Source organism: Lolium rigidum, unplaced genomic scaffold (genome assembly GCF_022539505.1).
Source record: "Lolium rigidum isolate FL_2022 unplaced genomic scaffold, APGP_CSIRO_Lrig_0.1 contig_44367_1, whole genome shotgun sequence".
Classification (NCBI taxonomy): Eukaryota; Viridiplantae; Streptophyta; class Magnoliopsida; order Poales; family Poaceae; genus Lolium; species Lolium rigidum.
In genome coordinates, this window is record NW_025900590.1 from 1,725 (window position 1) to 73,813 (window position 72,089).

Sequence of the window (72,089 nt, forward strand, 5' to 3'; positions counted from 1 at the left end):
ATTGCTCTGTTGAAAGAATACCCAGATTGCTTTGCATGGGACTACACAGAGATGCCTGGGTTAGACAGGAGCATCATTGAACATCGGCTCCCCCTTAAGAAAGGATTTCGGCCGTTCCAACAACGAGCACGTCGATGAAGGCCAAAATCCCGGAAGAGGTCAAGAAAGAGATCGAGAAGATGTTGGCCGCCGGTTCATCAGGCCATGTAGGTATGCTGAATGGATCTCCAGTATCGTTCCTGTAGAAAAGAAGGACGGCCGGTGGCGTGTGGCTATCGATTTCCGAGATCTTAACAGAGCCACTCCAAAAGATGAGTATCCGATGCCTGTGGCGGAAACATTGATCAATGCAGCTGCTGGCCACAAGGTTTTAAGCTTCATGGATGGCAACGCCGGCTATAACCAGATCTTCATGGCTCCGTAAGATATACACAAGACCGCATTCGTAGTACCAGGGGCAGTAGGCTTGTTTGAATATGTGGTCATGACCTTCGGGTTGAAGAATGCTGGTGCAACATATCAAAGAGCCATGAATTATATATTTCACGATCTGATCGGCAAGTTGGTGGAAATCTACATCGATGACGTGGTAGTCAAGTCCGTCTCCATGGAGGGACACTTGGGAGATTTGCGACACGTCCTAGACCGAACTCGGAAGTTCGGACTGAGAATGAACCCAAAGAAGTGTGCCATTGGTGTGACGGCCGGTCAGTTCCTAGGATTTCTGGTTCATGAACGAGGAATTGAGATCGGCCTGAAAAGTCAGGAGGCAGTGCGTACCATGCAGCCGCCCACCACGAAGAAGGAACTCCAACGTCTTATCGGCAAGATCAACTTCGTCCGCCGATTCATCTCTAACCTGTCATGACGGATCGAGCCGTTCATGGCGTTGGTGAAGACTAAATCTGATGACGAATTTCACTGGGGGGCGGAACAGCAGCAGGCGTTTGATGAAATTAAACGGTATCTCGACGACGCCGCCCGTGCTAGTTCCGCCCCAAAGAAGACAGGCCGTTCTACATCTACTTGTCAGTAGAGGACACGTCCATCGCCTCGGTAGTGGTGCAACTCTACGAGGGCGTTGAAAAGGTCGTTTTCTACCTCAGCAGAAGAATGTTGGACGCGGAAACAAGGTATCCTGAGGTCGAGAAACTATGCCTCCGCTCGTTCTTTACCCGCACCAAGCTGCATCACATCCTTTTGACGGCAGAGATCTTCGTCATATGCAAGTCGGACGTTGTCGAGCACATGCCGTCGGCCCCCGTCTTGAAAGGCCGACCGGGTAAGTGGATGTTTGCGTTGTCGAGTTCGATCTCCGGTACCAGCCTGCGAAAGCAGTCAAAGGGCAAGCGTTGGCCGATCTCATAGCCGAGCGAATCAGTACCAATATAGCAGCACTATCTATACGTGCATGGGCTATGTTCTTCGATGGATTGGCTTGCGACGACGGTTGTGGCATCGGCATTCTGCTCGTGTCGCCTCGGGGGGCAGAGTACTCCTTCTCCATCAGATTGTCTACCCCTTGCACCAACAACGTAGCAGAATACGAGGCGGTACGTAAGGGGATGGAGTTGCTATTGGAAGCCGGGCGCAGAGCAAGAGAGCTTTTTGGAGACTCCAAGTTGGTGATTAACCAGCTCACGGATGAATACAAGTGCGAGAGTGAATCGCTTTTCCCATATTGGATGGAATGCCATGAGTTGATGACACAGTTTAGGTACATCAACTTTAATTGGGTCCCAAGAACCCAAAACACCGAGGCCAACAATCTCGCACAAATGGCGTCAGGCTACATAGATATACCTGAAGGGTCGGAAGTTCGTGTGCAATTCCCGGAACAGGATGATTGGAGAGCCGAAATCTTCAATTACTTAAAAGATTCGGCTCGGGGGCATCTAAACGGATAAGATACAAAGCCATGAAGTATGTCCTCATAGGAGACGATATGTTCTACAGGACGTTGGAAGGGTTACTACTCAAGTGCTCGGGACCAACTGAGTCTAATCGGCTCTTACATGAGGTGCACGAAGGCGCCTGTGGAACTCATCGGCCGGCTCACAAGATGAAGTGGCTAATCGAGCGCTCGTGGTTTTATTGGCCCACCATGCTTGAAGACCGCTTCAATTACTACAAGGGGTGCCAAGCATGGCCGGATGTTTGGGAAGATTCGGATGGTACCAAGCATCGGCGATGAACCCTATCATCAAGCCTTGGCCGTTCCGAGGGTGGGGCATGGACATGATCGGCAAAATCCATCCGGCGTCGAGTAAAAAACATGAATGGATTTTGGCCATCACAGATTACTTCACCAAGTGGGTGGAAGCCGTCCCTATGAAGAAGGTGAAATCAGAAGATGTGATCAAGTTTGTGAAAGAACACGTGATTCATAGGTTCGGGATTCCCCAAACTATCACGACCGATGGAGGTTCGGTCTTTGTTTCTAAAGAATTCAGGAAATTCTGCGATGACATGGGGATTAAACCGATCCGATCATCTCCGTACTATGCTCAGGCTAATGGGCAAGCTGAAGCGTCCAATCGAGCTTAATCAAGCCGATCAAGAGAAAGATTGACGAGAACCCTAGGGATTGGCATGAGAAGTTATCGAAGCATTATGGGCCTACCGCATGTCGTGCCATGGAGCTATAAAGACTTCGCCGTACCGGCTTGTCTATGGACAGGAAGCCGTATTACCTTGGGAAATTACGGCTGGATCAAGACGTGTCACGTTTCGAATGATCCGACAGCGGAAGAATATGCAGCTTTGATGAGTGATACTATTGAGGACGCAATGAACCGAGGCTTTGGTCATTGGAGAAGATTAAGGAGAACAAAGCCAGGGTAGCGCGTGCCTACAATAAAAAGGTTAGACCAAAGGAGTTTCAAGTCGGCGATCTAGTATGGGAAGTCGTGTTGCCGTTAGGAACCAGGGACAAGGCATATGGCAAGTGGTCTCCTAATTGGCACGGTCCGTACAAAGTCGTCCGTGCCTTGAAGGGTAATGCATACATGTTGGAAGAGTTAGACGGGCGAAGTTCCCGAGAGCCGTCAATGGTCAACACCTCAAGAAGTATTTCCCAAGCATGTGGGATGATGGGCAGTAGAGTATGGAGGCCGATTTTAAATCGGCCAGTAAAAAAAAATCACAGCCGATGCGCAGACATCGACTTGAGAAAACATACGGAGATAACAGTATGAAAATACAGTATGAAAATACAGCCGATGCACAGACATCGACTTCAGAATAACAAAGCCGATACGCTGATATCGACTCTAGAGGAATAAGCTCAAATTAGTAAGCTAACGGAATCGGTTCAGACCAGAGGTCATGATGTGAGATTGACGAGGAGTTCAAGCTAATGGTTTGGGCTAGTAGGACCTATTGGACCGTGTGGTTAAGCAACAGCTTGGCCCCAGATCGCAATGCGAGCCGATGTCCTGCTATCGGCTCTTCGTACGGCGACTCCGTTCGACGATCGGCAAAATCAACAAGGAAGCGAACTTAATTGAGGAATATTTTCTTCATTAATAGAGGGATTTCTTACAAAGAAAGAGCCGATTGCTCAGGAAAGAAGAGGGCAAAAGCCAACTACTACTACTGATCCCTAATCTAGGGGCCATTGCTGCCCTCGTCGTCGCTGCCTCCGGCGCAACTGCTGATAGGCTCTTCATCGGAGTTTCCGTAGCCTTCTACGGGAGCTTCATCTTCCTCATCATCGTCATCGCTGTCATCGTCCCACCAGGGGCGGAGGCGCTTTGCTGGTGGGTAGCCTTCAAGGGAGTCATCATCGTCCTCCTCCGCTTCTTCCTCGGAGGAGGTGAAATCGTCCCAGGAGAAGCGGTCGTCCTCGCTCTCTGCCTCCTCTTCCCCTTCGATGAGGAATTGAAGGTCGCCCTCTCCATCGGTCAGGGATTTGTCATCTTCCGACCAGATGGAGGAATCATGTTCCTCTTTGTCCCACGTCGTCGGGGCAAGGATGTCATGTGCCGCCAACGAGCCCCACTCCGGCGTCGGCTCGCGAGAGGAGGAAGAGTCAGAGAAGACCGATGAGGTGGAGGAGGAAGAAGAGGAAGACATGGCTATGGGAGATTGGGGGTTTTTTGGGTGCCGATGGCCAGAACAGAGCAAAGAGATGAAGTGGCAAACTGCTCAGGGCGTTTAAATAAAGGGGCTATAGTAGAAATTCAATGCCACATCAGTTTCCGAGGAGGCGGTGCCCAAAGACAGCGGTCAAATCACGCGGAATAGTTGAGAAGACAGGGCATCATGATGAGAAATGTTGCGACGGTTCTGCTCTGCCATGACATGACCCGACGAAGAAAAACAGAGTGATTTTGGAATTATCAATTCCAAAACCAGGGGGGCATGTGTTATCACCGGAATTTGACCAGGTCAGAGGTGGGCCGTGATCAAGATGGGCTTAAAGATTATATATAGAAGAAATACGTGAATCGGCCTTATATGCAAAGTTTGGGCTAGTTTTCCCTTGTATCTGTAATATATTAGATCGTATCTTAAGTTAGAAGTTAGAGTTTATAGGTGCACACCTAAATTAGAAAGTCCCCGGGACTATAAATATGTATCTAGGGTTTATGGAATAAACAACAACCAACGTTCAACACAAACAAATCTCGGCGCATCGCCAACTCCTTCGTCTCGAGGGTTTCTCCGAGTAGCACCATGTCGCCTAGATCGCATCTTGCGATCTAGGCAGCACAAGCCTACCCACGTTGTTCATGCGTTGCTCGTGCTGAAGCCTTTTTGATGGCGAGCAACGTAGCTATCTTAGATGTGTTAGGGTTAGCATTGTTCTTCGTATCATATGCTCGTCGTAGTGCAACCCTTATGCATCTAGCCGCCCTTACACCTATCTTAGGTGTAGGGGCGGCACCCCGCTTGATCATAGTTTAGTAGATCCGATCCGTTACGCGTTGCTCCTTGTTCTGCAAGGATTAGTTTAATATCCGCAATAGTTAGGCCCTACAAAGGGTTGGAGGATCCAGCGGCGTGTAGGGTGTAGTTTGCTAGCCCTAGACAGGATGTTCCGGGGATCAACCTCGTGTTGGTTTTTAGGCCCTGTCTAGGATCGGCTTACGGACACCGTACGCGAGCGCGAGGCCCAATCGTGAGTAGGATGATCCGATTATGCGGTGAAAACCCTAAATCGTCGTAGATCGCATTAGCTTTATCTTGATCAAGCAGGACCACCATATATTCGGACACCTTGTACGAATCATGGGTGGATCGGCTCTTTGAGCCGATTCACAGGATAACCCGAGAGCCGATCGAGGCTCGTATTTAATGTTTACGTGTATGCCATGCAGGAAACTAAGCGAGGCATCATCCAACACCTTCCTGACCAGGTATAGGTCAGGTGGCACGCCCTTGCGATAGCATCGGACGTGTGACCAGGAGGCTTTGCGGGCCGTCGCTCTGAGGGACTGGGGCCAGCCGCAGCCCTAGTTGTTCCCGGCTCTACTGTGTTGCCAGTCGCTGCCCGCCGGTGGGTTTCTGACCGCAACAGTATTCAAATACATATTCGAAATATGCACATGTCTAGGGGGAGCTCCGTCGAGCTTTTGCAAATCTAAAATCTCATCATAATATCTTATGCAATTGCAAATTCGTGTGTTGTCATCAAACACCAAAAAGGGGGAGATTGAAAGAGCAAAGTCTAAACCCCATGTTTTGTGTATTTGATGACAACACTTGAATAATCTCACCGTGTGCAAAGAGTATCTTTGATAGATTTGCAAGTGCACGGTGACCTCGCTGGACATGTCAAGATCGGAGGACTGAAGCGTAGCTTATAGGTTTTCTGGTTTTGTGTGTGTATCGCGAGGTGACATGGTTGGAGAGGAAAAGAGCAGAAAGCAGTTTTTGCCAGACCGATACTTCCGGTACCAGTAGCGGTAGTACCGCTACCCCTACTGGTATCGCCCAACGGTACCGCTCTGGAGATTTGCACTGAGAAAGTCCCACAGAACAAGTTACGGTACCTTTGCGGTACCTCGACGGTAGTACCGCTTGAGAGCGGTAGTACCGCCTCGATACCGCTTAAGTACCGTAACATGAGTTACGGCAGTACCGCTCTGGTACCGCTTCGGTACCGCTTGGGATCCAGTAAGCTCTGGAGGCCATTGCGGTACCTCGAGCGGTACCGCGAGCAGTAGTACCGCTATGTGTCCACGTGGATAAGTTCTGTGGGATTTCGAATCCAGAGCGGTAGTACCGCTTACCAAAGCGGTAGTACCGCTTAGGCAAAAACTGCAGATAACGGTTGGATTTTGGAGGCCTATTTAAAGGGCCCTTCTTCCCCAACTCGTTTTATCTCTTCTCTCTCTCTCCTCCATTGTTGCTGAGCTTAATCCTTGAGGATCTCCCCAACCATCCAACCAATCTTGCCTAAATTTTGAGGAGTGGTGGAGGAGGCCCCGATCTATAGTTCTACCAAGAGAGATTTCACCAATTCGTGCTAGTCCTTAGTGGATCTTGGAGTTAGGGTTCCTATGGTGGGATCTTGGAGGAAGTGCACCTATGGAGGCTAGCTTGGTGTTGTGCTAGCCCCATATGTTGTTGGGAGCCTCCTAGTGTTGTGGAGCTCGCCCCAACCTTGTGAAGGAACCACCGCCTCGACCAGTGCCATAGTGGAGAAGGGGGAGCCCCTTTGTGGAGCTCTCTCGAGGAAGAAGGTGAGGCCTTCCTTCGTGGTGTGGCTGTCTAGCCTCTTGTGTGAGGCTAGCACCTCCTCAACGCAGACGTACTCCCTTTTGTGGGAGGAACTGCGGGAAACAAACCTCGCCTCGTCTCTGCGCCACCCGGTTGTCCCGCTCCTTACTCTTACTATCATGCTTGATTCCTTTACTTGTTGCACTTGCCTAGGATCATACTAGGAACATCTCCACCACTAAAGCAATCACCTTTACCTTCCGCATCGCTAAAACTGAAAAAGACTTATAATTTTTTGTAGCATCCATTCACCCCCCTCTTGTCCGCTACGATCCATTCAGGTAAGCACCATATCACTATTAGAATTTGGATCAGTAGGTACCAATGAGGGCTGCACCCTAAGGGTGGAATAAGAAAACTCCGGGTGGCACTAACCACCCACATAATAAATAAAAGACATGCACTTTATAAGACATATAATAATGCAAGAGCAAGATATATAGGACCAGAGATGCATCAAGAGGTGGCTTGCCTTGATCAGCAAAGTGTCCCTGGCCTTCCTCTTCAAATCCCCCGAAGTCACCTCCTTCTTCGTTTTCGGCGGCGTACGAATCTAGCATCGCAAAAATAAAAGAACAACAACATACCAAATCAACAACCCATAACAGAATAGTTCACACAAAAATTTGGTAAAATCACAGTATGTAAAGGTTCACAAACACAAGCTATTGGAAGTGGATTCACTAACTTAGGGTTTTTAAAATAGAAGTTATGATTTTTACAAATCCAGAAATGACTTAGGAACCATTTAAATGGTCTAAAACTTTCTGTGAGTCACAAAAATGCATGCAACATACCTACTGGAAGCTATCAACATGTAGAACACACTTGCACAAGAATCACATGCAAATAATTTTTAATAATTTATAAATTTTAAATAAGACAAAAACCAGAGACAATCAATAACTAAGCACACCAGCATCAGAGCACAATCAACCAGAGCCAAGCATACCCATGGATATATAATACTAAATGTGATTTAACCTCACTGGTTTGGCATTTTTCTGATTTGTAAATGAATTTACAAAAATCAGATACTGAGTTTCAGTAATAAAATCCTTAGGCATAAACTACCACTCTGAAAATTATTTCCTTTGGCACAGAAGTACCCTAACATGACATCTACCAGTAGCACTTGGGCTTGCTCCAAAAACAATTGTAGTTTTCAAACTAAAAATCACCGAAGAGCTCCCTAGACACTATTTGATTTGTAAACCAAACAATGTCCAGGATGGGCATTTACATCTACAACACAACAGAATTGACCACATGCAGATAGGATCAATACAACTCTCACACCAATTAAAATACCTATACTGCAACATTCCGTAACATGATTTATCTACATAGATCTGCAACCAAACATCACATGCAAGCAATATTCCGTGGTTAAGATTTCTTTTTTGAGCATCCAGGAATTTGAATCATCAAAATTTGGACACTCAACGAATTTATGGTATTTCAAAATCTTTGGCAGAAGTTACTGGCAGTTTAATCAAGAAAATAGGGGAAAAAGAAATGGGCTGGGACGGCTGGGCTTGGCCGGATTCGGCCTAGCGGTGCTGCGGCTGCGCGAGAGGAAGAGTTGAACCGGCCACATCGTGGCCGGCCACGTTGGCGCGCGGAGCCCACGCTATCCTGCATGCATGCGTTGGATTTTGATCCGACGGTGCACATGCCTTCGTCCAGCTCGTGACGCGACATGCGTAGCTGCTAAACCCTAGATACTAGGAGGTTTTTTATGGGCTCACCTAGGTCACGAGGCACAGCGAGGCAGGGTGCGTGCGAGGCGGTGAAGTGAGGGCTACCGAGCAGTGGTCGCAGCGGCCGGAACAGTCGTCGTTTTTCCGGCGGTCGTCGATGGTGATGGAGATGTTGTTCGGCGTAGCATCGTCTACGGGCAATCCTGGAGAGGGAGAAGATGCGTGTTAGATCGAGGAGAGGATGGAGCTTCCAGGGGAAACAAGAGAGAAGGAAGACGCCGACGTCTGGCGATGAAACCTTCACCGACGCTCGCAGACGGCGAGCACAAGCATGGTCTGCAGAGAGGAGAGGGGCTCCTCTCCGCTGGGGAGGTGAGCTGGTGGTGGACGGGGGTTCTGGTGGTGAAGGGGTTGGAACGGAGGAAGCCTGTCACATTTTAATGGGCGACGCCGATGCACGGTGCACCGGGTCCGTGATGAGGGAGAAGGGGCGGGCGGCAGCAGTTGATTGGGCGAGCTGGGCGGCGAGGCTACGTGTCTGAGCAGTGGTGTAGGGTTTGGGAGGGAGGTGGGCATCGGAGGCGTGAGGGACTGGCGGGCACGGTCGAGTCGCGTCGGGCCTGCCAGCTGTTCGACGAAGGGTCTGTGGCGGGGCTCGGTCGCGTGCGTGCATTAGCGCTCGGGGAAGTGCTCGTCCGTGCGTGGGCGGAATGGTGGAGGTCTCCTCGTCCACCGCACGACAACAATGGGTACCGCATGGCACCTTGGAGTCGTTTACCTGGCCGTGTCCAGACGGACATGCTCAATGGCCATAGGGGGTTTCTTGAGCGCAAGTTTGCGAGGGGAGCTCGCGTGCGTGTCTGGAAGGGAGGGAGAGGTGCAAGGAACCGTCGAGGAAAGCTGTACCCGTGTGCAAGAGCAGAAGAAAAAGAGAGAGAGGTGTTGGCTCCATGCGGTTCTCCAAGGGAAGAAAGTGACGGGTGAGGCCATTAGGTGGATAGGGGAGGGGATAGGAGGGAGGTGCAGGGTGTGTGTAGGCCTCCAGGTTTGGCTGCATCTGGTTGGCCTTAAGCCCAAGAGCTGCATGCCCTCCACTAGCCCCGGCCATCCTCCTCTCTTCCTTGCCTCACCAAGCTCGTGACAAGCAAGGCCATGCACACATGTGCATGAGGATGAGAATGAGTGAGGTGCAAGAGAGGAGAAGAAAATGTTGGAAAAAGGAAAAAGAGGGAGGAAAGAAAAAAGAATGGGTATGGTCTACATGACCATTCCTTATTCAATGCCCAAATTCATAATTTTGGCATGAGTAGCCTCCTTAGAATCTGAGCAAGGCAAGGTCAATTTTGGGATGGGATTAATAGCACAAGGCTAATGAAATTTACAAAATAAATTTTTGTTAGGAAATGAGAAAGAAAAGTCAAAGACAAAAAGAGCAACAATGTGATCTATGAAGATCCATCCATGTACTGGTAGAAGATCAAGTCCCAGGGTTTAGTGAGAAAGAGAAATTTAATCACACAAATCAATAGAAAGAGAAGTGAAATACTCCAAGGGTTTTGACATGGTTTATTTAAATAAAACAAGAAATAAAAAGGGGTCACATGAGGATAGGGTCTTAGGGTTTTAGGGATTTACACACAAGTGGAGATTTTCACAAGCAATCATACACCCATACCCTACAAACAATGGCACGATCAATCATGCATGCAAAATTTTAAAGGGATTTCTATTCTCGTGCCCACGGGTCCTTAGTTGTGCTCAGTTTTCCCCAACTCCTTAGTTTTCCCCAAGACCTTGTTTGAAACCATCACAGGTGCTGTAATGGCCGGTTGCCCGACGGTTGACCGTTATCTTCTGACTAGTGGGGCCACGTAGAGCCCGCAAAGACACGTCAGACAATCCATCTTTGTTTGACCGTAAGCATCGCTATATCCCTGACCAAAACGCGCACGAGTGGGGCTTCGGTATATCGAATGACAAGTGGGGCCATGACGCTGATACAAGGGGCAATACACTGGTAGGATTAGATTTTTAAACGGAGCTCTACAGCGATGGCACGGAGGAGGTGGCCTGCGGGGTGCCGAGATGAGATCGACGTCCACAAAGAACTGCATGAGGCGAGACCAGACGCATTAGATTGATATGAACTAGACGCGTTTAACCATGCAAAGAAGAGAAGAAATGGTCGACGACATCGACGACTACCTCAAAACTTTGACTGACCGTGTCGGACACGAACGCGAGCAATGTAGAGAAAACTAGTGTCTCTCCTTTCTGGCGTGTATAGATGGGTGCTAGAAGAGTGTGGTGGCGAAGGGAAAGACCTCGCGGTGATCCGTGGCGTCCGAGCATAGCGGGGCGGCGTGGCCGTGCCCACGGCGGCGTGCATGCATGTTCGGCATTGGCATCGGCATGTACGTTCGGCATTGGCCTCGGCGGTATCTCCGGTGTGTCAGTGATCGAATGAGGGGACGGGATTGAGGGTGCATCCCGACGGTGACCTAGCAGTGGCGGCGAGCATAGCCGTTCTGACCATGCCGATATCGGCATCGCCATCGTTTGGAGGCTGTGGTGCTCGAATCAAGGTGGGATTTGTTTCTTGTACGCCAAAATGAATTTGAAACAAGTTTCGTATTGAAGGTTAGGTAACGAAAGTTTGTAACTAAAAATTATACTAGCGCCATGGTGAGGTTCTTTTTGATAGAGATATACGGTTGGGCAAACTTTTTTTTGACACTTTTTAGATAGGGTTCCTTGTTGTTGCACGTATGGCATCATGTATGGCAAATTTGAGGTCATTTGGAGATGTTCGAAAAAATCACTTTGCTTAAGCGCATGCCGTTTCGTCTCACTGAAACCAGCTTTTCTAACAAGGTGATTTCTTCTACCTTCTCTAAATGACCTCAAATTTCATACAGATGTTCTTCTATACATAGGTAGATAGATTGTTTCGTTTTTTCATTTTTCGAACTTTTTATTTCCCTTTATAATACCCAATTGATTTTCAGGTCAAAACCTCGAAAAACAGCATCATGTATGGCATCATTTTCGCCCTAAATTTCAAATTTTGTGAAACTTTACCTTTTAGATATTCCTTGTTGTTATAGGTATGGCATCATGTTTTTTCGACCTTCTCAAAAGGGATTTTTTTCTACCATCTCTAAATGACCTCAAAAATCATACAGACGATCTTCTATACAAAGATAGGTAGATTATTTCATTTTTACATTTTTTTATCTTTTATTTCCCTTTATAATATCCATTTGATTTTCAGGTCAAAACCTCGAAAGTTAACATAAGTAGATGGTGAACCCTCCCAAACTTCAAATACAGAGATAGATAGATTGTTTCGTTTATCATTTTTACCGTGAATAGTAATGGCTACAAGAAATCGTTGATGGTTTATCATTTTTTGCGTGAAAAGTAATGGATACAACAAATCGGTGATGTTTTATCATTTTTTGCGTGAAAAGTAATGGCTACAAGAAATCGGTGATGGTTTATCATTTTTTGCGTGAAAAGTAATGGATACAACAAATCGGTGATGTTTTATCATTTTTTGCGTGAAAAGTAATGGCTACAAGAAATCGGTGATGGTTTATCATTTTTTGCGTGAAAAGTAATGGATACAACAAATCGGTGATGGTTTATCATTTTTTGCGTGAAAAGTAATGGATACAACAAATCGGTGATGGTTTATCATTTTTTGCGTGAAAAGTAATGGATACAACAAATCGGTGATGGTTTATCATTTTTTCCGTGAAAAGTAATGCCTAAAAGAGTTTATAATTTTTAGTGCGTGAAAAATAATATAGAAAACCGCCCTTTAGCATACTTAGAGAGTGGAAGCTAACCACCGACAGAGAGAGAGAGGGGTTATCCTGCCCGTTAGATCATACGATCAACGGTCGGCGAGCACGATCTGCGTGACATGGGCTAGACCAATCAGGGCAATGTTGCACGTCTGGGAGAATTTGTGGAAGGAGAGAGCAAAACTGAGTAGTATCAAGAAACCAAGGGCACGTGAGTAATAAACAGACTAAGGGATTCAAATATGATATTTAAAAAATGGAAAATGCATGTTTTGTACAATGAAACACATCTTGGCCTACCTCAAACTATTTGCAATACAAATATACATGAGTGTGAGAATTGTGGCCTCATTTAGACAAAGTATGTTTTGGGGAAAGCTGTTTTGGGAAGGGCTTGTTGTGGAAAACCATGCACCTTCATAGCTACTAGGTGATTTGAGAAGTGGCAATTTGTGGTAAAACTTGATTTATCTATGACTTATCTATGATTTGAAAAGTGGCAGTTTGTGGTAAAGACTCCATGAGTAAGTGCCCACTATTTTTCGGAATTTTTTGCACATTAAATGACTCATTTAACTAGTTAATCCCATTTGTTGACTCTCTGTTGACCAGTGATGGCGTGTATTTCACACGTTCGTTGGGCAACCCCAAGAGGAAGGTATGATGAGCACAGCAGCAAGTTTTCCCTCAGAAAGAAACCAAGGTTTATCGAACCAGGAGGAGCCAAGAAGCACGTTGAAGGTTGATGGCGGCGAGATGTAGTGCGGCGCAACACCGGAGATTCCGGCGCCAACGTGGAACCTGCACAACACAACCAAGCTACTTTGCCCCAACGAAACGAGTGAGGTTGTCAATCTCACCGGCTTGCTGTAACAAAGGATTAACCGTATTGTGTGGAATATGATTGTTTGCAGAGAAAACAAGTAGAACAAGTATTGCAGTAGATTGTATTTCGAGTAAAGAGAATTGGACCGGGGTCCACAGTTCACTAGAGGTGTCTCTCCCATAAGACGAACAGCATGTTGGGTGAACAAATTACAGTTGGGCAATTGACAAATAAAGAGAGCATGACAATGCACATACATATCATGATGAGTATAGTGAGATTTAATTGGGCATTACGACAAAGTACATAGACCGCCATCCAACTGCATCTATGCCTAAAAAGTCCACCTTCAGAGTTATCATCCGAACCCCTCCAGTATTAAGTTGCAAAGCAACGGACAATTGCATTAAGTATGGTGCGTAATGTAATCAACAACTACATCCTTAGACATAGCATCAATGTTTTATCCCTAGTGGCAACAAGCACAACACAACCTTAGAACTTTCCGTCACTCGTCCCGGTGTCAATGCGGGCATGAACCCACTATCGAGCATAAGTACTCCCTCTTGGAGTTAAAAGCATCTACTTGGCCGGAGCATCTACTAATAACGGAGAGCATGCAAGATCATAAACAACACATAAGCATAACTTTGATAATCAACATAACAAGTATTCTCTATTCATCGGATCCCAACAAACGCAACATATAGAATTACATATAGATGATCTTGATCATGATAGGCAGCTCACAAGATCCGACAATGATAGCACAATGGGGAGAAGACAACCATCTAGCTACTGCTATGGACCCATAGTCCAGGGGTAGACTACTCACTCATCACTCCGGAGGCGACCATGGCGGTGTAGAGTCCTCCGGGAGATGATTCCCCTCTCCGGCAGGGTGCCGGAGGCGATCTCCAGGATCCCCCGAGATGGGATCGGCGGCGACGGCGTCTCAGTAATGTTTTCCGTATCGTGGTTCTCGGTACTGGGGGTTTCGTCACGGAGGCTATTTGTAGGCGGAAGGGCAGGTCAAGAGGCGGCGCAGGGGGCCCACACCACAGGCCGGCGCGGCCAAGGGGGGGGCCGCGCCGCCCTAGGGTTTGGCGCCCCGGTGGCCCCTCTTCGTCTCTCCTTCGGACTTCTGGAAGCTTCGTGAGAAAATAGGCCTCTGGGCTTTTATTTCGTCCAATTCCGAGAATATTTCTTTACTAGGATTTCTGAAACCAAAAACAGCGAGAACAACGAATCGGCACTTCGGCATCTTGTTAATAGGTTAGTTCCAGAAAATGCACGAATATGACATAAAGTGTGCATAAAACATGTAGATAACATCAATAATGTGGCATGGAACACAAGAAATTATCGATACGTTGGAGACGTATCAGCATCCCCAAGCTTAGTTCTGCTCGTCCCGAGCAGGTAAAACGATAACAAAGATAATTTCTGGAGTGACATGCCATCATAAACTTGATCATACTATTTGTAAAGCATATGTAGAGAATGCAGCGATCAAAACAATGGTAATGACATGAGTAAACAAGTGAATCATATAGCAAAGACTTTTCATGAATAGCACTTCAAGACAAGCATCAATAAGTCTTGCATAAGAGTTAACTCATAAAGCAATAATTCAAAGTAAAGGTATTGAAGCAACACAAAAGAAGATTAAGTTTCAGCGGTTGCTTTCAACTTGTAACATGTATATCTCATGGATATTGTCAACATAGAGTAATATAATAAGTGCAATAAGCAAGTATGTAAGAATCAATGCACAGTTCACACAAGTGTTTGCTTCTTGAGGTGGAGAGAAATAGGTGAACTGACTCAACATAAAAGTAAAAAGAATGGTCCTCATAGAGGAAAAGCATCGATTGCTATATTTGTGCTAGAGCTTTGATTTTGAAAACATGAAACAATTTTGTCAACGGTAGTAATAAAGCATATGCATCATGTAAATTATATCTTATAAGTTGCAAGCCTCATGCATAGTGTACTAATAGTGCTCGCACCTTGTCCTAATTAGCTTGGACTACCTGGATTATCACCGCAATACATATGCTTTAACCAAGTATCACAAAGGGGTACCTCTATGCCGCCTGTACAAAGGTCTAAGGAGAAAGCTCGCATTTGGATTTCTCGCTTTTGATTATTCTCAACTTAGACATCCATACCGGGACAACATAGACAACGAGATAATGGACTCCTCTTTTAATGCTTTAAGCATTCAACAACAATTAATTCTTTTCTCATTAGAGATTTGAGGATGTTTGTCCAAAACTGAAACTTCCACCATGGAACATGGCTTTAGTTAGCGGCCCAATGTTCTTCTCTCACAATATGCATGCTCAAACCATTCAACTCGGTGTAGATCGCCCTTACTTCGGACAAGACGAACATGCATAGCAACTCACATGAAATTCAACAACGAGTTGATGGCGTTCCCCGATAAACATGGTTATCGCACAACAAGCAACTTAATAAGAGATAAAGTGCATAATTACATATTCAATACCACAATAGTTTTTAAGCTATTTGTCCCATGAGCTATATATTGCAAAGGTGAATGATGGAATTTTAAAGGTAGCACTCAAGCAATTTACTTTGGAATGGCGGGAAAATACCATGTAGTAGGTAGGTATGGTGGACACAAATGGCATAGTGGTTGGCTCAAGTATTTTGGATGCATGAGAAGTATTCCCTCTCGATACAAGGTTTAGGCTAGCAAGGTTATTTGAGGCAAACACAAGGATGAACTAGTACAGCAAAACTCACATAAAAGACATATTGAAAGCATTATAATACTCTATACCGTCTTCCTTGTTGTTCAAACTCAAAACTAGAAATTATCTAGACCTTAGAGAAACCAAATATGCAAACCAAATTTTAGCATGCTCTATGTATTTCTTCATTAATGGGTGCAAAGCATATGATGCAAGAGCTTAAACATGAGCACAACAATTGCCAAGTATCACATTACCCAAAACATTTATAGCAATTACTACATGTATCATTTTCCAATTCCAACCATATAACAATTTAACGAAGGAGAAACTTCGCCATGAATACTATGAGTAGAAACCAAGGACATATTTGTCCATATGCTACAGCGGAGTGTGTATCTCTCCCATAAAGTGAATGCTAGGATCCATTTTATTCAAACAAAACAAAAACAAAAACAAAACGACGCTCCAAGAAAAAGCACATAAGATGTGGCCGAATAAAAATGTAGTTTCGGGGGAGGAACCCGATAATTTGTTGATGAAGAAGGGGATGCCTTGGGCATCCCCAAGCTTAGACGCTTGAGTCTTCTTGATATATGCAGGGGTGAACCACCGGGTGCATCCCCAAGCTTAGAGCTTTCACTCTCCTTGATCATGTTGCATCATACTCCTCTCTTGATCCTTGAAAACTTCCTCCACACCAAACTCGAAACAACTCATTAGAGGGTTAGTGCACAATATAAATTGACATATTCAGAGGTGACACAATCATTCTTAACACTTCTGGACATTGCATAATGCTACTGGACATTAGTGGATCAAAGAAATTCATCCAACATAGCGAAAGAGGCAATGCGAAATAAAAGGCAGAATCTGTCAAAACAGAACAGTTCGTATTGACGAATTTTAAAATGGCACCAGACTTGCTCAAATGAAAATGCTCAAATTGAATGAAAGTTGCGTACATATCTGAGGATCATGCACGTAAATTGGCATAATTTTCTGAGCTTCCTGCAGGGCAGTGGGTTCAGATTCGTGACAGCAAAGAAATCTGGAACTGCGCAGTAATCCAAATCTAGTACTTACTTTTCTATCAACGGCTTAACTTGGCACAACAAAACTCAAAACTAAGATAAGGAGAGGTTGCTACAGTAGTAAACAACTTCCAAGACACAAAATAAAAACAAAGTACTGTAGGTAAAAACATGGGTTGTCTCCCATAAGCGCTTTTCTTTAACGCCTTTCGGCTAGGCGCGAAAGTGTGTATCAAGTAACATCGAGAGATGAAGCATCAACATCATTACCAGCGGTGTTGGGAGTTTTATCAATTTTAGGCCTATAGTAATTCTTTGGTTTAGGCACCTTAGAGACATACATGAATTTTTGCTCCTTACCCACATAAGCTTTCTCATTAAATTTAAGAGAAGAAAAAGTTGAACCCAATTTTCTCATAGCTTCTTCAATTTTACCAATTCTATGGGTTTGATTATCATGGATAGCACAAGTTTCTAGAGTAGCAATTCTTTCATTAATTCCTCCTAGGATTTTATCAAGTTTATCGAGTATTATCCAAGTAATATTTCCATTTTAGTTTCAATGCTACAATTTTTCTCTATGGTTTCCAATTTTTTCATAACATCCTCAAGGGAGGTTTCACTTTTAGTTTCATTAACAGGTGGTGTTCCAAATAAACTCTCAATAATGCAACTAGCTTCTAAAGCGGAAGCACCTAGGAAGTTACCTCCCGCGAGACAATCAAGAACATATCTATTCCAACTAGAGATACCAACATAAAAATTCCTGAGTAGGATAGTGGTGGAGTGTTTCTTGGTGCACCTATTATGGGCATCACTAATTCTATACCAAGCATCTTTTAAACATTCTCCCCCTTGTTGCTTAAATGAACGAACTTCAACTTCAGGATTACTCATTTTAGCGATAGTAAATAAAGCAAACTAGATAAAGTAAATGCAAGTAAACTAATTTTTTTGTGTTTTCGATATAGCAAACAAGATAGCAAATAAAGTAAAACTAGCAACTAATTTTTTTGTATTTTGATATAGTGCAGCAAACAAAGTAGTAAATAAAATAAAGCAAGACAAAAACAAAGTAAAGAGATTGAGAAGTGGAGACTCCCCTTGCAGCGTGTCTTGATCTCCCGCAACGGCGCCGGAAAATATGCTTGATGGCGTGTATTTCACACGTTCGTTGGGCAACCCCAAGAGGAAGGTATGATGAGCACGGCGAGCAAGTTTTCCCTCGGAAAGAAACCAAGGTTTATCGAACCGGGAGGAGCCAAGAAGCACGTTGAAGGTTGATGGCGGCGAGATGTAGTGCGGCGCAACACCGGAGATTCCGGCGCCAACGTGGAACCCGCACAACACAACCAAGCTACTTTGCCCCAACGAAACGAGTGAGGTTGTCAATCTCACCGGCTTGCTGTAACAAAGGATTAACCGTATTGTGTGGAATATGATTGTTTGCGAGAGAAAACAGTAGAACAAGTATTGCGGTAGATTGTATTTCGGTAAAGAGAATTGGACCGGGGTCCACGGTTCACTAGAGGTGTCTCTCCCATAAGACGAACAAGCATGTTGGGTGAACAAATTACGGTTGGGCAATTGACAAATAAAGAGAGCATGACAATGCACATACATATCATGATGAGTATAGTGAGATTTAATTGGGCATTACGACAAAGTACATAGACCGCCATCCAACCGCATCTATGCCTAAAAAGTCCACCTTCGGGTTATCATCCGAACCCCTCCGGTATTAAGTTGCAAAGCAACGGACAATTGCATTAAGTATGGTGCGTAATGTAATCAACAACTACATCCTTAGACATAGCATCAATGTTTTATCCCTAGTGGCAACAGCACAACACAACCTTAGAACTTTTCGTCACTCGTCCCAGGTGTCAATGCGGGCATGAACCCACTATCGAGCATAAGTACTCCCTCTTGGAGTTAAAAGCATCTACTTGGCCGGAGCATCTACTAATAACGGAGAGCATGCAAGATCATAAACAACACATAAGCATAACTTTGATAATCAACATAACAAGTATTCTCTATTCATCGGATCCCAACAAACGCAACATATAGAATTACATATAGATGATCTTGATCATGATAGGCAGCTCACAAGATCCGACAATGATAGCACAATGGGGAGAAGACAACCATCTAGCTACTGCTATGGACCCATAGTCCGGGGGTAGACTACTCACTCATCACTCCGGAGGCGACCATGGCGGTGTAGAGTCCTCCGGGAGATGATTCCCCTCTCCGGCGGGGTGCCGGAGGCGATCTCCGAGGATCCCCGAGATGGGATCGGCGGCGACGGCGTCTCGGTAATGTTTTCCGTATCGTGGTTCTCGGTGCTGGGGGTTTCGTCACGGAGGCTATTTGTAGGCGGAAGGGCAGGTCAAGAGGCGGCGCGGGGGCCCACACCACGGGCCGGCGCGGCCAAGGGGGGCCGCGCCGCCCTAGGGTTTGGCGCCCCGTGGCCCCTCTTCGTCTCTCCTTCGGACTTACGGAAGCTTCGTGAGAAAATAGGCCTCCGGGCTTTTATTTCGTCCAATTCCGAGAATATTTCTTTACTAGGATTTCGAAACCAAAAACGACGAGAACAACGAATCGGCACTTCGGCATCTTGTTAATAGGTTAGTTCCAGAAAATGCACGAATATGACATAAAGTGTGCATAAAACATGTAGATAACATCAATAATGTGGCATGGAACACAAGAAATTATCGATACGTTGGAGACGTATCAACCAGCCACTTGAGGGTAAAACTGAGCATATTGCACTAGGCAGTATTAGGACTCAAGGGGAAAACTGAGCACACAAAAAATGCTAGTATAAGACTCGAGGGTATACCTGAGTATATCTAAATTTCCAGGGTTAGACTCGAGGACGCGTGTTGCGGTGTTGTTGACGCGTAGACGCGGGTCGCGGTGCAGATGTCGAAGACGTGCAATCGTGGACGCGTGTCGCGTTGCAGAAGTCCAAGATGTGCAGACGTGCAACGGTGGACGCGTAGGACGCGGGTCGCATTAACCACCCCTCGCCTTTATAGACGCCTCCTCCTACTATCTCTGTCACTCTCACTCTCTCACGCAACACCGACTCTCTCACGTCCCATCATCTCCTCCAGCAAAAAACCCTCTCCCTCCTCTCGACATCCCACTCTCTCCGCGAGATGGACAGGAGAATGCCAATCCCATCGTCCACGACGCCGTCGCTCAGCGCGACGCCTCCTCTTCGACGCCGTCCCCTCATGGACGTCGCCGCTCTCCGCGGCATCGGAGCCGCCGCTGGCGGTCGATCCGCCGGGATGACCCCGAGTGGTGCCGTACGTCCCGCCCCCGAACCCCTACGACACCTCCATTGAGGATGCATGGAACGAGGTAACTACGGTTTGCTTCCTTTTTTGTTCCCCATTCCTTTTTGAACCCTATTTTTGCTGGTGTAGATGGATCTGTAAATGGATGAGTATTGGGCTAATATTTGCACCGATTTTATTCTATTTTGTTTGATCCCTTCTTGATTTCTTTTAAGATTTGGGGTTCGGCCGTTCGGTTTATTTATGCAAGTAATCATGGGATCTCAATCAGTTATTTTATGCAAGTAATCATGGGATCTCAATCAGTTATTTTATGCACGAATCAAAAGATATCAACCATTTAATTTTGCAAATAATCTGGAATGTGTTCAAGTTCAGATCGGGAATCTGTTTCTTTGCCCATGATGAATCGGTGGGCACAAATTTTTACAGGGAGGGTTCAACGAACCATTGCTGTGTACAAATCTGTTGTGCATGAGCTTTGGTTCGCTAACCCCTTCCCTGTAGACATATAATCGTGTCCACTCTAACTGAGGTTGCCTCTGTTTTTCCTAACTTTGTTATGATGCACGTTAGTCATCGTTGCAACTCATTCACTCATAGTTCCCTTTTGATATGGATCAGCGTATGCAGCGGCGACGTCGGCGACGACGACGAGCACCATGACACCAAGACTCGCCGAGTGGCTGCGGAGGCTGCAGGTCGGCCAGTACGTCTCCTACTTCGCCAAGGGTGTCTACAGGTGCCCCTTCTGCACTAGGAGACTCGGCGGCACTGACTTCAACTGCCTCCTCACGCATGCCGAGAACATCGACAACACCTTCCCCAAGGTCGGCGCGACGGTGAACCCCCACTCCTTCCGCACCTCCGCAGCTTCCAGCGGGTGGAGATCTCCGTCGGGCGCATGCCTCCGCTCAAGCCCAAGGCTCCCAAGGGGAGCAACAAGTGGAGGCAGAGGCAGATGGGGTAGGCGGAGTCCTGGACGTGTGCTGCTGCTGCCTCCTATTTTGTTGTTAGCTACGGATCCCTTGTTGTTATGTTGTTAGTATGATGGTGTTGTGAAGAACCTGGAACCTGTTACTATGTTTGGCTGCTGTATGCAACTTATTATCTAGGGAGAGATTCCTATTATCTATCCCTATTCTACTATATGACTCTGTGAATTTATCGTACATTCCCTATTGATTTGCTTCTAGATTTAACTACATACATATGGACCAGATGGAGTACTAGATTTGCTGCCATATTGGGCAAACAACGAGGGCCAAAAGACACAAATAATTGAAGAAAGACACAAATGCAAGCTTCTCTAGATTTGATACTAATTAGGTGCAAAAAGACAGAGCCAAAAGGCATAAATAATTGAAGAAAGACAGAAATGCAAGCTTCTCTAGATTTGATACTAATTAGGTGAAAAAAGACAGAGAGAAGGAGGCAGAAAAGGTACTCTTAGAAGGGAAAATGCCAATTTGGGATGAGAGAGATAAAACCCAGCTCCTGCTCACGTGCAACCAAACGCTATCTCGTCCTGTCCCACGCGGTCCCTTTCTACCAGCCCCACACGACGCGGCCCCACACGTCAACACAGAACGGTCAACTAAACGGGAATCCTGCCGTCTGAGCTCCTTCTGCGGGTTTCAAACAAGGACTTGGGGAAAACTGAGGAAAAACTAAGGAGCTGGGGAAAACTGAGTACAACTAACGATCTGAGGGCACGGAAATAGAAATCCCAATTTTAAAACAGAAAAAGTTTTTGTTAGCCCTAAATTTTGCATCCCAAAATTTTAAACCAATGCACAAAAGTTGGGTTATTACCCATTCATGCCGGCGCCTATTTAGGGGCTACCGGTGGAGATGCTCTAAGGGCATGTACAATGGTAGGAAAGGCACGTCTTCTCTTAGCAGTCCATGTCATCTAGAGAGGATGATAAATATAATCAGTACAATGCATTATCTCTTATTATCATTACTTGCAATAAATGGTAATTAATTATTTTTAGTAGGAAATTATGTGACTAAGGAAAGATAAGTCGTACAATGGAGAAAATAGCCTTCTCTTATTTCATAAGAGATCATCACTTAGCTGACAATCTTCTCTTCCTTCATTTTCTCTCCTCCAATTAAACAAAAATCTAACGTGGCAAGGGTAAGAAAAGGTATTATCCCATTGTACATGCCCTAAGCAGCACAAGAGGTAAACGGGACCTGTATAAAAACGCAGACTGCTACCAACTTCAAAACCACCCCCACACTTGCCCACTCCACAAGGTGCCCAGGTCCAGGGCCGAATCACAACATTCATATCCACAACAGAAAATCCGTGAACTCACAAGCCGCCCCCTCGCAGACTCCCGTACGTACACGCCAGACGAAGACGTCACGACAACCGCCGCGGCGCCGCCGAGGCTGACCGTCGATGGCAACACCCGCGTCGCGCCGGCAGACTGCCTCAGACGCCGGCGCCGCCACGGATGACACGCGCGTGCTGCTCGCCCTGGCCGTGCTCTACGGCGCCATGTCCTTCCTAGTCTACCGCGTCATCCACATGCACCACGTCGCCCCGCTCGGCCCGGACGCGCCGCCGGGCGAATTCTCCGAGGGGCGCGTGCTGCAGCACCTCCGCCGTCTCGCCGCCGACATCCCTAGCCGCCAGGTCTGCCTCCTGCCTTGCGTTAGTAGTCTCAGTTCCCGGCCATCTTGGTCAGTCGTGAGATGTGAGTTTCTTTTTTCTGCAGGAGGGGAGTCCGGGGTTGGAAGTCGCGGCGCAGTACATCAAGGTGCAACTCGAGGGGCTGGCTGCGCATGCTGTGGCGGAATACAGGTCAAACTTAATCCTTCCTTCTTATTTCCCTTTTCTCAATGTTGTTAGTGTTGATTTGAATCGTCCATGTTGTGTTTGTTGGAATGCCTGCTCTGATTGTGAAATATACTTGGGGTGATATTTAACCTGGAAGTGAGTTGATTTTGGTAGTCTCGGTTGTTAGTCTGTGGGCTTTGCATAGTGTCCTAGCCTCCTCAACCACGTATTGATTGAGAACATGAGATCAATCATTGTCTGGAGGGACAAAGTGTCGGTTTCCTAGGATTTGCTATGGTTCCTGATGTCTGCACTTCATTTAGTCTGTGCCTCCATTGGATATGTTTTAGGAACAAAACAAGTACTCCCTCGGTTCCAAAAAAAAGCTGCTCAACTTTTTCTAGTTATGGATGTATCTATAACTAAAACATGTCTATATGCATCCGTATTTAGACAAAGTTCAACAACTTCTTTTTGGGACGGAGGGAGTACATAAAGATGTGGCCGAAACAAGACAATTGTGGGCCCAGGTACATTCTGTTCTCAAACTATCATTTGAAGCCGTCTGATTGTCCAATCTTTGGAACAACCAGTGGTGGATCTAGACTTTTATCATAGGGTATGCCACAACTAAATTTTGATTTGCATTTTGGCTCAATCCATTTACCAATTCCATATAACTTTAAATTTGCAACAGAAATTAATATAAATGCAATAAATAACATGTAATTGAAAGATTAAGTTAAAAAGTAATGTAAGTACGGCATTCAGCTAGAGGGATGATTATCGTGCAGCCTACGCCGTGCTGTCGTGGCCACGGGCTCCTGGCGGTAGGTATGCAGCGTCTAGTTCCTCTCCTAACTGTCCGCTAGACGATGTCGTCTGGAACTCCAGATGAACAAGAATTCGAGTGAGCCGTAGGCTGAGTTAGTTGTATCGCCAAAACAAACCAGCTGAAATTCTGAATTTAATGAAAAAAATAAAGCACGCACAACCGGTTAGAACTAATCTTGATTAGTTTAGCCAATTAGTCTACCTTTTTTTGCGAATAGCCAATTACTCTAGCTGCATACCAGGTTAGCCAATTAGTCTACCTGCATACCCGACTGAGTTCTGTATGAGTCAGTAGTCCTAGCAAATTAGAGTGAGCCTAGCAACATGAGCTAACAAGCAAGCGAGCTGGCCACGGGGTATGCCATGGCATATACGGCATACCCTGTAGGTCCGCCACTGGGAACAATGGCAGCTTCTTCCATCATTCTAGCACTGCATTGCTTCGCTGGACCAGGAGTTAGTGATGGCTTGTGAGCTCTGCTGACTGAGTATTCTTAAAGTTAAACTCAACTGAGCCCAGGAGTGGAGCCACCTTTGGTATAAACCAGGGCAAATAACCTGAGTTGCCATGAGGTACCCACTAGGGACTTGCTCCGAAGCCAAAGCCGACTACAACTTAACTTATTATATATAAACGTTAACGCAATTTTCTTAGCAAAAGAAATTCATATTTGTTTACATGCATGGTAGATGATTTCCCTATTTTGAACATTGTTGCTTGATGAGACACCGATGTTAACATTTACTTGTGTAATTTGCTCCGAACTAATAGATAAAGCAACAGTCTAAAACCTACATAAATGATTGCACTAAAACAGATCGTTCTTATATAAAACAGTCTATAACCTACTTCGCAATGGGCACCTTGGATTGTATATAACATAGAAATTACCTCTTTCGAAACAACTAACTTCAGAGGCGCAGGAAAATAGGAGATTGGAGTAAGTGATTTGCCATGTTCTGCCGTGTGCCTCTATAAAAGGGGAAGTGAATAGAGAGAATGAGAGATGTGCAGGGAACACCTAAGGCGGAAGTTTATATAGTGGGGTATAAACAATTTTCTTAATTAACATACTCCCTCTGTTCTATCTTAATCTACGTTCTAGAAAAATCAGACAAACTAGTACTGCATTTATTAGTACTACTTAGATAGGTAAACAACTAATCGAAGCTACATTGAATGTAATGACACCCAGTAGAGAGAGCAGGACCGCTTCGTTTTCTGTGTTCTTGTTGACTAAAAGCTAGAATGTAGATTAATATGGATCACAAATTTGACCTAAAATGTTGATTAAAACAGAACGGAGGGAGTACACATAATACCGAGCTAGGGTAGTACTAATAATTGAGGGCCAGTAAACTTTTAGAATGATGGGGAAAACGCTATGTATATCGGTGTTATGTCACACATGCATGTTGTGAGTTTTAGAATGATGACAATATTACTTGATTAAAATGCTGAATTATGATGTGCCATCTTATCTGCTATACTAAAACTCCTTGCTTTGCTGCTGCTGGCGAAGACCTTGACCCTTGATTAAATTATTCCAGGAAAGAATACTGAGGGGTCTGTGCTTTTCAAACTTGCTCAAGTTTTAACTTTATATCTCTTGTTTCCTGAAGGCTTTCAGCAGCGTATGTTGATCACACAGGGATACCTTGCATCAAAATTTTACATGTTCATGTTGCAGCTCCTAATATAATTGTCGCACTTTCCCTACTGTGAATCTTTTTAAATAAGAGAAATCTGGTGCATGATATATTTATCTGAAAGAATGATTTCATTTATTTTAGTTCCATTTATAATCATTCATCGACTCTATTTTTTTCTCTTGCAGAATAGAGGTTGAAGAAACACTTGTTAGTGGCTCTTTCAGCATGATGTTTTTGCGCCACAGAGTAACTCTAGGTTACAGAAATCATAAAAATATTGTTATGAGGTAGTCTATATAATATCATACTCCCTCCGTCCCACAAAAAATATTGTTATGAGGTAGTCTATATAATATCATACTCCCTCTGTCCCACAAAATATGTCAAAGGTTTGTTAAAATTTGGATGTATCTAGACACTAAATAGTAATAGATACATCGAAATTTTGACAACCCTTCGACATGTTTCGTGGGACGGAGGGAGTATGACTTTTTCCCCATTCTATGATTTTGCTTCATCTTCATCATCAAAGTTTCAGTCGCAATCTTGATCAGGTTGATATATCTTTTATATTACAGTATTGCCTAATTTAGTGCCTTTTCCATTTCATCATCAAAGTATCAGAACATGACATCACATGTTTACCACCTATTTTAGCAAAAAAATATCTTTTATATTACTTTAAAGATGATATTCCTATTTTAGCAAAAAAAAACATTTTTATTACTGTTACTGCCTATATTACTGATTAAGTTACTTCCTATATTACTGCTTTATCTTCATCATCAAAGTTTCAGAACATTAAATCACATCTTTATCGCCTATTTTAGCAAAAAATATATCTTTATATTGCTGTAAAGATGATATACCAGAAAAACAGATCGATGCAATTTTGAATACCTCAAAATTAGTAAGATCTACATCATATAATTAAGTTCACACCCATTTGAGTGATGAGTTACTATCGTTTGAAGTATTTTTCATGTTACAAGACTGCAACTGAGATTTTTTATTGAACTTATGAGAAAGAAAAGACAGCTTAAGTGATGTTCCTTTTCTGTACAACTCATAATAAACAAAATCTAAATAATTGCACATATAAAGCTCAATTAACACATTCATTTGGGCTAATGTCATGCAAACACACAATATATCTCACTGATAAATCCATTTCTACAAGTATTAAACAGTTTGAGTCCCTATTCCTCGATAATACACACATGCAATCTCCAAAGCAAAAATTGTAATTGTGACCTCAGAGCGGAATATTATTTACCTGCATGCTCAGATCCACGACACAACCTTCCAACTTGATTTTGGACACGGGAGACTAAATTGGGAGCTTGAGCATACTGCAAATTTGAAGACGAGACAAAAATCACCCCGGAAGGCAAGAGAAGCCTGTGCCATGGAGAATAGGTGGATGCATTTGGACTGGGAGGGTACATGAAGGGAGATGATGCCTTGAGTGACAAAAGAGAAGGGAGGCGCCGGTTATTGGGATTGAACTTTCTTTTAATGTTTTTGAGATCGAGCTGATTAGTCACAGGTTGTTGGGAAGGGGGAGGAGCGAGAGGACAGAAAATTAAGTTGGTTAGTCTCAGGGGCACGCATAGACAACAATCCACCACCGTTGGTACCGTTGGCACCATCACCAACTCCTTTAATTTGTCAATTGCTGAACAACTCACTAGGCTGGCTCTCTTCCGGTTTTACATTTTTTTTTCCAAATTTTTATAACTACTCGTCCTTTTTTTTGAGAAAATGTAAAAATACATTGCGTTTCTTTTCGTTGCATAGAAGGAGAGTTCAGAATTTGGTTACAGCCTCCTCAAGGGATGGCATGTTTACATGAATGCGAATTAGTGTACATCGAAGGTCATCGGCAGCAGAACCCTTAGGGCTTCAGCGCCAGCTCTAGCCCATAGCGTTGCTTCCTCTTTGATGCGTGTGATGAGCCTGGAGATGGACGGCTGCACTCCATCGAAGACGCATTCGTTACGCTGTTTCCAGATGAGCCAGGGTATCAGGAGCACCATTGAAGCTAGGCCCTTGCGCAGAGGCTTGGGCGTGGCTTGTTTAGCATCGATCCACCACTCGATGAGCGAGGTATCATGGTCTGGAGGTCGGCAAGTCACTGGTAGCCATGCAAAGATCTCATACCAGATGTGGCGGGAGAAGGGGCAGGCTGTGAGGAGATGGCGCATTGTTTCTGGCTCTTGGTCACATTACAAGCATAGTGGGTGGTGCTGCAGACCGCGACGCTGTAGTCGTTCTGTAGCATCTGTCCTGATTAGCGAGCCATAGAAAGAACTTGATACACGGCGGCGCCCAGGTCTTCCAGATCAGTTTCGAAGCCCTGCAGAGCGTAAACCCCTGGAACGTGGCTAGGTAGGTGGAGGTGGAGCGTGCGGAGTATTTGCCGTCAGCGCCCCGCTTCCAAATCAGCGTGTCCGGCTGGTGGCGATGCGCTCGATTTGCCGCCAAAGCAGCAAGTACTGCGCAATTTCGTGGATGCCATGGATGTTGCGTGCCCAGCTGTGCGCTTTCAGGCTGTCGTCAACTGTCCGGAGCTTGCGCTGGCGCTTGGGTATGCAGGCATACAGAAGCGGCGCGATTTCACGGACAGAGCAGCCAGCCGTTGATCCAACGGTCCTCCCAAAACTTCGCCGTCCGCCCGTCCTTATGTTCCAGAATAAGGAGGCGAAGAATAGCACCTGCTTGTTTGCAGTGAACTGCAAGTCGAGGCCGCTCCAGGCATGGTTGAGGTCGGTCCGGCTGAACCAAAGCCAACGTAGGTGAAGTGCCATGCCAGTGCGCTCGATGTCTGTCTTGGACTCCAAGGCCGCCGTGTGAGGTAGGTCTGCAAACATGGCGTCAGTTGACATGATAGCTGCCTCCGTTGGCGTCTGCACACCCAGCCCATAGGAAGTCCCACTGGGTTTTCTCAAATTGCTTTACTGGCTTCTTCGTGGCTGCAAGTACAAGCAATTGGTGGATTGGGATGGCGCTGAGCACTGCGCCAGGTGTCCTGCCTTATTCATGAGCCATGCCTTCCAATTTGGCAGCTGAGTGGCCACTCAGTCAACGACAGGCTGCATTTTTGTGCTTGTGTTTCTCCTAACCGTCAAGGGGATGCCGAGATATGAGATAGGCATGTCAACGATCAGGCAGTCGACGCTAGCAGCAATCTCCTGGGCATCGTGGGGCTCGCTATGCAGAATCATCGTGGAGCTCTTCATGTAGTTGACAATTAGCTCGGAGGAGCGACCAAACAGGTGCAGAGTTGCTTTCACCGCGGCGATGTCCTCACATGCGGGGTGGCAAAACAACATGACATCGTCAGTGTATAGCGAGATTGCCGGCACTGGACTCCAGGTCTGCTTGTGTGCATGGTTCAAGGGGGCATAAAGTGGAAGTAATAGTTGGCGGAAATAGATCATGGTTAACCCTATTTTTGATGTATCTCAACAAAAAAACTCCTTTATCCTCATTAACAGGGGGTAGATGCTCTGTCAAAAAAAAAAGGGGGGGTAGATACTGGAAAACTATAAATAGTCTACTTGCTAGTATTCTAAGAGGCCAAACAGCTATTCCTGATAAACTGTTATATTGTTGTGGAATTGAGCGTCAGTAGCATACAAAAAAATAGAAACCCAGTTGTATGTATTGCTGCCCATGGTTTTCTTGTCCAAACTTGTCTAAAACGTCCCATTGTGGGATTTGAGTCACCTTGAACACATATGAGCCACTTCTACTTTCGTTAGTGTTAGAGCATATCCAGCAGTAGCCCTTCATCAGGGCCCCAAAACTGCTTTTAAGGCCTGGCTGCAATCCCTCAGCCCTTAAAAACAGTGTCCAACTCCAGCAGTAGCCCTTAAATTTCAGCCCTTTTTATTTTCCACAATTTTTTTAACATGTACTCTATGTATATGCACAATTGGACACCACAATATATCAAAATGTTCTACACATAGGATTCAACTATTTTCAAATTCACAATTCCAAATAACACAACTCAAATTTCCCTAATTTTTTTTAACACAACTCAAATTCACATTCAAATTCTAGCAACATAAACATGAAAATGGCAAATAATGGTAGCAATAGTCATACAAACATCACAAATAGTTCATCACAAATTACTGACCACCAAAGTGCATGCAAATGCTCAACAAGATCTTCTCTCAGTTGCTCGTGCGTTTGCTTGTTCTTGGTCCACCTATATCGCCAAGAACTCCGAGAAGAGAAGAGGATCACGGTGCTGATAGTCCTCCTTCGACAGCATCTCGTTGTCCTCATTCTTGTAATCAAAGCCCTCTTCCTCGCCTCTCTCATCCTCAGTGATCATGTTGTGCAGAGTCATACAAGCTGTCATGATGTACATCAAAGTCTCTTTGTCCCACCATTTTGCTCGATCTCTCACCATTGCAAAGCAAGCTTGTAAAACACCGGATTCTCTCTCAACATCTTTTCTGACACCTTAGCTTTACAAAATGACATCTCTTTCTGCCCTGTGGGTTGGAAATTTGCTTCACAAAATTAGCCCAAGAACGGTAAGATGCCACCTGCAAGATAGTATTCCAAGGCGATCTTGGGGACGGAGGCAGCGGTGACGAGCTCAGGGTAGGGAGCGTGCGCGGCGCCAGACGGCATGTCGGCACTCCCAGATCCTGAGCGGGAGGGGGGGGCACAAGGCGGCGGGAAGCTCAGTGGAGGTGGTAGGTGCTCGGCGAAGGAATGGGGCAGGTGGAGGCAGCCGATGGGAGAGAATGAGAGTAAGGAATGGACAGCCGTATAGGGAGGACCCTAATCCACCCAAAGGAGAAGGGGCTGGAGTTAGGGGCCTCCCTATTTTAAGGGCCTTTCTGGAGAGTGTTTTTGCCCCCAGCCCTTAAAACAGTATAGGGGCTGTGTTTAGGGCCCTGATGGAGATGCTATTACAAAGTGCCAACTGACAATGCAACCTTTGTTAATTTTGGCTATATGTTTTCTCGTAAAGAATAATTTAAAAAAATTATTTCTAAGATATAACAATTAATTACAGGATTTCATCAAATGTTTCAGAAGAGGATGAACCATCCCTTTTGGTGAATGGACATTTTGACAGTCCACTTGGATCTCCTGGCGCAGCAGACTGTGGTTCCTGTGTTGGTAAGTACAATCTCTTATTTGTCTGAAAGAATGTGGTTCTTATTGTACAAACTTGTATTGTTGCGTCATGTGTGTTTGGAACATTTCCTGTCCAGCATCTATGCTTGAGCTATCACGACTCATCATTGAGTCTGGGTGGGTGCCTCCTCGGCCAGTGATTTTCCTTTTCAATGGTGCCGAAGAACTTTTTCTTCTGGTATGTGACTTACATACTGCATTAATTGAAAAGGATGTTTTGTGGTTTTGTTGCTTCAACAAAAATGCCTTGCAATGACTCAGCTGATTGGAATGTGAATTCGTCCATACAGAAGGTGCTGTTTTAGTCGCAGCGTCCGAGCCTAAGCTAATTTTATGGCTCTAGCAAGCTCTGTATTTTTGTTCCTTCACGGGGTTGAAACATATGAGACTGCTCCAGATATTAATTTCTTATTGGTTAGAAAATGGTAAAAATAATAAGTCAGAATAAAAAGAAGTAAAATAATTCTCATGTCATTTTCATATATGTTGACCTGTGCATACTCAATCAAGGAACTTAGCTTATCCTTAATGCTTTTAAACCAGGGTTCACATGGTTTTATAAAGACACACAAATGGAACAACACAATCGGTGCTTTCATCAACATTGAAGCTTCTGGAAGTGGCGGTGCTGGTATTTGTCGCACTTATCTCTCGTTTAGTTTTTGAAACTCATTTTAATTCAAGAGCGGGAGACATGCTTCACCTTTTGATCCCTCCTTATAGAAGTGATATCCATGTATTATATTTATCGTCCAATCTAATGATTGTTTACCGCCCTGTTATTATGGTTTATGCTTCATTAACTTAGTTGGTAATACACATTAGCTTTAGTGGATTAACTTAGTTGGTAATACACTTCTGGTGTACTAGTTATTGTGCAGAAGTCATAAATCTACTATATAAGAACATGTGTGACTTGTATGTGTTGATTTTACAATGAAATGTCATCCTGGCCATTTTTCTTTGCCTCACCAGATTTAGTTTGTCAATCTGGACCGGGATCTATGCCTTCTCGTATTTATGCTCAGAACGCAAAGTATCCAATGGCAAATAGTGTTGCTCAGGTTCTTGTTTCTGAACTTTCTTGATTTCTCGTTCTTTACAAGCTTCCAAAATGGCGTACTTATCTTTTCTGGTCTTCTTTTTCTTCGAGTTGTGTATGCAACTAATGAAAATGAACTGGCAATGCCATCACCGCATTCCACCTTACCAGAAAACCAATGGTACATTTATAATCTCAACTTATAGGGTCTTAAAGGTCTGTTTAGTGATATTTTCACAATTCTTGCTGTACTGTTCACTATTACCATCTTCAAGGTTGAGAGCTCTGGGTTGTGGCAAACAAAATAAGCTTAACTTCCTGGAATGCTTATAAAGTGCCTGTGTTTTGCTTGCTCTCTTAAAGTTTGTGTTACCAACAGAATGTATGTTGTAACAGAAACCAGGATGCTCCTGCATCCCAATTTCCTTGCTGTGAAGCAATTGACTTGTGCAATGGCATAGCAATGTTGAGATTTTTTTTTTGATTTTCTACAAATGATCTGATGACTTGTCCATTGACAAGTATAGGTAAGGCAAACATATGTATGATTGACATGTTCCTGTCAACTGCATCATAGATATGGGAAGGTCCGGGTGGGCGTTGGGGTTTACACAACAATTTGGTTTGAGTTATTCAGGCTTCAATCTGACATCCGAGATTCTCCCGAATAAGTTAAGCCTGACAGTTCATGTTCAGGATTTGGGTTTTTCCAAGCCACGCATAAAGTGCAAACAACTAAAAGTCTAAAAAAAGATCATCCATTTTCATTGTCCTGTTATGGGAAGTAAGCAGCTACAGGCTGCGCTGGGAAGCCGAGGAGGGGTCGCCGCCGGCTAGGGTGGCAAAGAACATGGTGGTGGCAGCGGCAGATGGAGTAGAAGTTGACGTGGTCGTGGGTCTTGCATGTGCATGGGAGGCGAGAGAGGAGAAGGAGGTGGCCCGATCGGGATCGGGTGAGAGAGAGGGAGATGAGCGGCAGTGAGGAATGGGATTAGTTGGAGCTATGCTGACGCATGTCTGCGTGAGTTAGTTGTTTAACATAGCAGCCGGTGACCTAACTGCTCTATAATTTGTTGGACTTGGGCCTGAAGTGGAAGTTCTTATATTTGGCTGATGTGCTGACTATTCTGAACACTGGACTTTCTAATTATTGACTGTGGGTTAAATCCTGAAGTTCCCCAGTTAAACTCGGGATTTCACTGCCACCCGATATAGCACCCGATATTTTGGGCTTCAGGTAATATGGGTTTGGGCTTTGGGTTTTTTCGGGAAATAAGGTCTAATTCAATAAGGTCAAAAGCATTTACACTCTTCTATAACAAAAATTTCCTACCATTCGGTTATGTGTCGGATATATTCTGTAACAGAATGGACTGTGCTTCATATATGCAGGATATGTTTGGAATAATTCCAGGTGATACAGATTATAGGATATTTGCTGAAGACATTGCAAACATCCCAGGACTTGATATTATCTTTGTTCTTGGTGGTTATTTTTACCATACTTCTTATGATACACTGGAAAACCTAATGTATGTGCTAACCATTATCCTGATACAGTTTCTAATATTTCATTTGAAATGCTTTATTATATAATTATGTTTTCTGTTTCAGTCCTGGAAGCATTCAAGCGCGTGGTGAAAATTTATTCAACCTAATAAAGGCCTTCACAAATTCTTCCATGCTACTAAAAGAGAGTGAGAGATACAATAAAGCTGTTAATGACAAAATAAACAATCCGAGAGCTATCTTCTTTGATTACATGACTTGGTTCATGGTATGTTGACTGTATGGTTGCTAATTGGCAGCATAACAATATTACGGTGTTATCTTATGAACAAGTTCCCTTTCTCACTTTCTCTACATTGAAAATTGTAGCTACCATATACGCTGTACATCGTTAAGGATAATGAAGCATGTATCTCATTCATTATTTCTTGCAGCTAAATTAACATCTTAACTCTTTTTATCCAGATATTTTATCCACGTGATGTCTCTCTGATTCTTCACAGTCTTCCTGTAGCTGTTTTCCTTCTTACACCACTGTTCCTGAACATCCCAAAAATTACCATGATGTCAATGTTTCAGACTATTCTGGATTTAGCAAGAGGTATGTGATTAAAATGTACTTGGAAAATGGTATGATATTGTTATTTACCTACTATAAGTTGCAACAAGTACCTTTCAACTTGTACTTCTATATTGAACTAGCAACAGTGTATAGTGCATGTTTTACACAATATCACACAGTGACATATTGTTGTATGTGAGGCCCATGTAGCCCAGGCCCATATAAGCCTTGTATACAAGACATGTGGCTTGGTGGATCGCTAGACTCAATGCTCTGATACCAAATGTTGGTTCTAAACCACTATATTGCTGTGGCTAGATGATACACACACGCACTAGAGACTAGGAGAAAACTCTTCACGAGTGACACAAGGAGCTAGGCAATTTTCTCTTCTCTTTTTTGCTGCTACTTGGTGCTTTCATCAGGGATACAAGGTGTGGTATTTATAGTACCAGGCTGCACTAGCTAGCAGTATGAACAATATCTAAGAAGTCTAGCCGTACTGACAACATATCCTGACTACTGCTAAAATCTTGACTTACTACTAGTTACTAGTGGTGCAATGTCCAACGTTCACACTCCATGTGTTTTGAGTGCTGCACATGCATGTGCATCACGCCGGTGCATGGTGCATGAGTTTATTCAACAATTCCACGCCATATAGTCATCTGTTCCGGCTCTACCCACGGGAATTTTCAGTATGTCATCCGTGTCTGCATCATAAAAGATCTCTCGCAGTTTCTCCTCATTCCAACCAATGCCATTTGGAAGAAGCAGTTCTTCCACTCGAGCCACTTCGGTACCAGGCTTCTGTCCCAATGGCCTTTGGGCACTTTCTCTAGGTATCCAATTGTGTCATCCCATACAGAAATACTCGAACCATCACCAGTGCTCCAGATAAATCCCTCCTTCAGAAGTTCTCTGCCGTGCATGATGCTCTTCCAAGTGAACGAAGCATTCTTTGGACATCCAACATTTAGAAAACCTACATTTTTGCAATTCCGAGCTGTGAGAACTCTGGCACATAGAGACTTAGGAGACGTCACCAAGCGCGACACTTGCTTTGCAAGAAGTGCCTGATTGAAAACCTCATAGCTCCTAAAACCCATACCACCACTTCGTTCAGGCATTGTTGGACCAGTTTCAAGATTTGTTCCAAGATCCACAAAAGCTACCACCACATAGGACAGTGGATCATGTGATCAATTTGTTGCCTGACTCCCAACCAGTAAATGCACGACCCTATAGGTACTCACCCTTGCAGAAGAATGAGTAAGAAAGGCAAGTGGCCGAGATGTTGAAAAATGAAATTATTGTGCCAAGTATGACCCCCTTTGCATCTCCTGTGCTACTGGTAAAGAAGAAATATGGGAGCTAGCGATTTTGTATCGATTATAGAAAGCTAAACTTGATAACTGTCAAAAGCAAGTTTCCTATGCCGGTTGTGGATGAGCTTCTTGATGAGCTGGCCGGAACAAAATTGTTTTCCAAGCTGGACCTCAGGGCTGGCTACCACCAGATCAGAATGGTGGATGCAGATGAAGCTAAGACTGCTTTCAAGACACATAGTGGACAGTATCAATTCCGACTAATGCCTTTTGGGCTTACGAATGCTCCAGCCACGTTTCAGTGCGCCATGAATTTGATATTTGCACCATATGTCAGAAAGTTCCTGTTGGTTTTCATGGATGATATTTTGGTCTACAAATGGAAGACCATGTAGAACATCTGAAGGTCGTGTTTCAAACACTACAACAACACCAGTTCTTTGTCAAGTACAGCAAGTGTTCCTTTGCTCAAAACAAATTGGAATACTTGGGGCACATAATTTCAGATCAAGGGGTTTCCACAGACAAGGAGAAAACAAAGGTGATGTTAGCATGGCCCACGCCTACCAACACCACTGAGCTAAGAGGGCTTTTGGGACTCACTGGCTATTACCGAAAATTTGTGAAAGGGTATGGCATATTAGCAAAACCTTTGACCTTGTTACTTCAGAAGCAAGGGTTTCTCTGGGCTGCCGAGGCTCAGTCAGCCTTTCAACAATTGAAAGAAGCAATGAGCCACACTCCTGTCCTCGCAATTCCAGATTTTGATAAACCCTTTTGCGTTGAGATGGACGCGTGTGCAACAGGAATTGGTGCAGTGCTTTTACAAGAAGGTCATCCAATTGCATACTATAGCAAAGCACTGAGTGTGAACAATAGAAAACTATCTATTTCTGAGAAAGAATTTCTGGCCATCATGATGGCAGTTGACAGGTGGCGATGCTATTTGTCCAGGGGGCCATTTGTCATCAAGACGGATCACAAGAGCTTCTGTCATTTACAAGATCAGGTGCTAACAACTGACCTGCAGAAGAAGGCAATGACCAGATTGGTGGGACTGAACTTCACCTTTCAGTACAAAAAGGGGGAGGATAACAAGGTAGCAGATGCTCTGTCTAGGGTGGGACATGTGTTTTCACTACATGCAGTCTCAGCTGGAGTTCCACCATGGTTGCAAGAAGTTGTCAACTCATATGCTGTCGATTCTAAAGCTCAGACATTACTGATGGAGTTATCTGTGACTGGCACAAATTCTGAGGGATATGCATTCCAACATGGCTTTATCAAACTACATGGCAAGATTTGGATTGGTGCCAATCTGGGACTCCAAACCAAGTTAATTCAGGCATTTCATGCAAGCGCACTTGGGGGTCACTCGGGAGCCTTGGAAACATATCAGAGAATGAACAAGTTAAGCGTCTGGCCAAGCACGAGCATTACAAACCACCTGGGCTCTTGCAACCGCTGAAACGTCCTAAGGGTGTCTGGCAGGAAATCTCAATGGATTTCATCGAGGGACTCCCAAAATCTGCTGGGTATGATTTCATCCTTGTGATCGTTGATAGATTCACCAAATACGCCCAGTTTATTCCCCTGTAACATCCTTACTCTGCTTCTTCGGTGGCGAGAGCTGTCTTCAACACCATTGTTAAACTGCATGGTATGCTGGTGTCCATCGTGTTGGACAGAGATAAAGTCTTCACAAGCAAATTCTGGACAGATTTGTTTGCCCTCTTTGATACAAAGCTCAACATGAGTACAGCGTATCATCCAGAGTCGGATGCACAGACTGAGAGGGTCAATCAATCCCTTGAGATGTATTTGCGATGTGCAATTCATGATACTCCCAAGAAATGGTACAGTTGGCTGCCTCTTGCCGAATTCTGGTACAACACATCGTATCATTCAGCCATTGGGTGCTCTCCTTTCAAGGCTTTGTAAAAAGAGGAGCCACACTATGGTCTGCTACCAGATTTGCAAGAAATATCAAATGCTGACGTCAAGGACTTTCTCCAGGAAAGACAGTCGTGCTCGGATTTATTGAAGCAGCACCTGGAGAAGGCACAACGACGTATGAAACAGTATGCCGACAAGAATCGAACTGATAGAGAGTTCCAAGTGGGTGATTTGCATATCTCAAGCTCCAGCCATATGCTCAGTCGTCCATTGCAAATCGACCGTATCCGAAGCTTGCCTACAAGTTCTATGGGCCATTTCAGATTGAGGCAAAGTACGGCCAGGTCACCTACAAGCTCAAGTTGCCAGACAGTAGCAAGATCGTACTCTATCTCATCAACATACTTACCAACTGTAAATGGCACACACACCTTATGAGTAACCTTGCATACCGCAGCTATTCAACCATGCCAGATGCTTAGGTTCAGAATGACGCCATGTAGACAACCCCAATGCTGCCACCATCGCTTTGCTTATGCCATTAGTATAGCTACAACTTGCAAGCCTTGTCTTTTATCATGCACCGAGTCTGAAATAGACTCCACCGCTGACCCTTGTCAAATGTCTTACAAGCATCATCTTGTACCTTCTTGAGTTGCAAATTCATCCTACTCAATGGTACAACCTCCTCGACGTTAGTGTGTTCACCACCTCGTCCAGCTCCGTGGACTTCGCCAAAAATCTAGCTTGTAGAAATTGTTTGAAGTCCTCCCAAGTAACCGTTGTAATTGGAATACCTTTCGTAGATCTTTCCTCACGCCAACTTCTAGCAACTAGTGTATCCGTACGCCGGCAAGCAATCATATGTTCAGCACTTCCACCAAAATTGCTATCAAGCGCAAAGCATCTTTCAAACCCAAGGACCATGTGTGATTCCCAAAGCTGGTAGTCTGCTGGCGTCACGGAACTATCCAATCTCCACTCATGTGTAAGTCTAGTATAATCCTCACCACGAATAGCAACATAATCACGGTACACACCATCTGATCGGTCAGCCAAACGACAGTTTCGCTGAATCCATCACTCTTTGTGCAGGACAAACAGCAGCAAAAGTAACAAACAGCAACAGCAGGGGCGGCAGTGCTGGCCAAGGGCCGCGGCAGTGCCGGCCTAGCTGCCATGGGTGGCGGCGGTCCCGGCCTCCTGACGAACTTCCGCGGATGAGAAAAACACGAAATTTCTTGCTTTCGCAGCGAATTCCAGCGGCAGCAGAGTATTCTGCTGGCGTACTATCCAATCTCCACTCATATGTAAGTCTAGTATAATCCCCACCACGAATAGCGACATAATCACGGTACACACCATCTGATCGGTCAGCCAAACGAAGAACAGTTTTGCTGAATCCATCACTCTTTGCGCAGAACAAACAACAGCAAAAGTAACAAACAACAACAGCAGGGGCGGCAGTGCCGGCCTAGCTGCCATGGGTGGCGGCGGTCCCAGCCTCCTGACGAAAAATCTGCTCGAACTCGAACTTCCGCGGACGAGTAAAACGCGAATTTTCTTGCTTTCGCAGCGAATTCCGGCGGCGGCAGAGATGTTAGTGCCGCGGTAGAGATGCAGCAGCACGATCCCTCCTTCCATGTCGATCTCCAACAACTCCCAAACCAATCTTCCTCTTTATCTGATGAGATCAATCAACACGTCCTCGCTGTGATCAACCCAGAAATTTGATACCACATGCTACCAGGATGCAACCTAATCCTTTGCCTGATCTTTCACAGCGAAACAACCTGGTAGTATGAACTCCCAATCACGCGATGAACGCAACCTGGAGAAGAGGAATGAATCCAGCAAGCAACGTATCCATGAACAATATGCCTGAAACCCTAACTTGATAATCCTTAATGAACACAAGAACCCTCGCAACGATCTTTATTGCAAACTAATATACGGCATCGCCGTCCCCTGGGGATGCTAACCCACGATCACACGTGAAGTTGTTTAGACTAAACTTCAATTCTTATCTAATCTAGCCCTAACCCTAGCCGCACCAGCCCTTATATGAGGGGGTGGCCGGCCAGCCTAGATGGGCTTGACCTAGTTCGATTCGGACAGGCCCAAATCGAACACATACAACTTAAAAACCCTAATTGGCCCACAACATGACCTGGCTAATAAAATAACATAAACCCTATCATAAATAGGTGACATAACCTTAGACTAATCATATCATATCTAAGGTCATCCTAGCATGTCAAACTTCGACGAAATATCGCCTAGTTTGGTGGAGTTTTGAAATTGGGCTTCACCTCGTCCTTCATGCCCGTATCGGACTAAGAAATGCAGCCTAGCGTGTTGCAAGATGGGAATGATGGGCCCCATGCTCTTTTTTTTTGGCACTGTGCAGCTTTCCAAAAGCACATTTATTTATTTATTTTTTGTGTATGAAAATTATTCAAATGCATTTTGAATAATTTCTTAAACTGCACCTTTTTTTGTTTACAAAGAACTATGCTTTAAAGTAGTTTTGAGACTATATTATTACTAACAAGATAGAGTCGTTAATCACCACTCAACAATAAGCCACACGAGACCAAGAGGCAAAAGTTAAGTTCCACATCTGTAAAGATTTATGAATTCCTCTGTTTTTGGCTTGGGGTGAACCTTAGCTTGGTCAACTTTTTCAATCATTGTACGACTGTTTTGTAGAATGTACAGGATTCTAGTTCAGAGCAAAATATTGTCAAATAGCTAATCCTGTTCCCAATCTAATAGACAAAGGATTACCATGTTTAGTTCAAAACATTGTATGGTTGTTTGTAAGAATTTTGTGCTATACTTTCTGAATTGTATCATGATGGCGAACAATAACTGTGTCTCACATGTACTCACAGGAATGTTGCTTCATGCATTTGGTGTCATCCTTGCAATAGTCATTCCTGCTATGGCTGCAGGTCTTAGATTGTTGTTCACAAAGAATGCAATGAATTGGTAAAAATAAGATCTTTCTGGTATTTTACTGTGATGTCTGTTCATAGTATGATTATTATTATTATTATTACTATTCTTTTATCCCCTTCTGTACTATTTAGAAACATGGCTATGCATTTTAGTCTTGTATAAGGTAGGGTAAGGCGGCGACCATGTGTGTTGTGGTTCGGGTCGACTACTTCCTTGTACCTTGTCATTTGTCTCTCAATGCTCTTCAGTATTGCAACATCTTTCCTTTATGGCACTGCTCAACTACGCTCAAGGAAATACACCCAATCTGTTTTTGTTGCAATTGCAACATCAATCTTTCTTGTCTCATGTTGAAAACCTTAGGCATTGGTGTGTCTTAACTAATGTTATTTGACCACCTTCGAACTTAAGCATGCGTCCTAAAATTCTATTTTTTTTCTGTATTTGCTATTTTTTTAAATTCCTTCCAAGTGAACATTTACTGTTTATTCTATTTAGTTCAGATTATTTCTAATCTAAGTTTACAAGTTCATATTTGTTCTTCATTTTGTGCATGCAGGTTTGCTCACCCTTATTCGGCATTTTTTATGTTTGTCCCCGCATCATTGGTCGGTTTATTGTTGCCAAGGTTTATATGGGTATTTTTCTTACTGATAACATGTTAATTGGTATTATCCATTTGTCCTCTCATTTGTTTGCACTTTGCATACTTGTATATCAGGTTGCTTACCATTCATGGCGAAGAACACACACATTGTTTTTGTATTGTATTAGTCACAAGCTTTAAAAAGCACCAAGGCGTAGTTTTTGTATTGTATTAGTCACAAGCTTTAAAAAGCACCAAGGCGTAAATTTCTATTTTTGCCTCTGCCTATCGTCTAACATCTGGGCACACTTAAGCGATCGCCTAGCCACACTGTTTTAACCATGCTTAGTCATTGATATTTAAGAGAAAAAATGTCACTTTTCAACACTAAACTCTGCCAAAAGTTCACGTTTTGACTCTGAACTATAAAAACCGCCTGAATTGCAACATCAAACTATTGAAACAGTCCACATTTCACCCTCAGGTGGTGCCATGGATGCCACGTATCCTGCCGTTAATAAACAATCAAACAATGTAAGAACAGAAAACAAACTTTACTGTTCGGATTGAAAACTTCCATGCAAAAATCTATATATGGAAAAGTGTACTTTGTCCATTTAAAATGGTAGTTCAGCTTTGCATGCCCTCTATTTCTGCTGACCAATCAATTGAACAAAAATATTTTATCGGCTGTGCTATCTTCTATATTTAAAGCACCAGTCAGGAGATTAGTCAATTGCTTCTGTCATATAGTTTGTTTCTGGAGTCTTAGTTCTTCTCCTGTAAAATGGGCATGTAGTATTATTTATGCTGAGACAATTTGTGCTTCATTGAATAATTGCAGTTTTAGTTCTGAGGCATATCAGTTTGGATCAGACATAATGTCTTAAAACATTGATAAATCTGCTTAATCTGTTTCATTAATAGAATTTGTACAGCTACATAAAAAAGGTCGTAGCCAGTGTTGAAAGCTCCCACACATTCTGGGCCTGGGGAAGGGAATCTGTACAGCTACATGTGCCTTTTAATTAAAAAATCTGTTTTTTTATATCCTAGGGGTTATCGGAGCAATCACATTTTTGGGGTGCTTTTGGTCTCTATTCTCTAATAACTTTGGTAAGTTCTGTAACACCTTTCATTTCCATTTACACATCACTGTTGTTTAAATACTCAACTCTGTCTTACTATATATATATAACTCTGTCTTATTATCGTAAGATGATTCATCACAATCTATGGCCAAGACCTTCCATTTTCATTTACACATCACTGTTGCTTAGTTACTTGACTGCAGCTTTATTTTCTGAAGATGATTATGAGCGTTTTATGGCCCTGAGTATGGTTGTTACCTAATATGTTATCTGAGTTGTCTTATGAACATTAGTATCAAGTTCAAAAGCTATTCTTGTGACCTAATGCTACAGTACCGAGCAGGTTTAGTGAACATGTGGTTCAGTTCAGGTTGGTGATCTACTGTCGGACGAGCTAACATTATATTTCGATCCACACATCACCAAAAACGACTCCATTATTTTCTATGGCCCTTTTGATAGTTATGAGGCTTAGGTTCCCATGAAAATATATGCTAGGTCTTAGGCATTCATGATTGGCATGTATTGAAACTGATACAGTGATATAAGATGTGATTCCGCGACGAGGATGGTGATTTTATCCTGGGAATGAGATCCATGCAAAAAGGTTTTTCAGAGTTTGGGGTAACTATTTCTTTATCTGGTTTGGCCTCTTTGATTCGTAGAATTCAAAAAATGTAGGAATAGGAAAAACACTAGATTATGATGTCATGCCATTTAAATCTGACATGATTTAGGTTTGTTTGATGGTACTGATGAAGATCAAAGGATTCTTTCCAAGAGGTTAGGGACTCTTCTTGGTTCGGCAAGGGCCGTGAGAGCGATCCGTGCTCCACCGCCCTCGATGCGTACAGGGGAACACAGCGTCGCAAAGACACGACGGTCTTTTATCCAGGTTCAGGCCGTTGCGGTGTTGGCCCTAGGTGTCGCTGGTGTGGAGATGTCATCCGGGCGCCATGGATAACCTATTCAGGCTGGGTGCTGAGTTTGCGGAAGCGGTTTCTGATGTCATCGAGGCGAACCTTGGCTTGGACCTTACGCTCTATGCGTCAGTCAGCTTTTCTTGGCTGCCTGACGCTCGATGTACCTTCACAGCGCATCAAAACTCAAACCACAAATAGAAATGGGAGAGAATGCTGCAAACAAGTAGAGATTCCCCAACTTATAGTGGTGTACACGGGGCCGGACCTGGATTCATTATCCCACATGCATGTCTTCCGGGCATACTCGGGGATACCCGTTGCCGAGATCGACACAGCCACAACATTATGGTTGCCGGGCGGACCTGTGCACAACTGCTTCGTCGCCGCCTGGACGGACCATGCCGCAACATCATGGTTTTCGGGGCGGAGCCATGCGCAACCGCATCACCTTTTCTGGGACGGACCTAGGAGCAACATCATGGTTGCCTGCCATGGATCGTATCAGGAAGCCGTCTATCGGTGCCTCATCGGAAGCCATGGCGGGAATGTTAGTCCAGCGGGGCCGCCCATTCTGCGAGCCAGCTTAGGCATGCCGTTTTTGCTTCCTAGGCGGGCAGCCCTGGCCCGCAGGTAGGCCTCATTGCAAGGGACATGAAAAAGGGCTTGAGTCCGACGGAGGGCACATTTGCCGGCGTGCCCAACCTGGCACTCCTTGCCGTCGTCGAGTGGGAGGGGCGCGGCACCACAGAAGTTTGTCAATCTCCTCCACCCCTTTGCCGAAGCTTTGAAACGGACTTCCGAATGTCTTTGGCGGCGACATCTCTTTACCCCAACGGGGGCGTTCCGATGAACGTTGACGGTTGACTCCGCAAGGCCTCTCCGACGGTCCTCGGATGGCCAGAAGATATTCAGGCGAGCCAGCTAAGGTCTCTCACTGGGAAAGGCGCCGTGCGTGCCCTTTCGTCGGTTAGAGGGAGGGGGGGGGGGTGAGCTAGTGGTGGCGGAGTTCTCCCTGTCACACACTAACATCCGCTCGCTTGTCGTGTCGTCTTCCGGTGCCTGCTCCTTGCCGGGCGCCACCGGGCTCAAGGCGCCGATCCCATCAGCAAGATCATGCTAGATCTGGTCACACCCTTGTCCCCTCTTCGTGGCAGACTTCTTGGCCTTTGTATAAGTTCCCTAAGGGGGTGCGCGTCTTTCTCCCTTCTGCGCACACTTGATTGTTACCGTGAACAGCTCTGCGAAGTTGATTGTGAAAGTACATCTTCTCCCAGATCCTTTGATCACACACGTTCAAGGAGAACAATGCGGTCACCGTGCCTGCCGACATGCCTAGAATGGCGAACGCGGTCACGGTGAAGCTGAGGAGGCCCTTGCCCGGCCTTTGCACGATCTGAGAGATTCGACCGAGCTTGGGGGCGCCGCTGGAGCCACAAGCACCAGGCATCGGTAGGGGCTAGCCTCCCAAGTGCCACCGCCCTTATGACCTCTTTTAGAGCCGACCTTCGTTCACTAGCAACGATTTAAATCAAAGAGGCCTAGTAGAAATTATGAGACCTAGGCATGTATGTGGTTATCTAGTGCATTATTGGCTAGAAATAAAAAGGATGAAATCAAATTTGGACGAAAGTGTTACAAAAGTTATCTTGCCTTCTTTAATTGTTGATGATTTTTATTTTATTTTAGTATTAATATCATTAACTTCTATACAAACAAGTATTAAGAGTTAGCTTGATTTGTCTACGAGTTGGTACTTAAATTCCTAGGAACTGGGCTTGAGTCATTGACTCCTAATCCTTGTATACGAGAAAATACTACCGTGACGCCTTCTGATTTGGGATGAGTCCCTCATGTTGCTCCTCCCCTGCCACCTCCTACCGCTTTCCCTTGTCCCTAGAGGCGGTTGCCAGGAAAGCCCATGAACCGCCGGTGAAGGGGACGGCGAGGATCTGGCGCCTTGCGGATGCTACTTCTGACGACATCGCGGGGATAGTGGGCTCTGCAATGGGCTCCATGTGCCAGTGCCTAGGGCGATGGCTCACATGATCCCGAGCCTAGGTTCATCGCAGGAGGTGCATGGCGGCTGGTGCTATCTCTAGCATTGACGACACTAGATTCGGGAAAACCACAACTCTCCGTGATGTGTGGATCAAAAGCCGGGGCAGTGGCTCCAGATGATGGTGGTGCCACCAATCTTGCGGTTGGTGGTGATCTAGCCGGCTCTGGGTTTGCGGAGGCGCAAATGCCGGTGAAAACTGCGTTGACTTCGGTCAGGGCAGAAGATGGGGACATATTTGCATTGTTACCTTTTTCAAGGCATTGTTGTTGCAGCTCTCGACTTCTCGCCGAGGCTGCTCCCATGAACGCTAGATCTGGGTCTCTCAGATCGATAGCGGTGCCTGGCGCCGTTCTCTCTTACGGGGCATTGTTTTTGGGGCAGGTGTTGGCTGGAGCGGCGTGGTTTCTTACTTTTGAAGATGGCAAGTCTCGGCAGCATGGCGTAGCGGGGTGTCACACAGACGCATGATGACTGACGCGCATAGGGTAGTGGCTAGCAGCGAGAAGTTGTTGGCTCAAACTGCCTACATAGCAAGGACTTAAACATAACTATCTATAGATTAAAGGGGTTTCCACAACTTACATGCCGGCCCGCTGCTGGCGGTGACGCTGTCTGGGTTTTGCGGTGGGGTCGACGACGAGAGGTTTGGCTAGGTCAATGATTTGATTCCTATCCTAAAGATAGGTCTCCGGAAGATGGCGATGACGACTTCTCTCGGTGTTTACTGAACTTCTCTGTGTTTACTGAACTTCTCCGGCAACTTCTCTCGGTGTTTACTGAACTTCTGAACTTTTCTGTCTGCTGCTCTCTCTGATCTCGCCTCTTTTTCGGCTTGGAGAAGGGGAAAGAAAGACGGAAAGCGTTGGTCAGGAGGCGGGGTGGTTGGAGATTTTGTGGTCGATAGAAAAGCGAAAGCAAGGGAAGGTTCACGTGGGGAATGGGATCACGGGCGTGGTGTGAAGCTGTCATTGCCGATCATCGTTGAAGAAGAGAAAGAGAGGGAGAAAAAAACCCAAACGAAAGGGTACGTGGCAGGAAAGAGAAGTGGGCTGGTGAGGGAGAAGGGCTGCCATGAGATGTCGGGGCTGGAGTGGGCCGCCGACAGAGAAAGGAACAGGCTAGAAACAGGCAGAAGGCCAGAAAGAGGTTGACCCACAAATTCGAAATTACCTGGACTTTGCCGAAAGCAGGAATTAAAAGAGAGGAAAAAGAAACAGAAAAAGAGATGGAGAGAAAGAGAAAATATTTTTTATTTAAATATTATTTTGTTTGACAAAAGCATGTAGGTGAAAAATGCATGATGATGATGGCACAACGACGTGGAAAAACAAAAACAACAGGAAACACTACTGTATAGGTTTTTTTTCGGGTCGTTACAATGGCGCTGTGGTGCTCCATGCTCCTTTGCTTGTGGACATGGCTGCTAAAGTTTTCTGTCGCCTGGACACGGCTGCCTTTGCCATCTGCACAATGTCTATCAGAAAAGAAAAAATGGAGGACATGATTAGTGTTTTGTTTTAAGGCTATTTTCCACAAGATGTGTTTATTTTACTTGGCCAATACGACCATCCAAGCAGACTTGGAAGTTTTATTTGGGGCCAGTAATTTGGACCCAGATTGAGCTGAAAACTCAAATTTACGTTCTCAACATTTCTTTATGGGTTGATTATTTTTTTTAAAGTTCTCAGCTGGCAACCTGGGACGTGCATGTGCATCCTGTAAATGTTAAATTTATAGCTGATATATAGAACTACTATCGTGTTGAAAACCAGAAGGCTTCTATGCAGCAATATACTATTATTAGTCGAATCAAGTTGTGTTGTTACATACAGAAACTACGAATGATAAGATAACAGTCTTAGGTCTACAGAGGAATTTATTTAGTTTAATCTCCATATGGTTCCAAACTTGTTTTTATTGTTGTAGACAAATTATTTTCTCTGGTAACACCTGTTTTGTGTTGTGTCTATATCATTTGCGTGCAGGCTTACATGCTAGCTGGGCTGAGTGGAGGTTTTCTGACATTTTTCATTTCCATGTCCCTTCTTCTTGGGAGTTTTATCTCTAGCATCAGCAGGAAGCTGTTGAGCCAGCAGCAATCACCCAGGTATCCACACTCTTATATCATTTTTTTTCTTATTTGTTGCATGCACATGCTAATGTATTGTGTGTAACTAGCACCTTGGTTATCACAAAGTCATGATGTCTGATGTTCATGTCTGACTAAGAACACGATAAATTAAAACTTACCGAAGAGAACTCGATAAAAGGTGCACATCAGTAATGCTGCTTTTTAATTTGAAATGTAAGCGGGGACAATCCGTGCAGTTAAATATATCTAATGGCTGTCAGGTTCATAGGAAAAGTATCCATCGCACATGAAGTTGGATTACTAGATTTCATCAATAAATGTAAATTTGCAGTACATAACTTTGGGACATGTAAAAGCTGTAACAACATATTGTAATACTCCCTCCATTGCAAAAAAAGCTGCTCAACTTTTCCTAGATACGGATATATCTATAACTCAAATATGTCTACATAGATCCGTATCTAGACAAAGTTAAGCAGCTTTTATAGGGATGGAGGGAGTAGACGAATTAATACCATAAAGACTTATATTTGGAGTTGGTGGGGGAGTACTGGTTATATCGTTGGTTGGAATAGTGCCCGAGAGAGAAACCCACTTCCAAACATCACCCTACATTCGCTTCCAGATCTGTTTATGTTTAAAATATTTAGAATATTGTGCAGGTCATTGTTTGGATATGTGATACCAATGATCCCATGTCTCCTGTATTGTGTTTACTATGGTGGGTTTCTTATCCAGTTTTCAATTGAGAAGATGGGAATGATGGGATCTCTTCCAAAACCATTAGGTTAGTAAACTATCATTCTTTCTGATTTCAGTTTAGCATTTCTTCATGTTACTGTGTCATTCACAAAGTTTTGTGAGAATAGTGGAAAAACATATTTCCATTGATGTCAGTAACACAGCATGCCTCCCCGCAAAAAAAAAAAATGCAACACAGCATGCCAACTGATTTTATTTGATACAAGGGGGACTATCTGATATCAAAATCATGAAAATATTGTTATTTTTGCTATGCTGCATGGTTGTTAATTCTAGCAATTAGAGATGAATTAGTATTTATTAGGGATATTTAGTCACATTTTGGTCCTATGCAGGATATTTTGTGCCTGATATTATAGTTGCAGCGATGGTTGGATTAGTGGTGGGTTGGAGTTTTGGCCCATTAATACCTATTACTAGCCGTTGGTTGGCCAAAACATCCATTCTCCAGTGCCTTTTGCAAATTACAGTGGTTGCTATGGCTATTTCATCCCAACTATTTCCTTACAGCATTGGAGCACCAAAAAGAGTTGTGCTTCAACACACCTTTGTTACAGGTTTGTTTCTTTATGGGCTGCTGGAATTAGCAGAAAAATAATCATCAACAATTTGTATAGTACTAGCTGATTCATTGGGAAAGGAATGTTAAGTTTTTTTTCCAGGAGGATCTCTGTATTTCGAGCTACTAAAACTACATTCAGCTGAAGCTGCTACACTTCTGACTGAAAACATGTTCTCAGTCTCAATCAAGAACTGGAATAAAGTTACTTCAAAAAATATCTAGTGATTGAATAACTGAACTGTTTTTTCAAACTTCCATGAAATTTTTGTTGTCACAGTAGCGCCAGTGACAGCAAACTCTATCTCGGTTCCTGTTTATGATATCCACTACCAAACCCTCAGCTTGTTTTGATACTCCCTCCGATCCAAATTAATTGACTCCACTTTGTCTAGATCCATACTAATTGACTCTATTTTGTCTAGATATGGATGTATCAAGATGCGCTTGTTGACTAGATACATCCGCATCCGTATCTAGACAAAGTGGAGTCAGTTAATTTGGATCGGAGGGAGTACTTTATTTGATCGTAGCAATCCTCCATATTTTTTACATCTCCATTTTGGTGCTTTAACATGGACGGAAGAAGAATTGCCTTAGCTTATGGATATATATGACCTGTCCAAGATATATTGAACTTAGGAGTTATGATTGTATTTCTTGATGAAATGCACGTTCAATGACATTTTCAGATTCTAATAACATTGTGGAGTCAAACTATGGTTTCTCTGTGGTTGATGCTAATTCGTTGGAGTTTGTTTTCAACAACGCACCTGAGGCAGCAAAATGGTTAAATGATAACTCGGAGTTATCCTTGAAAGAAAAATATTGGTCCGATAGAAGCTCGTGGGTGGTAAGTAAATTTGCTCAAAAACATAGATAATGTAAAATTCAGGCAAATACTTGCCGGTACCATTTAGTACATCAATCTAGTTACCAGAGAAATCTGAAAGTAGTAAAGATATTTGGTGCCTTTTGTTGTAGGTCATATCTTGACCTGTATGTAGAGATCCCTAGTTACTATAGAGAAATTGAGATAAGCAGGCAGGGTGATCACTCATCAAAAATAGAATGACCTTTGAATAGAATAGGAGGCTGATAATTGTCCATACAGATATGCATCGAAGATTTCTGCCATTCTTTGTTCTTTAGTATTTTCTTTCGTTTGTCATATTTTGCAGGCATTATATCCTGTCCCTTTCTTGTTCTCTGGGAGTTTAAAATTTCCTGCACAGACTGAAGAGATTAGAAAGCACTACCAGCATTTTCCCAGGCTAGTTGTTCAGAAGACACTGAGTAACAATTGGACTCGAAGGGTGCATCTAGAGCTTTCCCTTGGGTAAGAATTTTACTACCATAGGTTCGAAAAGCAAAACTAAAAAGCAAGATTTAAACCATGATGTCTTGTTACTTTTCCATTTTTTTTCTGTTATGCGTGTTTCAGTTCATTATCGGAGATTTGGACCACATCGCTCAATATTACTGGACCATTATCAAATTGGTCCTTTGCTGACAACACACTTCCAGGTGCTTATAATTACTTTCTCCATTCATTTGCTTTATCTTATTTAGCTATCAAGCGGCTAATACTTTATTTTGCTCCTCATCAGCTCCTCAAACTGTAAGTGGTGGACCACCATCATATATTTGTCGACTTACTGGACAAAGTAATGAGAATTGGTCTTTCTGGTTGGAGGTAAGATCGTCACCAAACCCATGACAATACTTGACAGGCCCTGCTGGTTTGGTATTTGAATCACGTGATCTATAAATTCTGGCATACTGGGTCATTTTAACTACTTCGATATGCCCTGGTTAACTGAGCCATTACTTGGTGCTTCCTCCACTTGACTTTACCTGTTGACCAACCCTCCATTTTAGTTAAACCTGTCTAACTGACTTAATTAACTGCACTCTTGATCTCATTGAATGGACTATCGTGAAACAACATTTCCCAATAGTTATGGCATAGCAAGACAAAAGGATTATTCTTCACCATCGATGCGTACAGAAATCCATTTACTCGAAGTGCTAAGCATCTTTCTGAAATAATTGCAGGCCAACTCTTCTGAACCATTGAGAATCGATGTAGCTGTACTAGACCAGTTTCTTGTTGATAGTACGAAAGAACTGAAGAGCCTCTTCCCAAGCTGGGCAGATATGACAGTGTTCACCACATTTTTCTCAACGTACCATTTCCATTTGTAAGATCGTGTATAATTGAAAATCTGTTTATTGAGGAGGGAGAAATGGAAAAGGCATGTCATGCTTTGGGTCAGAGTGTACCATCTTCGTATTTGTAATATCTTTATGACAATAACTTAATATATATAGCAGTTTTACAAAAGGGTACGAAATGAAAAACAGAATTTGTTTAGTGGTGGCATACATTTCTCCGGACAATGCAAGGAGGTTGCTCCAATATTTTTTCTTCTCTTGTTCGTGCGTTTGTTATTATTTAGAACTGCAGGCCTAGACGTGAACTAAAAGTAGGCTGCAGTTTTTATATTTTATATCGTGCCAGCTAGGTCTTAACTCAGGACCTCTTTGATGTCATATAAAACTGTATGCACTGAACAGTTCACCCAGAACCTTAAGGAACGCCTGCTAAGTTTTGTCGATCAATCAAAATGTTCACATGAACTGAGATAGAATTAGGAACGCCAAGCCACATGTGGCCTCACTGTCTAAAAATATTGAGTGCTTAGTGTCGTGTGTTGACGAACTTGGACAGCAGGGATGCCACGCACCCCTTTCTGTTTGGCGAAGGACGTGCAGAACCTCCTACTTAGAGCATCTCCAGTAGAGCCCCGAAATGAGTGAACTGAAAAGTGAAGTCCAGTCTCCCGAAAAACTAGCTTCGAGCGAAAAACTTAAAATTGATATGACGCGGAAGATTTGATCATCGCAATACAAGTTTGGGGATGAAATGCATAGTCATACATACATAATTTACATACGCATCACAAAAAATGAAGATCTTAATCTATTAGTCCTCCGCCGCGTGACCTAAGAGCAACTCTAACAGATACTGAAAAAGGCGTTGGAACCGAAAAATTCCGGCGAGTTTACAGGTTCTGGCCGAAATAGGCCCAGAACATAACCCGAACTTGCGTCCCGGCCCGTAAAAGAAGTTCTAGGGCCCGAGAAAATCGACGGCCGCCCCGTATTTATACAGGGCGCGGGGGCGAGTTGGGTTACAAAACCCTACTCCCCCGCCGCCGCTGCTGCCGCTCCGCCGCGTCTCCACTCCACCTCCAGTGAGCAATTTCGTCGCCGTCTTCGGCTCTTCTGGTCCACCGCCACCACCCCTCCCTCCGCAATGGCTCGCGCAAGACGGGCCGGTAGGGGAGGGTGCCAAATCGGCGGCGGGAAATCGCCACCGCGTCCGTCGGGTGTGCGGTCGGAGGCGGACCGAGCGAGGCGGGCGCGCTCCGATGGAGCTTGGAAGCGGGCGGCACGCAAGTGGCCGCGTAGGTTCGCGCGCCGGCCGGTGCGCTCGGAGGCGCGCGAAGGGGAAGCCGAGGCACCCCCGCCGGCTCGTGCAGCCTACCGCGTGGCGATGGCAACGACGACGACGAAGACGTGGCGCCTCTCACCTGCGGGAGCTCGATGGAGGCGGCGCCGTTCGAGATGGCCGCGCTCGTCCTCGCTTAGGCATCGCCGACGCGGAAAAACCCTCCTCCGCCGCTAGAACAGCCCTGGTGACAATCCCGGGGCTAATTTAGTAGTTTAACTAGTCAAATTAACGAGCCAGAGTAGGGTTAGTGAAGTATTTTGAGTAGTATTTGTAAATTATGTTCGAATGTAGCTCGATCGGAGCAAGATTTGGTTTCATTTCGCATGATCATCGGAGCAAATTTTCCCGCGACTTTTGATTTCCGTTTTTCAGTTCACGTTTCCGGTTTCTATTCTGCGTGGTGACTAAAAACATCTAAACCGAAAAATTGGGGAGACCGAACTCCGTGTTTTCAGTTCGGAAAAATATGGGCACTACTAGAGATGCTCTAAATATGAGTAAAGTTCGGCCCCAGGTTACTTAACGGGGCCTCTAGGCGCGGTGGAGGACGGGGTGGCGGAGGACGGCGGAGGAGGACGCGGCCTACTCGGGGTCGAGGTATACGATCTCCTGCATTACGCGGCGGATGCGGGCCTCCCTCAGCGAGGCCTCGTACAGGCACACCTGCCGGACGGTCTCCTCCTCCTCGCGGTGGAACCACGCGTGCGCCTCCGCCTCAGATATGACGGCGACCTGCTGGATCGCCGTCGCCTCCTCCTCGTCGTTGAGGACGTGGTCGCCGCTAGAAAATTTGCACATCACCTTCTCCTCTTCCTTGTTGCTGTCATCGACAGGCGGCAACAAGGAACAACATGATCCTCCGGAGGAAGAGCCCTCGCCGCTATTGGCGTAGCGAGTGAGCTTTCCCGGAGGCGTGAGCCCCCCAGTTGGTGCACTGCCGGGCGATGCGCTTCCGCGCGCCCTCAAAGCGGTTCCACTTCTTCTGCTCCACCTCCAAGCGAAAGACTGGGGGTTGCGGCTGCGATTTTCCGCCGCCAATCCGACTGCCTCCCCTCCCCAGTTACCACCGCGAGTCATGCGGTGCAGTTGGAGGTCACGGATGCGGGAAAGCGGCGTCGGATGAGAGCGGATTGCTCGTTGGATCGGAATGGCGGAAGATGGCCGAGGGGAGTAGGGTTTTGGAACCGCCCCCCCCCCCCGCAGCCTGCATATATAGGGGGGGCGCGTCAAGTTTCTCGGGCCCTCGAGAAATTTGGCCGAGTTGCGAGTTCAGGCTCTCATCTGCGCGGCTTTCAGCCCGAACCCGTAAATTCGTTGGAAAAAATTAGTTCCGACGTCATTTACGGGATCTGTTAGAGTTGCTCTTAGATAGAGCGAACCTCTATGACGAGTTCCTCGAAGATGTCTAAGGATGAGACCCTTAGGCATCTTCTAAAAGCTCTGTGGTAGTGGACTACATAGCCTTGGCTTGCTTGAGGAAATCCCTGCTCGAGCAATCCCTACGCTCCTCTTGTTCTCCTTCTTGGACCTCTTAAATATGCTTGATGGGAGCCTTGGGTATTTATAGTGCAAGCAAAACATCTTCTAGTGCCTCCCCCTTTGCTGTAGTTGGACCTTAAAGCTCTTCATCTCCACGAAGAGGCAACTCAAAGCATTGCCGTTCTCCCTGCAGGAGTGCAGGGCGATGAGCGGGCATAAACCTTATCTCTCAGAAAAAGCGGTGCAACCCATGCGTCAGGATCAGTGGGACCCCCGGTACCACTAAGACAACAGTAGCCCCTAGGCGTGGGTCGGCAATGTTTTCTTATTGGTCACCGGACAACGAGGCTTCCGATTTGCCGAGGAATATCGCCACAAGTTACCGAGCTACACCCTTGATGATGCGTGGGTCCCAGATGTGAAGGTTGATTGACTTGTCTTGCTAGTCGGGCAGACTTAGCATGACAGGGGGTCGACGCGAAGTGTCGGCCTGCGTAGACCTGCCGTGCTCGACATCAGGCAGTCGAGTGGCCGCTGAATCAAGGAGCTATGCCACTCCTTGACTTCTTTGACCCATCTGCCCGCACCTCGATTCCTCCAAGATCAGAAACGGCAAGGGACATGTGTTAGTTATAAAACATCGCCATCCTGGGAATCGTCGGACAAATAGTGCACACGGGAGGGGAACCGCCGGCGAGCCCCCACACCCATCCTATTTAAAGGCACTGACATGGTGGGTCCTCTCCAATTCATTCTCCTTCCTCCTACTCATCTTCTTCCTCCAGATGCACCACTTCTAGCTTTCTCCCTATACTCTGCCCGCACCTCTTTGTTCACCCAATGGCTCTCAAGCCTAGAGGCAAGGGAAAGGACACGACGTGTCTGGCTTGTCAGTTTGGCAATAGCAGTGGGAGGAATGGCAGCCGGCGAAGGCATTTTCCCCTGGAATGAACAAGAAGGGGACCAACAAGCTAACATGCACCATCGCTTCCATGCACAACAAGAATAGCCACACTGGTATCTTCCCCATCGGCACCACCTGCTTGACCCCGTTTGACGTGTGCATCTTCTCGTGCTTGCTGTTTGCGGGGCTAGTTCCGCCCATTTTGGTGTTCCATGCGGTGCTATCATTGTATGGCCTCCTCCTTGGACAATTGCACCCCCAACGCCCTCTTGACGCTCTCTATCTTCTAGTACCTCTGCGAGGGATTCGTTGGCCTCAGTCGTCGGTGGCACTCTTCAACCACTATGACTACCCCTAGGTTGAGACGAGCGGAGCAGTCTTGGGCTTGGTCACCTTCCATCCCTAGGAAAACCTCGGTGACCACTTCATCCCGGTGGACAAGAAGAAGTGGGAGGAGTGGTGCCACACCTGGTGCTACGTGCGCTTCTCGGAGCCTGGCAAATCCTTCGCCGAGCCCCCACCGCCACCGAGAAGCATAAGGGGTGATTCGACCACTACAAGAACTTGGAGTATCAATGAAAGAACATGGATTTTGTTTGATAAATCCATCAGTGAATGTCATTTTCATGACGGTTTTGCGTTTTCACGTCACATATCGCGTTTTGGGCCGCTCGGCCCTGTAAAATCATGACGGGCGGCCTCTAAACGTCAATGATTGTCCAAAAAGTAGCGTCGCTACAGGTGGGCGGCCCGAACAGGGGCCTCGATGGGGGGGTCACAAGATCTAGGCTTTGGGCCGCTGGACACACACGACACTCCCTTTGCACGCTTCCGTTCACGTACCTTTTATGTCTGCTGCCTGCTTTTCTAACCCGGCCCACACCTGCCCGCACAAGAGTCCAATGCCTATAGCACCGGGACCCATAAATGTTGGGGAACACAACCACCGTATGCACACATGTATCCGACCTGCAGCACTCCGCCCCGCGTGTCAGGTACTGACACGACCTTTCTGCGTTGGGCCGCCCATTCTGACAGCCTGCTTGTCAGCGAACTGGACCACTCCTCCACATGTCAGTTTTCATGCCAAAAAAATTGCGCATGTGAGATTACAAGTGTCTACATGCCATGAATTCTAGACGCGTGGCCCCACATGTTAGAGATGGACCACATGTTAGGCGGCTTGGTGGGCCTACAACATCTGTCGGTCCTACATGGGTCCCATGTGTCATTCCCGTCGAGCCCACATGGAGACGTGGGATCTACTCACTAGATGTCCCACCTGTCAGTTACGCATCGAGGTCTCTGGGCCATATTGGTTGACTAAAGGCCCAAGGCCTATTTATTTAGGTTGAAAGAAGGCACACAGAGGAAATTATTGGGCCTAAATAACTAAGGGTAACAGGCTTACGCAACAAAGTTGAATGTACAAGGATGTCGCCTAGAGGGGGGAGTGTGGGTGAATAGGCGGGTTGTAAAAACTTCGACTTGAGGGCTTAACAAGGCGGAATAAAACTAAGGTTTACTTGTTAAGCACAAAGCCTATCAACTAGGGTTTTCCTATGTGCACCAACAACTTATGCTAAACATGATGAGCAACAAGGTGATAGCAAACTAGATATAGAACATCAAGCACGAAGGCTATCACAATGTAAAGCACATAGGTAAAGGAGCTCGGGTTGAGAAGTAACCGGTGCACGAGGAGACGACGATGTATCCCGAAGTTCACACCCTTGCGGGTGCTACTATCCGTTGGAGCGGTGTGGAGGCACGAGGCACTCCAATAAGCCTCTAGGGCCACCGTATTCTCCTCGAGCCTTTCCCACCAAAGGGAAAGCCTCGATCCACTAAGGGACCCTTGAGTGTGGTCACCGAACCCGTACAAGCTTGGGGCAAACACCCAAGTCTCAAGCTTGAGGTAAACTCCACAACATCAGAGGCTCTCAAGTACAAGGCCACGAGGCTGCAATACGATACACACGGCAACAAGGCCACAAAGACTCCAATGCGCCACAAACGGCTCCAAAGCCACAAAGCCTACAACGCGCCACAAAGGCTACTACGCCACAAAGGCGACAAGGCCACCAAGACAACAAGGCCAGAAAGGCTACCACGCCACAAAGGCGACAAGGCCACGAAGGCAACAACCACTACAAGAAAAGTTGCCATAGCCGACGAAGTTGAAGTCGTGCCGTGGTTGCTGCTGCACCATGGCCGACGATTTTTGGTCTCTCCGTGGTGCATGTCAAAAAAAATTTTCTCGTTTTTGAGGCCACCTAGCCCGACGAAAACATCCAAAACGTCGCGTATGGTGGCCCGAGACGTGGTGCATCATGAATTCTCGGGTTCGCCGGCCGAGTCAACGCAAATCTGCACCGCCCAGGGATGTAGGGCCCAGATGGCAGCCTCTCTAGCATTGTTTTTTTTCTCGATCGCGCCATCTCGTTCAACGCTCTCCGATCGAGCCGTTTACGATGCAGGATCATGGGTCTCACATGTCATCCTCTATGAACGAAAATTCTTTCTTTTCTTGGATTTTTTGACCCCCTGATTTCTGGCTACTTCCTTTTTCTTTTGATCCCGTGCCGCCTTGGAAACGTTGAGACCGCTGCTGCAAAATGGGACCCGCATGTCATCCTCTATGTGCAATCAAGTTTCTTTTCTTGGAGTTATTTTTGTCACCTCATATTTGGTCACTTGCCTTTTTCGTTTGATCCCGTGCCGCCTCTCAAACGGTGATACCGCTGCTGCTAAATGGGACCCGCATGTCATCCTCTATGTGCAATCAAGTTTCTTTTATTGGAGTTTTTTTTTGGCACCTCATATTTGGTCACTTGCCTTTTTTTCTTTTGATCCCGTGCAGCCTCTCAAACGGTGATACCGCTGCTGCTAAATGGGACCCGCATGTCATCCTCTATGTACTATAAACTTTCTTTTCTTGGATTTTTTTGGCACCTGATATTTGGTCACTTGCCTTTTTCTTTCGATCCCATGCCGCCTCTCAAACGGTGATACCGATGCTGCTAAATGGGACCCGCATGTCATCCTCTATGTACAATCAAGTTTGTTTTCTTGGATTATTTTTGGCTCCTGATATTTGGTCACTTGCCTTTTTCTTTCGATCTCATGCCACGTTTGAAACGTTGAGGAACCTGCTGGCTCATGGGACCCGCATGGCATCCTCTATGTACTATAAAAGTTTATTTTCTTGGATTTTTTTCACCCTCTGATTTTTGGCTATTTCCTTTTTCTTTTGATCCCCTGCTGCCTTGGAAATGTTGAGTAAGCTGTTGACTCATGGGACCCGCATGTCATCCTCTATGTACAATCAACTTTCTTTTTTTGGAGTTTCTTTTACCCCTAATTTCTAGCTACTTTCTTTTTCTTTTGATCTCAAGCCGCATTTGAAACGTTGAGACCGCTGCTGCAAAATGGGACCCACATGTCATCCTCTATGTACAATAAAGTTTCATTTCTTGGATTATTTTTGGCTCCTGATATTTGGCCACTTGCCTTTTTCTTTCGATCTCATGCCGCCTTTGAAACGTTGAGTAAGCTGCTGGCTCATGGGTCCCGCATGTCATCCTCTACGAACAATAAAAGTTTCCTTTCTTGGAGTTATATTTGACCCCTAATTTTTGGCTACTTCCTTTTTCTTTTGATCCCCTGCCGCCTTTGAAACGTTGATGATTCTGCTGGCTCATGGGTCCCACATGTTAGCCTCTACGAATAATAAACCTTTCCTTTCTTGGAATTATTTTGACCTCTAATTTCTGCTATTTTGCCTTTGTTTAAATCCTGTGCCGCCTTGGAAACATTGAGGATGATGCTGCCTCATGGGTCCCGCATGTCATCCTCTCAGAACGATAAATGTTTATTTTCTTGGATTTTTTACCAACTAATTTTTGGTTTTTTTTTCTTTCGATCCCCAGCCGCCTTTAAAACGTTGACGACGCTGCTGGCTCATGGGTCCCCGATGTGAGCCTCCCCGTACAAGCAACATGTGATATCTTGATTATTTTGCAGATAATAAACAGTGTATTTCGCTCTGAGCTTTGCAAACGGATAAATTAAATCTTTATTTTTACCTAAACAAACTTGTATGTTGAATCTCCTTAATTTTTGTTTTTGCGAAACATAGGACTTTCATGTTTTGGAGTGGGCTGAAATTGTACGAGTCAAAAGGCGTCCAGCACGATAGTTCGAAGGACCAGATGGCCAGATGCAGCCCAATTGAAATCTTTCTTTTCTTGGATTTTTTTGACCCCCTGATTTCTTTCTACTTCCTTTTTCTTTTGATCCCGTGCCGCCTTGGAAACATTGAGACCGCTGCTGCAAAATGGGTCCCGCATGTCATTCTCTATGTACAATAAAGTTTCTTTTCTTGGATTATTTTCGGGTCCTGATATTTGGTCACTTGCCATTTTCTTTCGATCTCATGCCGCCTTTGAAACGTTGAGGAAGCTGCTGGCGCATGGGTCCCGCATGTCATCCTCTATGAACAATAAAAGTTTCCTTTCTTGGAGTTATTTTTGACCCCTAATTTCTGGCTACTTCCTTTTTCTTTTGATCTCCTGCCGCCTTTAAAACGTTGAAGACTTTGCTGGCTCATGGGTCCCACATGTCAGCCTCTATGAACAATAAACATTTCCTTCCTTGGAGTTATTTTTGACCCCTAATTTCTGGCTATTTGCCTTTTTCTTTCGATCCCCAGTCGCCTTTGAAACGTAGAGGACGTTGCTGGCTCATGGGTCCCACATGTCAACCTCTATGAACAATAAACCTTTCCTTTGTTGGATTTATTTTTCACCCTCTGATTTTTGGCTATTTCCTTTTTGTTTTGATCCACTGCCGCCTTGGAAACGTTGAGTAAGCTGCTGACACATGGGGCCCGCATGTCATCCTCTATGTACAATCAACTTGCAAGATCTTGGAGCAAAAGAGCTTGTATTAGTTGGACCCATATGTCATCCTCTATGTACAATAAAAGTTTCTTTTCTTGGATTATTTTGTGCTCCTGATATTTGGTCACTTTCCTTTTTCTTTCGATCTCATGCCACCTCTGAAACGTTGAGTAACGTGCTGGCTCATGGGACCTGCATGTCATCCTCTATGTACAATAAAGTTTCTTTTCTTGGATTTTTTTACCCCCTGATTTTTGGTCACTTTCCTTTTTCTTCCGATCATGTGCCGCCTTTGAAATTGAGGACGCTGCTGGCTCATGGGTCCCACATGTCAGCCTCTATGAACAATAAACCTTTCCTTTGTTGGATTTATTTTTTACCCATAATTTCTGGCTATTTGCCTTTTTCTTTTGATCCCCTCCGGCCTTTCAAAACGTTGAGGAACCTGCTGGCTCATAGGACCCACATGTCATCCTCTATGTACTATAAAAGTTTCTTTTCTTGGATTTTTTCACCCTCTGATTTTTGGCTATTTCCTTTTTCTTTTGATCCCCTGCCGCCTTGGAAACGTTGACTAAGCTGCTAACTCATGTGACCCGCATGTCATCCTCTATGTACGATCAACTTTATTTTCTTGGAGTTTTTTTGACCCCCTAATTTGTGGCTACTTTCTTTTTCTTTTGATGTCAAGCCGCATTTGAAACGTTGGGACCTCTGCTGCAAAATGGGACCCGCATGTCATCCTCTATGTATAATAAAAGTTTCTTTTCTTGGATTATTTACCACCCTCTGATTTTTGTTCACTTGACTTTTTCTTTCAATCTCATGCCGCCTTTGAAAACGTTGAGGAACCTGCTGGCTCATGGGACCCGCATGTCATCCTCTATGTACTATAAAAGTTTCTTTTCTTGGATTTTTTTCACCCTCTGATTTTTGGCTATTTCCTTTTTTCTTCTGATCCCCTGCCGCCTTGGAAACGTTGAGTAAGCTGCTGACTCATGGGACCCGCATGTCATCCTCTATGTACAATCAACTTTCTTTTTTTTGGAGTTTTTCTTACCCCCTAATTTCTGGCTACTTTCTTTTTCTTTTGATCTCAAGCCGCACTTGAAACGTTGAGACCGTTGCTGCAAAATGGGACCCGCATGTCATCCTCTATGTACAATAAATTTTCATTTCTTGGATTATTTTTGTCTCCTGATATTTGGTCACTTGCCTTTTTCTTTCGATCTCATGTCGCCTTTGAAACGTTGAGTAAGCTGCTGGCTCATGGGTCCTGCATGTCATCCTCTACGAACAATAAAAGTTTCCTTTCTTGGAGTTATTGTTGACCCCTAATTTCTGGCTACTTCCTTTTTCTTTTGATCCCCTGCCGCCTTTGAAACGTTGAGGATTCTGTTAGCTCATGGGTCCCACATGTCAGCCTCTACGAACAATAAACCTTTCCTTTCTTGGAGTTATTTTGACCTCTAATTTTTGCCTCTTTTGCCTTTTTTAATCCTGTGCAGCCTTGGAAACGTTGAGGATGATGCTGCCTCATGGGTCCCGCATGTCATCCTCTCAGAACGATAAATGTTTATTTTCTTGGATTTTTTACCAACTGATTTTTGGTTTATTTTTTTTTCTTTCGATCCCCAGCCGTCTTTAAAACGTTGATGACGCTGCTGGCTCATGGGTCCCCGATGTCAGCCTCCCCGTACAAGAAACATGTGATATCTTGATGATTTTGCAGACAATAAACAGTGTATTTCGCTCTGAGCTTTGCAAACGAATAAATTAAATCTTTATTTTTACATAAACAAACTTATATGTTGAATCTCCTTGTTTTTTGTTTTTCCGAAACATAGGACTTTCATGTTTTGGAGTGGGCTGAAATTGTACGAGTCAAAAGGCATCCAACACGATAGTTCGAAGGCCCAGATGGCCAGATGCATCCCAATTGAAATCTTTCTTTTCTTGGATTTTTTTGACCCCTGATTTCTGGCTACTTCATTTTTTTTGATCCCGTGCCGTCTTGGAAACGTTGAGATCGCTGCTGCAAAATGGGTCCCGCATGTCATCCACTATGTACAATAAAAGTTTCTTTTCTTGGATTATTTTCGGGTCTTGGTATTTGCCTTTTTCTTTTGATCCCCTGCGGCCTTTGAAACGACGAGGACACTGCTGGCAGGTTGGTCCCACATGTGATCCTCTATGAAGAATAAAAGTTTTCTTTGTTGGATTTATTTTTGACCCGTAATTTTTGGCTATTTGCCTTTTTCTTCTGATCCCATGTCGACTTTGAAACGATGAGGATGCTGCTGGCAGATCGGTCCCACATGTCAGCCTCTCTGAACTATAAATGTTTCATTTCTAGGATTTATTTTGACCCCTATTTTCGGGCTACTTGCCTTTTTCTTTGAAACGTTGAGGACGCTGCTGGCTCATGGGTCCCACATGGCATCCTCTCTGAACGATAAACCTTCATTTCTTGTTAACGACAGGTTTATCTATATTATTTTTGCAGACTAATACAAGCTCTTTCGCTCCAAGATCTTGCAAGTTGATAGATTAAGTCATGGAATTATTAGGATATGTTTTAAATTTCAAATCCACTTTATGAATTTTTAAAAATACCGTTATCCATGTGGGTATGGAGTGATCAAGGATTTTCATAATGGGCATGAGCAGTTTCAAAAATTGGAACCCAATAATTCAAAATCAATAAAAACAACTTTTATGTAGAATCTCCGTGTTTTTTGCCAATCATAGGATCTGTGTTTCATTAGAAAAGAGCCGAAATTGCATGAGCAGAAAGGCCCATTTGTAGTTATTGGGCTTCGACAGCCGGAGCAAGTAGGCCGATAACAATTACCATGTAGATGGTCGTTGGCAACCCAAAAGTGAAATATTGGGCCCAACAGGGGAAGGTTGAACAGTACTTTTTCTATTGGGAAGGTGGTACATGGGGTTATCCTGACAAAAAAATGGAACATGGGTTACTGAAGGTTGCCCATTTGTGCCTAATATGTTTGTCAGTAGGAGCTTTACCTTCCGCCGCCGCCGCTCCGCTTCCGCCGCCACCACCGCGCCACGTCGCGGGCCGAGCTAGCGGTACGGCGGCGTCTCGAGCTCGGGGTACCGCAGCGTCCGCGCGCGCCCCAAATTAAGGTACCCATTACGCGGAGATACGTACCACCGACGAGCACATCGTCCTCGGGACGACACCTATGATAGGATCGGCTGGCCTTGGGGAAATTACCCCTAGCCTCTTCCATGCTCTAGTTTTAGAAATGTTTCTGGCTCTGTTAAACACGGGATCAAATTTGTCAACATGATCATTCTTATGGAGTAGCAACGAGTTGAATCTCTCAGAACTCTTTAAGTTATGCAATATAACGACTAATTGGTACTACCCTATATAACGACCCCTATTTCTAGGATTTATTTTGACCCCTATTTTCGGGCTACTTGCCTTTTTCTTTGAAACGTTGAGGACGCTGCTGGCTCATGGGTCCCATATTTATCGTTCGAGAGGATGCCATGTGGGACCCATGAGCCGGCGTCCTCAACGTTTCAAAGAAAAGGCAAGTAGCCGAAAATAGGGTCAAATCCTAGAAATGAAACATTTATAGTTCAGAGAGCCCGAAAATATGGAGTAGCAACGAGTTGAATCTCTCAGAACTCTTTAAGTTATGCAATATAACGACTAATTGGTACTACCCTATATAAAATGATTACATATCCTTATTTTGGAAGCAAGCAATCACACACTTATAGTTTACTAGTCAGCTGCACGTGCTTTGCACGTTAAAAATCGGCAATTATAATGAACAAACCTGTAATTTTCACTTAAAATGCATTAAGGAGCATCAAATTTGACAAATCAAACCATGTCTTACTGAAAATTGACATGTCTTTCTCATGCAGAAATGTAAAATTATCCATGCATGTGCGTTTATACAGGTTAAGTTTTGCACGTATTATTTTTTGTAACTTTTCTGACTACCTTCAAAGCTCCAATCCTTCTTCATCATCTTTGTTGTACCGCACTGATGCAAGTGAATGCGAGCTGCTCGCCAGACGCGACTTCGTGTCCGATATGTGTACTATGCCTTCTCCATCTAGTGCTAGTTACGCCTCTGTGCTAATTAATTCTATCCCAGTGCCTACATCCAGCACAAGCCTCTGTCATTGCAGCTGTGACTCACCTCGACCATTAGAGCCCAATCACAAGAGCGAGCTCAGTCTCAACCAAAGAGGCATGTGTCTCATGGTTAGCTATCTACAACTTGCTGTCTTACCAAAACCGTGCCTATCATAGAGATCACCTCGCTGGTGTAGCAATGGCTGCTAGTAGCTGCTAGCATGAGCGAAGGGGATAAGGAAGAAAAGATTAAAAAAATGGGGTGGAGCCAACAAGCAGGAAAGATATCTATAGCTTTATGGATGTTTCTGGAATTGGGTAGAAAATAGTAGATGACACTGTAGCAGCGAATCCCAGAGACGAAGGCCGTTGTTGATGTCTAATGAACGGCAGAACTGTGTTCAAGAAAAAAACGGCAGAACAAAATAGGCGAAATTAGCTTGAATTTTGATGATAAATCTTGGGCATTTTCCCTCGAACATGATGAACTATTACTACTCAACTTTGGGTAGTCTCTAGACTAGTCTCCCTTGTCCACCAATTATTATTACTACTGCGGAAAGTTGAGGGCAGTCCCTAGTCCCGAGCACTTCTCCCACTTCCCCTGGCCTCATCCCAGAGATCTCACACCAACCAACTCACCGTCGACTAGCCGCCAGTCTACACCCCTCCGAAGAATCCCCAATGGCGGCGACACCCCTACTAGAGCGCTTCTCACGCGAGCGCATCATCGAGTCTGGCCCCCATGCCTTCCGTGCCTGCCATGTGTCGGCAAGCACGATCGACTTCTCCGTGGGCGAGCCGCCGGCCGTGGGCGAGGCGTCCCCGTACACTATGACAGTGCAGATCTTCTTCTCGAGGACGTACGAGCTCAGGAGGATGGCCGGCCCCCTCCCTGCCCCACTGGATGAGGACGATATCACCACTACACCCTGCGAAAAGGTGGTGCTGGATCTTGGCTTGCCTCCGAGGGAGCTGCGTACTGGGGGCAATGTAGTGCGAACTATGCGCGAGATTCTTGCCCGTGTATGGCTGCTCAAGAACCTGAACCTCACGGAGGACGAGTGGGGCATCATCATGCCTTACGATGTTATGCACCTGATGTGGCAGCAGGCGTGTCATCGGGTCGGTGGCCTCCACTTCGACCTCACCCTTAGGGTGGACCACCGGATCATCGTCAACTTGCCGGCGCTGCAAGACAGTTGGGTCCTAGTTGCGCCGGAGGATGGCCCCTGCAGCATATGCATGCTGGGGCTGTCGCAGCGCACAATGGTGCGTCTCCGGGGATACAAACACCCGTTCCATAGGAAGTGCATCTTCTCCTGGTTTGTAACAAACGCCAGCTGCCCTATCTGCCGCGATAAAGTGCTGACCTGTCTTATTTTCGATTTGTATCATAGTATGAATAAAAATCCTGTATGATAGGGATGCCATGCCAACTTGAATCCTATGTCAAGAGAAATTCTATTTGATTGTGGTTATAAGATATTTTGCATTAGTTTGATCTATTATCATTCTATTTTCCTATGGGATATGACCCTATGAATCAAACAGCCTGGGATTAGTTCCACACAATTAAGTTTGACCAACTTTTAGTAGGACATCAAACATAAATAATTAGTCATCATGGGATTACAATCCAACAGATAATTGTCTTCAGGACTCATACATTTTCCAAATAGAAAAATCAAAACAAATCATGGTTCTTCATCTCACAGCATGATACAGAGACAAGAGTCTAATCATCATCATCATCATCATCATCATCATCACCTCCGTCTTCATTCTGATATTCGTGCATGGTCTCATCCTGCTCGCCGTGTCCATTCTCCTCCCGAGATTCACCAGGTAGCTTCAGTTTATCCATCTCTTTGTCGACTATACTAACCTCAACAGTGAGATCTACTTCTCCATCATGTGGAGGGATACATGTATCCAACGAGGTTTGATCAATGTCAGCAACGTTAGTTTGCATACAACCGGCGAAATCATCTTGTTGGGCACCAATTATTGGATCCGCATTCTCATCCAAATCATATATGTTCCTTGCCACAAACTTTTGCACATACTGGCGTCCTTTTCTAGATCTGTCTTCCAAAAAAAGTACCTTGGCCGCTTGAGGTACCAAAATATAAGCACTACGCCAGATATCATATTCAGTGACAAATTTCCTCATGACAAATGTCTAATCTGTCATGTATTAAAGTAAGTAGGTGACGGATTGGCTTTTTTGTCACGCATGATCATACCTGCATGACGGCATGAAATTGTGTCATTATTAGCCGTCACGGATAATCCTGATGACGAAATTGAGTTCGTGGTACATTAGTCCGTCACTGATTAGTGGTGGGACCAGGTTGTTAATGTGAATGTAGAAAAGAAATAAACTAGTTCAACAAACAGGAAAAAAGCAAGCGTATATGAGAATCGAACTAGGGACGTTTGAAGTCGAATTGATCGGGAAGTACTACCGTTATACTACAATCCGTTTGTGTTAATAATTTCCTACGTGATAATTTTTATATAATTATTTACGGCAATACAGGGCAATGATATAATAAAGTCTATGGATCAGTAGCAACTGGATTAATGGACAGGCTTTTCATACCAGGAAAAGATATTTTGCAGTACCAAATATTTTGTGATGTTGTTACCTGTAGTTGCTTGTATTTTTCTGATTACCAACATAGATTGTATTTATGAAAACAAAACTTGAAACTAACAACAGCAACTACAAGTCCAAAAAAGGAGACATAAAAGTAGTAAACTTGTGGGACAAAGGGATATGTAATCTACACAACTCTGGTGTAGCCAAACATTGGTAGTCAAAATTAACTCGAAACTTGCTTAGTTACAGAATAAAGCATCTACACAAATGCAGCGTGCATCAACATGAAAAAAGAGATAACATGTGCAGCAGTAATGCTTCTGCAATAGCAAACAACATATAAACATGACATAGTCTTAAACAACTGGGTATGATTGCCCAGGTTCCAAATAACAAAAGTAGAACATAGTCTTTGAAACATGGCATAGTTTAACCATGAACCTCCAGGGGAACAACTAAACAAAAACTAAATTTAGTGGAGAACATGAGGGCCAACAGCTAGACCGACGAGCGGGATGAGGCCAGTCTTGACGTAGTCCCTGAGGAACTTGCCAAAGGCAGCGTGCTTCGCCTTGCTAGCAGGCTTGTGCTTGTGGGCGCTACCTTTTCCAACTCCCGTCGCGTGTTGGATCAGACTCACAATGTCCTTCGGGAAACCCCTGCCGCAAAATGGGCAATTAGGCCGACCGTTCCGGTGGAAAGGGATCTGGCCAGTCTTCAGCTTCTTCAGAACGAAGCGGCTCTTCCGGTCCCGGTCCTCCTTGTCGTTGTCCATCTCCTTAAGAGTCTTCCTGCGAATTTGAAAGTAAAGAAGAAGTGGGAGAAGGAAATTAACTGAAATACAATTCAAGCATTAAATATTTTTTATGAACATTATTAATAATTAATCATCATGTAGAATCAACATTTATGATCCAGATCCAACCATAGATAATTAGTTCACTAATATAAATAAGCACCAATTTAAAGTGCTGTCACAAATTGTTCATGGGTAGTCCAATCATTAGTTCACTAATATAACTAAGCACCAGTTTAAGGGAAAATGGTGATTATAATTTCATGGATCAGGGATCAATCATTTGTTCCCTGAAGATGTACTGATTCATAAAACAATATGGATTCATGATGTCAATAAGCAGGAATTCAAGAATAATGGTGGTCATAAATTACATGCGCCCATCTGATCATTCATTTGTTCCCTAAAAAAATGCTGTACACACTAACTATGGTTTCATCATATAAATAAGCACCAGTTTAAGACAAATGGTGATTATAAAATCCATGGATCAGATCAATCAATAGTACCTATAATATAATTCTTGTAATCATAATCCCTCTGGTATGATTCATATTCGGATGAATTTAAGTTTGAAATGCAGTGACCATTACACTAAGCAGGTATGATTCATCACACACAAGGAATCTTGACCTAATTAAGATAAGTGCCATCTACTAATTTGAAACATGCATGAATATTCATGGTACCATAAATCATTTGGTTGGTACTTTGGTACAGTTGAATCAAGATGTGCATCAAATATTACAAATCTAGTAACTACAAACCCATAAATCAGATGAGTAAGAACCCCAGAATCATCAATTTGTACAAGAAGTAGCAGACAGGGCAAATCAATCTACCCTATGAGCAAACCCTACGGTGAACAGTACGATCAAGAAAAACAAGGGATCGATCGGAATAGTAGAGTACCTCGCTGCAGTTGTCGGAGGCCTCCTCCTCGAACTCGTCGCACTCTCTGGGGCCATAGAGCTCGCGGTAGTACGGGTCGTTCGGGTCGAAGCCCTGGTCATCTGCTTGTGCCGCGGCAGCGAGGACGTCTCCCTTGGCCTCATCAGCGACGGCGGCCACGGCCGGTTGGGCGGAGCCCTCCACGGTCACGGCGCGGCGAAGAGCGGCTCTGGTTCCGGAAGAAGATCCCGCCTCCGCGGCGTCGACGACTACCGGAGCATCGCATTCGCCTCCTTCGACGTCGACGACCGCACTCGCCTCCGGCTCGTCTCCGCGAACACGCTTCATCTTCGGGGTTTTCGGTGGAAGGGGAGGAGGTCGGTGGTGCGCTGGTGGAGGTGCAAGCAGGGTTTTTCGCCAGAGATTGGGGAGGAGAAGTTGCGGGTAGAAGAGACGATGGGGCCGATGGATATACAGTAGATGCTGCCGTTTGGGTTCCTCTGCGTGATGCGTGCGTGTGAAAATGTGGAAAGTGGAACTGCAGAGTATTTACTAGAGGATGGTGGTGGTTTTGACTAGACAGGGGCGGAAATTCCTCGAAATTTGGAGCATCCGTTCGTATATCTAGATAAAATATTATGCTTACCAGTATAATAACTGCAGACAACTACAATTACGTGACACTGGCCAGTGGGTCCTATGTCTCGTGCGGACATCATATCAATGACTAACATTTTATTTTTGTACATGAAGTAATTTTTTACGATGCCTATGCTTATCCGGTCAGTGAATGCAGGAGAATAAGTTAGAGACATTCCCTACCGTAGTAAATAACAATGTCTACTTTATGTATGGAAGGATTAATTTAACTATGAATTTGACAAGAGTGCAAATAAATTGTTGAACACATCTGTAAGTGCACGAAATAAATTTTGAAAACTAAAAGATTGAAATGACTAATTTGCATAACTCATTAAATCATAAAACCTTAATGTCTTAAAACCGAAACTGGTCTTGCAAACGTGCATAGAAGAATGTCTCGAAGATAATAAACTTGATCTTACAAATTGATTGATAAAAATAATGACCTAACCCTACTCATCAACTGGGACATCTGGCACACATGAAACAAATAGATAGATGCCATGATCACCAAGGTGGAGGATCATGAGCACCTTGTGTCCCATCTTCAAGGTGGGTTCCATCTTCATGAATTTATCCCATTTGTTGACGCACACACACTTGTCAACGTTATCATGAGAAATGGTGTACGTTGATGATAGGCTCGTGTTAGAATGGCAAACAAGAGTAATAGCACCTTCTTCATCCATGTCTTCTGGAACAATACGACGAGGCAGCTTCTGTTGTTAATTAAAACGAAATGGTCAGTATTGTAATTCACATGGAAAAAGTAAATTATATTTTTCTGTAATGGAAAAAATGAAAACATTTACCATGAAATTCTTGGTTGTGTTGGACCAATTCAAGGTATGAACCAGCCCATAAGATCTTCCAAGATAAAAGTCACCAGCATCATTTTCTTCTACAAACATGTCAAGCTTGTCAACTTCTGCAATCAGTTTCCCAAATTCTTTCCAGTTAACTTATATTTCCTCTGCGGATGAAGCCTGGTGACCGGGTGTATACGTGAGCACGCATCCATTGGTTGACACGTGTCACATCTAGCAATCCACTGTTACCATCATTGTTGGGTTAGCAAACCACATCAGCACTAACAACACTTCCAAATCACGTAGGACCCACCTTTTTGAATTCAAATAGTGGGCCAGATGCACTTTCAAATCACGTAGGACCCACGCCCAGTACGCTTAGGGATGGATAAGACAACGTCAAGGCAACATATCCAATTGACGAGAACCGGATCTCAACGCAGATCGTGTGGCATCTAGAGGGTGCTCACGTATACACCTAGTCACCAAATCCACTCTCATTTCCTCTGTTGCAGTGAGACGATCAACTATATCTCTCTTAAGAACACCAAGAAAATAGTATGCTACAAAATAAAATGTGTGGTACACATAGTTATTGCACAGAAATCACAACTTACTTATATGAAAGCTAGAATGAAAATAGGAAAGAAGTATTATTACATGGATGAATGATAGGGTAGTGTGGACAAACATCAGTGCTTGGTTCCAAACCCGTCAGTAAAATGGAAAAATGCACCACCTGGTTCAGTTGAAGTTGGTACACTCTACAGTATTCCTTCCAAGCATCACCACTGATGAAAGTTTTATTTGGTTCATTTGTGACTTTAAACACAAATAAAAAAAATTCTCGTGTGGTAAAGGACGCAAAGAATATCCTTCTGTGATAAGCTTTCACATTATACTTTTTCAGCAAAGCAGCTCTTCCATAGCATGGGAGGACCTGGCCAGCATGTATCATACAATGAGAGGACAACAGTTGCATGTAAAAATAACATACATCCCCCTATGATTTTTCAATTTATCATACAAGTCAAGCCACTAATTTAATAATAGTACCAGATCTACAACAAACGATCATACGTTCACACATCTTGCAGTAATAAAATCGTACCGTCTTCTCCTCGAATCCTTCTCTTAGGTAAAGTTGTACACCTCTTAATGAGTCCCAGCGGTGCACAATCCCTTTGTGTCGAAACAAACAACACACTACATGATAATTAGATGAGATCGTGAGTGCAATCCATCAGATCTACAAATAAAGTCGACCAAATCAAAGTTCCTAGATATATCATAAGATCTAAAAAAAACTATGTAGAATGTGTCAACCTAGTCGATGAAACCAAATTCACTAGATATGTCGATATCGTAAGATCTAAAAAAAACTAATGTAGAATATGTGAACCTTTCTCGACCAAAGCAAAGTCCCTACAATTCATCACATTGGCCAAACATAATGGGCATACCTGGAGAGCTGGAGTCATCGCCATAGCAGTCGTCGTGTAGGACAGTTCGCCGACACCTAGCTCAAGATCGAGGGAGTTCGCGAGATAACAAGGATGAGAGATGGGAAGAGGCGATGCTGACAGAGAAACGGGCCGGACCGATCATCAAGGGACGTATATAGTAATGCTCCCTAGATTGTGTAGATTGTTTGTTATGAATATTTTGTTTGTTTCGAAAAGTAATAATTAGTAGCCTTTATGGCCTTTTCTTTGGTCAACCCTTATCCTACCGAATATGAGGGAAATAAAAATAAAAAATGAAGCATGTATTTGAGTTTGAGGATGAAATTTCCTAAATTTTACTTTCCAAACAAATTTTACTAAGAGGTTGTTAAACCTTTTTCAAAGTGAAACTTATGTTGTAGGGTAATGTGGTGACGCCAAATCAGACCAGCACGTGCTCCCAATTTTCCCAATACCCTAAGATGTACATGCTTCACAAGTGATGCCTCTTCTTGAGTTTAGGGGATGATTTTTTGAGAATTTTCAAACCAAACTGCCAAGATAGCATGCTAGCGTCATTATCCACATGTTTATGCACCCTTGTGCCAAATTTAAGTCCATTTCAAGTCAGGTACCTCAAAAAATGGTCAAGAACTTCCCGTTCGGGGTAGACGGGCATAATCTTTCACTACAAACCTCACTTTTGGGATTGCTTTGGTAGGGAAACAATTTTTTTTCTAGTTTGTTATTTTCCATGGAAAGTGTTCGCCACACATTGGCCAATACACAAGGTTTGGAAAGATTTCAACAAATTTTCAATTTTGTATGAAATTTTGAGTGTTTGGTCAAACCTAGGTTGACCTCAGTGCACTAAGAGGTTGTCAAAACTTTTTCAGAGTGAAACTTCTGTTGTAGGGTAATGTGGTGACGCCAAATCAGACCAACACGTGCTCCCAATTTTCCCAATACCCTAAGATGTACATGCTTCACAAGTGATGCCTCTTCTTGAGTTTAGGGGATGAATTTTTGAAAATTTTCAAACCAAATTGCCAAGATAGCATGCTAGCGTCATTACCCACATGTTGATGCACCCTTGTGCCAAATTTCAGTCGATTTCAAGTTAGCTACCTCAAAAAATGGTCAAGAACAGCCCGTTCGGGGTAGACGGACATAATCTTTCACTACGCACCTCACTTTTGGGAGTGCTTTGGTAGGGAAACAATTTTTTTTCTAGTTTGTTATTTTACATGGAAAGTGTTAGCCACACATTGGCCAATACACAAGGTTTGGAAGGATTTCAACATATTTTCAATTTTGTATGAAATTTTGAGTGTTTGGTCAAACCTAGGTTGACCTCAGTGCACTAAGAGGTTGTCAAACCTTTTTCAAAGTGAAACTTCTGTTGTAGGGTAATGTGGTGATGCCAAATCAGACCAGCATGTGCTCCCAATTTTCCCAATACCCTAAGATGTACATGCTTCACAAGTGATGCCTCTTCTTGAGGTTAGGGGATGAATTTTTGAAAATTTTCAAACCAAACTGCCAAGATAGCATGCTAAAGTCATTACCCACATGTTGATGCACCCTTGTGCCAAATTTTAGTCCATTTCAAGTTAGCTACCTCAAAAAAAGGTCAAGAACTGCCCGTTCGGGGTAGACGGGCATAATCTTTCACTACGCACCTCACTTTTGGGATTGCTTTGGTAGGGAAACAATTTTTTTCTAGTTTGTTATTTTACATGGAAAGTGTTAGCCGCACATTGGCCAATACACAAGGTTTGGAAGGATTTCAACAAATTTTCAATTTTGTATAAAATTTTGAGTTTTTGGTTAAACCTAGGTTGACCTCAGTGCACTAAGAGGTTGTCAAACCTTTTTCAAAGTGAAACTTCTGTTGTAGGGTAATGTGGTGACGCCAAATCAGACCAGCACATGCTACCAATTTTCCCAATACCCTAAGATGTACATGCTTCACAATGATGCCTCTTCTTG

The 72,089-nt window shown here is 44.4% G+C and overlaps 1 protein-coding gene across 2 annotated transcripts; it reads left to right on the plus strand.

The window, feature by feature from the left end:
- The first annotated feature begins 22,401 nt into the window (after window positions 1-22,401).
- LOC124681477 (endoplasmic reticulum metallopeptidase 1) lies at window positions 22,402-50,350 on the plus strand. Of its 2 annotated transcripts, XM_047216389.1 has the most exons (21): window positions 22,402-22,797; window positions 22,880-22,965; window positions 25,614-25,715; window positions 30,476-30,582; window positions 30,678-30,778; window positions 31,144-31,231; window positions 31,576-31,664; window positions 33,035-33,174; window positions 33,257-33,419; window positions 33,617-33,752; window positions 39,835-39,931; window positions 40,461-40,539; window positions 41,544-41,603; window positions 46,546-46,667; window positions 47,315-47,439; window positions 47,750-47,971; window positions 48,666-48,826; window positions 49,155-49,312; window positions 49,418-49,500; window positions 49,584-49,669; window positions 50,032-50,350. In XM_047216389.1, the coding sequence occupies exons 1-21, from the start codon at window positions 22,561-22,563 to the stop codon at window positions 50,179-50,181; spliced, it is 2,592 nt and encodes an 863-aa protein (XP_047072345.1). In that variant the 5' UTR covers window positions 22,402-22,560; the 3' UTR covers window positions 50,182-50,350. The 2 variants fall into 2 exon arrangements, with proteins under 2 accessions (XP_047072345.1, XP_047072346.1); XM_047216390.1 differs by lacking the exon at window positions 47,750-47,971.
- Window positions 50,351-72,089: the final 21,739 nt, after the last annotated feature.

Bases quoted from the DNA above. Each gene is read 5' to 3' on its own strand.
- LOC124681477 (XM_047216389.1), top strand. From the start codon at position 22,561: ATGGCAACACCCGCGTCGCGCCGGCAGACTGCCTCAGACGCCGGCGCC. The intron at 22,798-22,879 runs GTCTGCCTCCTG...TTTTTTCTGCAG, and splicing joins CCGACATCCCTAGCCGCCAG to GAGGGGAGTCCGGGGTTGGA. The intron at 41,604-46,545 runs GTAAGTTCTGTA...ATTTGCGTGCAG, and splicing joins TCTATTCTCTAATAACTTTG to GCTTACATGCTAGCTGGGCT.